Below are 72089 nucleotides of genomic sequence, written 5' to 3'. Positions count from 1 at the left end.
GACCAACTCTCAATCAAATGAGTAAGGTTATTTTAAAACATCTAGACCAAGACACAGTGCTGAGTAATCTCATTTGAAACCAGCCAGAAAACACCTAGCTAAACTCAATACAAAATGTTGACATGGATGCAAGTAAACAAAATTACTGTTTTATTTCAATTGGGGTGTTGTTTACTACACAGAAACAGGTAATACACGTTTCATAACTGTTTTTATGTTCTTCCATTTTATGGCTATATTCTCTTGCCATCCCTCCCAGATAGATATCATCAAATTATACCTCTCATTCAATCCTCCAGACCCTCACTTCCAGTCCTCTTCTCAATACCCCTTCTAAGAGAATACTACCTATGTGGGGACTTCAAGCTAAACATTTTTGTTGTTTTTGTTGTTGTTCAGTCACTCTGTTGTGTCCAACTCTTTGCGACCCCATGAACTGCAGCACGCCAGGCTTCCCAGTCCTTCACTATCTCCCAGAGTTTGAAAAACTCATGTCCATTGAGATGATACTATCCAACCTTCTCAACCTGTGTCACCACTATCTCCTCCTGCCTTCAATCCTTCCCAGCACCAGGACCTTTTCCAATGAGTTGGCTCTTTGTTATCAAGTGGCCAAAGTATTGGAGCTTCAGCTTCAGCATCAATCCTTCCAAAGACTACTCAGGGTTGATTTCCTTGAGGATTGACTGGTTTGATCTTGCTTTCCAAGGGACTTTCAAGAGTCTTCTCCAGAACTGCAGTTCCAAAGCATCGATTTTTTGGCACTCAGCTTTCCTTGTGCTCCAACTCTCATATCTGTACATGACTACTGGAAAAACCACAGCTTTAAGCATATGGACCTCTTTGGGCAAAGTGATGTCTCTGCTTTTTAATACACTGTGTAGGTTTGTCATAGATTTTCTTCTAAGGAGCAACATGATAGCTGCTGGTCCAGTAAAAGTCCTAAGAAGTGAATAAATCCTGAACAGTTAACAATCTTTCTCATGAGCTGCTACATGATAGCTGCAGCATAACACTTTCTGCAGAGCCCTGCATTTCTCTGATAGAATGCCCAGTGCACTGTTAATGTAATGGGGTCCCACAGTGCTCAGTCCATTTCTTTCCTCCTCACTGTTGTAGTTTTAGTGGTGCCACAGTGCTCAACTTATAAAAATGTATTAAGTGAAAGGAGTACATGAATGTAGATGTTTCACTGCCTTCCAGGGAAGCACCAAGGGCTAGAGAGTGTCTGAAATTAAACATCTCCATCCTTCCATTCTGTAAGACTCACATAAGAACACTTGGGGAAGATATTGAAATGTATTTGTGTAGGTTGAAAATGCATAGCTGGTGATTTTGATTCGACCTGTGTTGAAAAACACTGTTTTAAATTATGTATCCTGGGTATATACATATTAGTCAAAAAGAGATGGCATTGAGAAGATATTTAAAACATTTTTTAAACCACGTTATGCAAAGGCCATGCCTGCATTAATGTTGAAACAAGTAAGCTTCACAGATACTCAATGGCACACCTAGTTAACTGGCAAAGAAGAAATTGGAAGTAAATGATGATGGATGCATAACCCAGTCTTTTTGAACTGCTCTGTCATCTGTAGTCTGAAGTGTTTGAAATAAAGTGATGTTGATTACTGTAGAAAAGTTGCTTAAACAAGCTATAATTTTCTGAAGATTGACTATAGAATAGGAAGTCAACAGGAAATTCAATGAATAAAAGCACATCTTAGAAACTTGGGGAGAATAATTCCAAGATAATTGCACATGGTCTGAGCTCCCATGAGCTCAGGTATTAGTGACTGTGCATGCAAGTTAAATGTACAGTTTCTTTCATAAACAGTTAAAATATTATTTACGAAATAACCATATTTTCATGCTTCTAAAATGAGTATTAAAAGTTTTAGGTCTCTGAAATTCATTTGCAATAAGTAAAACAATTGAATTACAATTTAACTGGTAGCATTTGATTCCATCTTAGTAAAAACTCAAAAATAATGGCATTATCAATGTGATAAAGTACAGCAATGGTGTTATGCCATAGCAGATACCACTTTGCAAATAGGAGATAAAAATATAAAAAGTTGTTTTTTCAAAATCCTGACCTGGAACAGCAAAACAAAAAAGGCAAAGGTAATAAATATTAGATTAGACTTAAAATTGTAAGGTCAAGAAGATGAAAAATATCACTACAGTGCTTAAAATATTTGGTGTTTCCATTGTGGTGTTTTCTAAATACTCTAAGTATTTGGTGTTTCCAATATGATTCTAAGGCATCAGAGTAAGAATTCACAAAAAATGCTTGTATTGTGGATGCAAAAAAACTAAGATTGCTTAATTTGTTTTACTCACCATCCAATTTTACAAGGATTAAGTCATAATCCACTACATCCCTGAACACAGTGCAGACTGAAAGGAATTCAGGGTGAAAAACAAGATGAGGTACTCTGTACTTTGGAAAAGCATGAACTTAGGTGGTTAGATGGATACTTCAGGAACAATTTAAATGTCCCTGATATTTGTGTATCCCCATGTATTAAAAAATAAATAAATAAAAGGTACTAAAATCATTAACATGAAAGTCTGTTCTTTGTATCAACAGTAATCTTTTATCAAGATGTATGTTTGATTGCATACATTTCCAAGTCAAAGATCATATATATACTGGCTTCTCCCCTACTTCTTCAGAGCAGTTTCCTCAATGCTGATTAGCTATCTCCCAGGCTACAGTCCTCAGCAAGAACCTGAATAAAACAAACTCACAACTCTTCCGTTGGATTTTTTTCTAAGTAGACAATGTATATAATCAATCAACATTCTACTTTTTTTGCCACACATTTTCTAAAAGCTTATGCCACAGAGAAAGGGAGAGAAAGAGAGACAGAGACAGATACCGATAGAGAGAAAACAAGTCTGAAATTAAGTTGATGTTCAAAAGCATGAGCATGAGCAACTAAGATAAATAATATTTTTTTAAATGTGGTCCACATATGATTTGTGGATATCCATAAAAATTGCCTGGCAAGCCTGTTAAAAATGAACATTCTTTGGCTGTGACCCAAACCTATAGACACAAAATCTATGGATAGAAACTCAAACTCTTTATTTTCAACAAGCTTTTCAGCACATTTTATGCATACTAATGTTTGAAAGAAATATTATGTAGGAAAGGAAAAAAAAGATTATCCAAAAAATACAATAAACATAGGATGTTACACCATAATTTTAGTCATTCACTAAACTGTGCCTAACTCTCTGTGACCCCAATGATGGCAATATGCCAGGCTTACCTGTCCTTTGCTGTTTCCTGGAGTTTGCTCAAACTCATGTCCATTGAGTCAATGATGCTAAGAAATTGCTAATAACAAGCGTGCTGAGTAGGCACTTAAAATTGTAATGCTTCCCTATGGAAATCTATCTAAAATGTGGATATATTTCAACTGAGTCATGAATAATTGTTTACTGAAAGAGTGGTGGTACAGAAAGCTATGTAATATTCAACTGTATATATTGTTAATAAATCTAATGTAACTATATTTCATTCCCACTGAGTAAAGTTGAAAATTCTAGTATAAATTGCCTTTTTTTTAAGGAAGATTTACATATACTTCACATATTTTATCCAGTTTAAAGCCTATGCACTTTGTCAATATGAAGTTATCTACAGCACCAAAATTTCATTAGAAAAATTAGCAGTTATAATATTTGTCATATTTTAAAAACAAAATTCTAGTCATAAATTATAGTATTTTCTATACACATATATCTGCTGTCTAAAACTAAATATTAGCAACAAAGTTATAGTTAACTTATTAACATCAATTAATGTGCTAACTTGAAATAAAAAACTATTAAAATATGTTTTTCTTAAATAAACAGTATAGTAGTATATCGAAAAACATAATTTAAAAATGGAAATTTGTCTTATTCAATTACATTTTCCTTAACTACAGGATTATTGTCTGAATTAGAACAAATAGCCCTGATTTTCTTTACAAATCCTCAATTGTTTGCTATTTTGTTGTAGTAAATAGATAATCATTATTATTTGCATATACCATTGAAATATTTCAATAAAAAATTGAATATCAAGCACATTTTGGAGAAAATGCAATCAAAAGTAATTTTTATATGAATTGATTATTTTTAAATACAAATTTAATATTTTCTTTACCTAACTGCATATGTTACTATTTTAAGTTTTAATAGGGTAGAAAATATTTAATGCACATGCTATAAGACTTCTCTACAATTCAGAAGATTTAAATCAGCATAGAAAAGAGTCAAGAACAAAAATAAAAACCAAGTGAGGAAAATAAAATATCTCTGGTCTACTTTTCCTGAGTGAAAAATTATTGCTACCACATATATATTGGTGCAATATATCTCTAATTTTCCTGACCAGCTTCAAGGAAGAGAATATCTTCTCAGGTCAAGATTATACAAGGTTTACATATTAGCTATGAATTGGTTCAGACAACTTTCTAGTCATTTAAAATTGCTCCAAAATACATAAAAGCCATGGTTGTTCCAAGGGAAAGCTCTTTTCTAAGTATGCTATGTTCTTGATTTATGAAGTAGAGTAGTTAAAAGGATGTTTACATTTAAACAAAATGTGTCTTTTTTTAACTTGAACTTATTTATTTAGTAGAATTCTTACAAGAACAAGCCTACAAATAAAAGGAAAATGACAGACATAAGTAAATATTGTTACACTTAAAATAAATGTGTATTTTTTGATACTTATAAGAAATTGATTTAACATAAATTAGGACTAAAGCAGGTGCCAAAGTCATTTTTGCAGAATTGTGCTTTTGTTGATGGTCTTTTTCTTATATTTGTAATGGTAATTTTCTTATATTGTGTTATATATAAATACCTATACAAATATACGTGTAGAAACACACAGAAAGGAAAGCACTAGAATCTTGTTATTTTACATTTTAACTTTCAATGAAAAGATATTTTTCTCTTTTCTTATCATCAGAAAATCTTACACATCTACACTGTCATTACCACACTGAACAAATTTGGCCTCTCTATGGAGAATTCTGCTTTGTCATAGCAGATAAAATAGATCCATGAGCTTTTAGCAATTGTCATAACACTGTAGTCTTGCATTTCATTTGGATGAATATTCATGTCAACAATTTAAGTTAAAATTTATTAAAAAAATAAACCTCAAAACGTATTTTATATTTCATTTTTGGTTTTCCACTACAAAGATGGAAAAGTCTTATTTTTTTGTCAAAAATAATAAAATACAAAATACATTTTACATGTTACTTCTCTCTGGTTATAACCAACTCCATGAAGTCACTGCAAAGTTGATTTATGAGAAAATGATATCTTTGAACTGTGAAAGGAAAATTACACCAGATGGAGTTAAATAGCCAAGGAAGACCTTTTCATGGCTATTACAATAGGCAAAAAGGATTGAACTCAATTCCATTAAATAAAAAGAATTTTTAAGTTCCTGGGTCTAGTAGTGAAAAAAATACTGGAGGACCTTAGAAAAGAGTTTGGTCACTGTGGTTAGGTCATCTGCATGTGCTAACTAGTGCTTAGGGAAAGCTAAGCTCCTTCAGCAATACATGAACTGTGAACTTCCTGATGTTCAAGATGGTTTTAGAAAAAGCAGAGGAACCAGAGATCAAATTGCCAACATAAGCTGGATCATGGAAAAAGCAAGAGAGTTCCAGAAAAACATCTATTTCTGCTTTATTGACTATGCCAAAGCCTTTGACTATGTGGATCACAATAAACTGTGGAAAATTCTGAAAGAGACGGGTATACCAGACCACCTGATCTGCCTCTTGAGAAATTTGTATGCAGGTCAGGAAGCAATAGTTAGAACTGGACATGGAACAACAGACTGGTTCCAAATAGGAAAGGGAGTACGTCAAGGCTGTATATTATCGCGCTGCTTATTTAACTTCTATGCAGAGTACATCATGAGAAACGCTGGACTGGAAGAAACACAAGCTGGAATCAAGATTGCCAGGAGAAATATCAATAACCTCAGATATGCAGATGACATCACCCTTATGGCAGAAAGTGAAGAGGAACTCAAAAGCCTCTTGATGAAAGTGAAAGAGGAGAGTGAAAAAGTTGGCTTAAAGCTCAACATTCAGAAAATGAAGATCATGGCATCTGGTCCCATCACTTCATGAAAAATAGACAGGGCAACAGTGGAAACAGTGTCAGACTTTATTTTTCTGGGCTCCAAAATCACTGCAGATGGTGACTGCTGTCATGAAATTAAAAGACACTTACTCCTTGGAAGGAAAGTTATGACTAACCTAGATAGCATATTTAAAAGCAGAGACATTACTCTGCCAACAAAGGTCCGTCTAGTCAAGGCTATGGTTTTTCCAGTGGTTATGTATGGATGTGAGAGTTGGACTGTGAAGAAGGCTGAGCGCTGAAGAATTGATGCTTTTGAACTGTGGTGTTGGAGAAGACTCTTGAGAGTCCCTTGGACTGCAAGGAGATCCAACCAGTCCATTCAGAAGGAGATCAGCCCTGGGTGTTCTTTGGAAGGAATGATGCTAAAGCTGAAACTCCAGTACTTTGGCCACCTCATGTGAAGAGTTGACTCATTAGAAAATACTCTGATGCTGGGAGGGATTGGGGGCAGGAGGAGAAGGGGACGACAGAGGATGAGATGGCTGGATGGCATCACTGACTTGATGGACGTGAGTTTGAGTAAATGACCTCTCTGTCCATCACCAGGAGTTGGTGATGGACAGGGAGGCCTGGTGTGCTGCGATTCATGGGGTTGCGAAGAGTCAGACATGACTGAGCGACTGAACTGAAGTGAAGCTCCTTCAGGCAGATAGCAGCCCTATGTTTCTTGATGACATTTCAAGGGGATGGCTCCCAGGTACTTGAGAGAAAATTTAGCAGGTTATAAAACTCGCCAAAAGACTGGAGATTTACATCTTAAAAGGGTGGAGAAATAATTTACAATAAAATATTGTCTTGCTGCTGCTGCTGTTGCTGCTAAGTCGCATCCGTCATGTTCGACTCTGTGCAACTCCGTAGATGGAAGCCCACCAAGCTCCTCTGTTCCTGGGATTCTCCAGGCAAGAATACTGAAGTGGATTGCCATTTCCTTCTCCAATGCATGCATGCATGCTAAGTCGCTTCAGTCGTGTCCAACTCTGTGTGACCCCATAGAGCACAGCCCACCATGCTCCTCTGTCCCTGGGATTCTCTAGGCAAGAATACTAAAGTGGGTTGCCATTTCCTTCTCCAAAATGTTGTCTTAGACAATTATTTTAAAAAATGGATGTAAGTATCCTGGGTCAGGAAGAAGCCTGTGTAAAGTTTAGTCAAGCAGGCCATCATGGCTACAAAGGAGAGTGGTATCTAGTCTACACTGCAGGTTGGTTTAAGCCCTACCTATGGTTTCTCCGACAATCATGTACAGATTGGAGAGGTAGTCCATAAGGAAGGCTGACCACTGAAGAATTGATTCTTTTGAACTCCGGTGCTGGAAAAGACTCTTGAGAATTCCTTGGACAGCAAGGAGATCAAATCAGTCAACCCTAAAGGAAACAAACCTGACTATTCATTGGAAAGACTGTTTGCTGAAGCTCCAATACTTCTGCTATCTGATGTGAAGAGCTGACTCATTGGAAAAGACCCTGATGCTGGGAAAGATTGAAGATGGGAGGAGAAGGCAGTGGCAGAGGATGAGATGGTTAGAAAGCGTCATTGACTCAACGGACAGGAATTTGAGCAAACTCTGGGAGACAGTGGATGATAGAGGAGCCTGATGTGCTACAGTCCATGGGGTCACAAAGAATTGGACACAGTTTAGCAACTGAATAACAACAAATAATACCGGAAGGGAAATGTATCCATAAGATATATTGGACACCTAAGCCTTGAGGTCCTTTCCTCCACTGTTTTTCCTTTGTAAGTCAAATAGTTTGTCTTCTCCAAGAAACTTTAAAATACTACCTCCATTCTTCCCCAGTCTGACTTAGAACTCTTTGTCTGTTGCCAGGTAATCCAGCAACATCTCTTTCAAAATACATGTATCATCAGAGATTTAATTCGGGGAGGCAATTTTGTCTTCCCCATCACACTTCAGCCATTTCTAGGACAAGATGTTGTGATTTTTATCTCTGTTATCCAAGAAACAAGCTAAGTGTCACAAATAGTCAGTACATAATGAACACTGCTAAATAATAGAAGCATACTTTTTTCATAGTAAATAGTTTAAAGTCAGGTAGGGCTTTTCAAGTGGCACTAGTGATAAAAAACCCACCTTCCAGTGCAGGAGACTTAAGAGACAAGGTTTTGATCCCTATCCCTGGGTCTGGAAGATCCCCTGGAGGACAGCATGGCCACCCACTCCAGTATTCTTGCCTGGAGAATCCCATGAAGAGAGGGGCCTGGTGGACTGTGGTCCATGGGGTCGCAAGGAGTAGGACATGACTGAAGCAACTTAGCACACAGGATAAAGAGAATCATCCATGGACAAAAGGTTTTACAAAGTCCCTTATATCTTGAATCTTAAAGCATTTATTCTGTCTCTTTGAGCCATAAGGCCAACCCTATTAGAGAGCATTATAAATGAAAAATATGCAAATTTTAAAAAATAGCCCAGTTTTAATGGGGATTATAACAAAATCGAATATGAGCTTAACTTTGAATTTCTTGGCTTTTATGTTTAACTTAAATCCAAGATACCATTTGAAACTATCTTTTGGAATGCAAATCAGCACCAATACTGCTGAGCATAGTTAAAATGAATGAAAATGATAACAGAAAAAACTTTACAAACTATACAGAATCCTGTTTTAACATAAGTAGATTTAGGTTTTATTATTATTATAATTAATGGCATACAGACTAAATCTTATTTATCATTTAATTTAAAGTAAATTTATATATAAGGAAGACTGTATAATATTGGCTGGAGAAGGCAATGGCACCCCACTCCAGTGTTCTTGCCTGGAGAATCCCACGGACAGTGGAGCCTGATGGGCTGCAGTCTATGGGGTCACACAGAGTCAGACATGACTGAAGCGACTTAGTAGCAGCAGCAGTATAATATTGGAAAGGAAAAATGAATACAAAATACTCTAAACAGTTAATATATCACATTTAACATGGGTCGCACAGAGTCGGACACGACTGAAGGGACTTAGCAGCAAGATGATCTTAAAAGCTTCTGCACAGCAAAGGAAACTATTAGCAAGGTGAAAAGACAGCCTTCAGAATGGGAGAAAATAATAGCAAATGAAGCAACTGACAAACAACTAATCTCAAAAATATACAAGCAACTCCTACAGCTCAACTCCAGAAAAATAAATGACCCAATCAAAAAATGGGCCAAAGAACTAAATAGACATTTCTCCAAAGAAGACATACAGATGGCTAACAAACACATGAAAAGATGCTCAACATCACTCATTATCAGAGAAATGCAAATCAAAACCACTATGAGGTACCATTTCACACCAGTCAGAATGGCTGCGATCCAAAAGTCTACAAATAATAAATGCTGGAGAGGGTGTGGAGAAAAGGGAACCCTCTTACACTGTTGGTGGGAATGCAAACTAGTACAGCCACTCTGGAGAACAGTGTGGAGATTCCTTAAAAAACTGGAAATAGAACTGCCTTATGATCCAGCAATCCCACTGCTGGGCATACACACTGAGGAAACCAGAAGGGAAAGAGACACGTGTACCCCAATGTTCATCGCAGCACTGTTTATAATAGCCAGGACATGGAAGCAAACTAGATGTCCATCAGCAGATGAATGGATAAGAAAGCTGTGGTACATATACACAATGGAGTATTACTCAGCCATTAAAAAGAATACATTTGAATCAGTTCTAATGAGGTGGATGAAACTGGAGCCTATTAAACAGAGTGAAGTAAGCCAGAAGGAAAAACATAAATACAGTATACTAACGCATATATATGGAATTTAGAAAGATGGTAACAATAACCTGGTGTACGAGACAGCAAAAGAGACACTGATGTATAGAAGAGTCTTATGGACTCTGTGGGAGAGGGAGAGGGTGGGAAGATTTGGGAGAGTGACATTGAAACATGTAGAATATCATGTAAGAAACGAGTTGCCAGTCCAGGTTCGATGCGCGATACTGGATGCTTGGGGCTGGTGCACTGGGACGACCCAGAGGGATGGTGTGGGGAGGGAGGAGGGAGGAGGGTTCAGGATGGGGAACACATGTATGCCTGTGGCGGATTCATTTTGATATTTGGCAAAACTAATACAATTATGTAAAGTTTAAAAATAAAATAAAATTTTAAAAAAAAGAATAAATGATTTCAAATACTTTGTTTGTTGAGAAAATATTCATTTGCTCTGAATTCATTTTTAAACACTTTTTTCCCTTTAATTGTGTATGAATTTTAAGTTATAAAAAAAATTCATTGAATGTTAGGTCAGTGTTTTGAATTGGTATTCTTATAAGAAACAGTAAATGACAAACAAGATTTTCCCATTGCATTTATTAATTTCAGATAATCACAAATTTGAAAGATGATTTTAATTTTAAATAATTATTAAATCTATTATTAATACCGTGTAGAAGCCCAAATGATTATTTTTAACAACTGTTTTTCATGAAATTTCACTTTCTTCTCAGATGTTGTATTGTAGTCTTTCAAAGTAAACATAAATGATTTTTAAAATACAGAGCTGAATTAAAGTTTTCTTTTATTTCCAACACTATTTTGTGAATGTTTGACTTCAGTGAGACTGAATTCAGACAATGAGGTTATCCTCCGACATGATCATTTATTTACATAGTTTTATTTTAGAAAGAAATTAAATTTGTACAAACGTCTGGTTTTAAAATGATAAAAAATAGGAGGCGGTCCTAAGATGGCAGAGGAATGGGACAGGGAGACCACTTTCTCCCCCACAAATTCATCAAAAGAACATTTAAACACTGAGTAAATTCCACAAAACAACTTCTGAATGCCAGCAGAGGACATCAGGCACCCAGAAAAGCAGCCCATTGTCTTCGAAAGGAGGTAGGAAAAAAATATAAAAGACAAAAAAAGAGACAAAAGAGGTAGGGACGGAGCTCTGTCCCTGGAAGGGAGTCTTAAAAAGAAAGAAGATAACAAACACCAGGAAACATTCTCACTGCCGTGTTCTGTGGCGAGCCTTGGAAGCACAGAGGGCAACAAAACTGGGAGGAAAAATAAATACATAATTAAAACCCACAGACTATGAGCCCAATGGTAACTCCCCAAGCAGAGAAGCAGTGCAGACGCCAGTACCTGCCACAAGCAAGTAGGGGCTGAGCAGGGAGGTGCGGGCTGCATTGCTTAGAGTAAGGACCGAGCCTGAATGCCTCGAGGACAATCTGAGTGAACTAACTTGGACTAGCAAACCAGACTGTGGGATAGCTACCATGCGCAAAGCCCTAACCTAAGACACTGCCAGGCCCACTCACAGAACAAAGGACTGAAAAAAGATAGCCTGCTGCAGACCTTCCCCCTCTGGTGATAGGCAGCCAGAGTCGCATGGGGGCAATCACAGCCCCAGAGAGGCATTATCTACAAAACTGCAAGCAGGCTTCTTTGCTAACTAAGACTTCTTGGGGTCCTGGACATCCGCCTGTGAAGGTGCACCAGTTGTATACCCAGAAAACAGAGCATCAGGGACCAGGGAGGTGATAAGTCCCAGCAACCATGCTCAACAAACACCTCATCACTTGAGCTGCTCAGACCTGGGAAAGGCACACAATGCAGTCCCAACGGAGTCTGCACCTCTGAGGACTACCCGAGCGCCTGAACCTGAGCGGCTTAGACCTGGGAGGTGCAGGCTGCCCAGGGCTGGCCTCAGACGGTTCCTGGTGGAGCAACCTAGAGCCTGAGCAATGTGGGCAGGGAGGGTACACGTGCCGTGAGTGGGGGCAGACCTAGTGTGGCTGAGACACTGCGAACACTCACCAGGGTTATTTGTTTGCAGTGTCCCCTCTCCCCACAGTGCGACTGAACAAGTGAGACCAAAAAAAAAAAAGTCTCCACCACCGCCCCCCTTGTGCTAGGGCGAAAATCAGACACTGAAGAGACCAGCAAACAGAAGAAGCTAAAACAGAGGAAACCGCCTTGGAAGTGACAGGTGCAATAGATTAAAACCCTGTAGTTAGTACCAACTACATAGGAAGGGGCCTATAGATCTTGAGAAATATAAGCTGGACCAAGGAACTATCCGAAAATGAACTGAACCCACACTATCCACAACAACACCAGAGAAAGTCCTAGATATATGTTTACTATTTTTATGATCATTCTTTTTTTTTCTCTCTTTTAATTTCTTTTAATTTTTAAGTCCTCTATTACTACTTTAATTTTCATTTTTATAACCTACTATTACTTTGCAAAAAAAAGACCCTATTTTTTAAAGCAAACTTTATATATATATATATAATTTTTGTAACTTTGTTTTTTTCTTTTTCTTTGTTTTTTTTTTTCTTCTTTTCTTTAATATTGTATTTTTGAAAATCCAACCTCTACTCTAGATTTTTAATCTTTGCTTTTTGATATTTGTTGTCAATTTTGTACCTTTAAGAACCCAATCTTCAGTACCCATTTTTACTTGGGAGCGAGATTACTGACTCTCCTTTTTCTCCACCAGGTCGACTCTGTCTCCTCCCTCCCCCTTCTCTTCTCTACCCAACTCTGTGAATCTCTTTGTGTGTTCCAGACGGTGGAGAACACTTAGGGAACTGATTACTGGCTGGGTCTGTCTCTCTCCTTTTGATTCCCCCCTTTTATCCTCCTGGCCACTTCTGTCTCCTTCCTCCCTCTTCTCTTTTCTGTATAACTCTGTGAACATCTCTGAGCGGTCCAGACTGTGAAGTGCACATAAGGAAGTGATTACTGGCTAGCTTGCTCTCTCCTCTTTTGATTCCACCTCATTTCATTTGGGTCACCTCTAAACTCTTCCTCCCTCTTCTCTTCTCTATGAAACTCTGTGAACCTCTCTGGGTGTCCCTCACTGTGGAGAAACTTTTCATCTTTAACCTAGATGTTTTATCAACAGTGCTGTATAGAAGGAGAGTATGGTAGTCTTGAGACTACCATAAAAATAAGACTGAAAACCAGAAACAGGAGGCTTAAGTCCAAATCCTGAGAACACCAGAGAACTCCTGACTCCAGGGAACATTAACTGACAGGAGCTCATCAAACGCCTCCATACCTACACTGAAACCAAGCACTATCCAAGGGCCAACAAGTTCCAGAGCAAGACATACCATGCAAATTCTCCAGCAACACAGGAACACAGACGTGAGCTTCAAAGGCTGCCCAAAGTTACTCCAAACCCATTGCCATCTCATAATTCATTACTGGACACTTCCTTGCACTCCTGAGAGAAGAAATCCAGCTCCACCCACCAGAACACTGACACAAGCTTCCCTAACCAAGAAACCTTGACAAGCCACCCGTACAACCCCACCCACAGTGAGGAAACTCCACAATAAAGAGAACTCCACAAACTGCCAGAATACAGAAAGGACACCCCAAACACAGCAATATAAACAAGATGAAGAGACAGAGGAATACCCAGCAGGTAAAAGAACAGGATAAATGCCCACCAAATCAAATAAAAGAGGAAGAGATAGGGAATCTACCTGATAAAGAATTCCAATTAATGATAGTGAAAATTATCCAAAATCTTGAAATCAAAATGGAATCACAGATAAATAGCCTGGAGACAAGGATTGAAAAGATGCAAGAAAGGTTTAACAAGGGCCTAGAAGAAATAAACAAGAGTCAATATATAATGAATAATGCAATAAATGAGATAAAAAACACTCTAGAGGCAACAAATAGTAGAATAACGGAGGCAGAAGATAGGATTAGTGAACTAGAAGATAAAATGGTAGAAATAAATGGATCAGAAGAAAAAATAAAAATGAATTAAAAGAAATGAGGACAATCTCAGAGACCTCCAGGACAATATTAAATGCCCCAACATTTGAATCATAGGAGTCCCAGAAGAAGAAGACAAAAAGAAAGACCATGAGAAAACACTTGAGATAATAGTTGAAAACTTCCCTAAAGTGGGGAAGGAAATAATCACCCAAGTCCAAGAAACCTAGAGAGTCCCAAACAGGATAAACCAAAGGCAAAAACACCATAAGACACATATTAATCAAATTAACACAGATCAAACACAAAGAACAACTATTAAAAGCAGCAAGGGAAAAACAACAAATAACACACAAGGGGATTGCCATAAGGATAACAGCTGATCTTTCAATAGAAACTCTTCAGGCCAGGAGAGAATAGCAAGACATACTTAAAGTGATGAAAGAAAATAACCTACAGCCCAGATTACTGTACCCAGCAAGGATCTCATTCAAATATGAAGGCGAAATCAAAAGCTTTACAGACAAGCAAAAGCTGAGAGAATTCAGCACCACCAAACCAGCTCTCCAACAAGTGCTAAAGGATCTTCTCTAGACAGGAAATGCAAAAAAGGTGTATAAACCCGAGCCCAAAACAATAAAGGAAATGGCAACTGGATCATACTTATCAATAATTACCTTAAACATAAATGGGTTGAATGCACCAACCAAAAAACAAAGACTGGCTGAATGGATACAAAAACAAGACCCCTATATATGTCGTCTACAAGAGACCCACCTCAAAACAAAGGACACATACAGACTGAAAGTGAAGGGCTGGAAAAAGATATTCCATGCAAATAGAGACCAAAAGAAAGCAGGAGTAGCAATACTCATATCAGATAAAATAGACTTTAAAACAAAGGCTGTAAAAAGGGACAAAGAAGGACACTACATAATGATCAAAGGATCAATCCAAGAAGAAGATAAAATAATTATAAATATATATGTACCCAACATAGGAGCACTGCAATATGTAAGAAAAATGCTAACAAGTATTTAAGGGGAAATTAACAATAACAGAATAATAGTGGGAGACCATAATACCACACTAACACCTATGGATTGATCAACTAAACAGAAAATTAACAAGGAAACGCAAACCTTAAATGATATAATAGACCAGTTAAACCTAATTGATATCTATAGGACATTTCACCCCAAAACAATGAATTTCACCTTTTTCTCAAGTGCACACGGAATCTTCTCCAGGATAAATCACATCCTGGGCCATAAATCTAGCTTTGGTAAATTAAAAAAAGTTGAAATAATTCCAAACACCTTTTCTGACCACAATGCAGTAAGATTAAATCTCAATTACAGGAGAAAAACCATTAAAAATTCAAACATATGGAGGCTGAACAGGAGAAAAACTATTAAAAATTCAAACATATGGAGGCTGTATAACCAACAAATCACAGAAGAAATCAAAAAACAAATCAAAATATGCATAGAAATGAATGAAAATGAAAAAACAACAACCCAAAACCTGTGGGACACTGTAAAAGCAGTGCTAAGGGGAAAGTTCATAGCAATACAGGCATACCTCAAGAAACAAGAAAAAAGTCAAATGAATAACTTAACTCTACACCAAAAGCAACTATAAAAGGAAGAAATGAAGAACCCCAGAGTTAGTAGAAGGAAAGAAATCTTAAAAATTAGAGCAGAAATAAAAAAAAAAAAAGAGAGAGAGAGAGAGACTACAGCAAAAATCAACAAAGCCAAAAGCTGGTTCTTTGAAAAGATAAATAAAACTGACAAACCATTAGCCAGACATATCAAGAAACAAAGGGAGAAAAATCAAATCAATAAAATTAGAAATGAAAATGGAGAGATCACAACAAACAACACAGAAATACAAAGGATCACAAGAGACTACTATCAACAATTATATGCCAATAAAATGGACAACGTGGATGAAATGGACAAATTCTTAGAAAAGTACAACTTTCCAAAACTGAACCAAGAAGAAATAGAAAATCTTAACAGACCCATCACAGCACAGATTGAAACTGTAATCAGAAATCTTCCAGCAAACAAAAGCCCAGGTCCAGATGGATTCACAGCTGAGTTCTAACAAAAATTTAGAGAAGAGCTAACACCTATCCTACTTAAACTCTTCCAGAAAATTGCAGAGGAAGGTAAATTTCCAAACTCATTCTATGAGCCCACCATCACCCTAATACCAGAACCTGACAAAGATGCCACAAAAAAAGAAAACTATAGGCCAATATCACTGATGAACATAGATGCAAAAATCCTTAACAAAATTCTAGCAATCAGAATCCAATAACATATTAAAAAGATCATACACCATGACCAAGTGGGCTTTGTCCCACAGATGCAAGGATTCTTCAATATCCGCAAATCAATCAATGTAATACACCACATTAACAAATTGAAAAATAAAAGCCATATGATTATCTCAATAGATGCAGAGAAAGCCTTTGACAAAATTCAACATCCATTTATGATAAAAACTCTCCAGAAAGCAGGAATAGAAGGAACATACCTCAACATAATAAAAGCTATATATGACAAACCCACAGCAAACATTATCCTCAATGGTGAAAAACTGAAAGCATTTCCCCTAAAGTCAGGAACAAGACAAGGGTGCCCATTTTCACCACTACTATTCAACATAGTTTTGGAAGTTTTGACCACAACAATCAGAGCAGAAAAAGAAATAAAAGGAAACCAAATTGGAAAGGAAGAAGTAAAACTCTCATTGTTTGCAGATGACATGATCCTCTACATAGAAAACCCTAAATACTCCACCAAAAAATTACTAGAGCTAATCAATGATTATAGTAAAGTTTCAGGACATAAAAGTAATACACAGAAATCCCTTGCATTCCTATACACTAACAATGAGAAAATAGAAACAGAAATTAAGGAAACAATTCCATTCACCATTGCAACGAAAAGAATAAGATACTTAGGAATATATCTACCTAAAGAAATTAAAGACCTATATATAGAAAACTATAAAACACTGGTGAAATAAATCAAAGAGGACACTAATAGATGGAGAAATATACCATGTCCATGGATCAGAAGAATCAATATAGTGAAAATGAATATACTACCCCAAATAATCTATAGATTCAATGCAATCCCTATCAAGCTACCAACGGTATTTTTCACAGAGCTAGAACAAATAATTTCACAACTTTTAAGGAAATAAAAAAAAAAGCTCGAATAGCCAAAGCAATCTTGAGAAAGAAGAATGGAACTGGAGGAATCAACCTACCTGACTTCAGGCTCTACTACAAAGCCACAGTCATCAAGACAGTATGGTACTGGCACAAAGACAGAAATATAGATCAATGGAACAAAATAGAGAGACCAGAGATAAATCCATGCACCTATAGACACCTTATCTTTGACAAAAGAGGCAAGAATATACAATGGAGAAAAGACAATCTCTTTAACAAGTGGTGCTGGGAAAACTGGTCAACCACTTGTAAAAGAATGAAACTAGAGCACTTTCTAACACCATACCAAAAAATAAACTCAAAATGTATTAAAGATCTAAATGTAAGACCAGAAACTATAAAACTCCTAGAGGAGAACATAAGCAAAACAGTCTCCAACATAAACCACAGCAGGATCCTTAATGACCCACCTCCCAGAATATTGGAAATAAAAGCAAAAATAAACAAATGGGACCTAATTAAAATTAAAAGCTTCTGCACAACAAAGGAAACTATAAGCAAGGTGAAAAGACAGCCTTCAGAATGGGAGAAAATAATAGCAAACGAAGCAATGGACAAATAATTAATATATATATGAAGTTTGCTTTAAAAAATAGCGTCCTTTTTTTTGCAAAGCAATAGTAGGCTATAAAAATGAAAATTAAAGGAGTAATAGAGGACTTAAATTTTTTTTAAAAAATTAAAAAAGATAATGATAGTAAAAATGTAAAAATATATCTAGAACTTTCTCTGCTGTTGTTGTGGGCAGTGTGGGGTCAGTTCATTTTCAGATAGTTCCTTGATCAGGCTTATATTTCTCAAGATCTATAGACCCCTTCCTATGTAGTCGGTACTAACGACAGGGTTTTAATCTGTTGCACCTGTCACTTTCAAGGAGGTTCGCTCTGTTTTAGCTTCTTCTGTTTTCTGGTCTCTTCAGTGTCTAATTTCCGCCCTGACACAAGGGGGTGGTGGTGGACACTTTTTTAGGCTGACTTGTTCAGTCGTACTGTGGGGAGGGAGGGACGCTGCAAACAAATTGCACTGGTGTGTGCTCGCAGTGTCTCAGCCACACTGGGTTTGCCCCCACTCATGGCATGTGTGCTTTCCCTGTCTACACTGCTTAGCTTCTAGGTTGCTCTGCCATGAACTGTCTGAGGCCAGCCCTGGGTTATATGCCCTTCCCAGGTCCCAGCCGCTCAGTTTCAGGTACTCGGGTAGTCCTCAGAGGTGCAGACTTGGTTGGGCCTGTGTTTTGTGCCCTTCCCAGATCCAAGCAGCTCAGGTGACCAGGTGTTTGGTGAGCATGGTTGCTGCAACTTTTTGCCTCCCCCATCCCTGCCGCTTGGTTTTCTGGGTGTACAACCGGCGCACCTTCTCAGGTGGATGTTGACTATCCAGAATCCCAAGAAGTCTTAGTTAGCAAAGAAGCCTGCTTGCATTTTGGTAGATAATGCCTCTCTGGGGCCACGATTTCCCCCTTCTGGCTCTGGCTGCCTGTCACTGGAGGGGGATGGTCTGCAGCTGGCTAGCTCTGCTCAGTCCTTTGTTCTATGAGCGGGCCTGATGGTGTCTTAGGTTAGGGCTTTTAGTGTGGTAGCTATCCCACAATCTGGTTTGCTAGCCCAAGTTAGTTTCATCAGATTGCCCTCACGGCATTCAGGCCCAGTCCTTACTCTAAGCAATGCAGCCCGCACCTCCCTGCCCAGCCCCTTCTTGCTAGTGGCGGGTGCAGGCGTCTGAGCTGCTTCTCCACTGGGGTGGGCATGTAATCTGTGGGTTTTAATTATTTATTTTTCCTCCTGGTTATGTTGCCCTCTGTGGTTCCAAGGCTTGCCACACACTCGGCAGTGAGAGTGTTTCCTGGTTTTTGGAAACCTCTTTTTTAAGACTCCTTTCCTGGGATGGAGCTCCATCCCTACCTCTTTTGTCTCTCTTTTTGTCTTTTATATTTTTTCCTATCTCCTTTTGAAGACAATGGGCTGCTTTTCTGAGTGCCTGATGTCCTCTGCCGGCATTCAGAGTTGTTTTGTGGAATTTTCTCAGCGTTCAAATGTTCTTTTGATGAATTTGTGGGGGAGAAAGTGGTCTCCCTGTCCTATTCCACTGCCATCTTAGGACAGCCTCCATACTAATCCACTAATGTCTTTCAATCTTCCTGAGCAATCACTCCATAAAGCTGAAAGATTTACTTATAGCTTTTATTTCAACTTTTGAACTCACTATGACAGTGTTAAAGGTATAAAGAAAGCTGAGTGCCAAAGAATTTATGCTTTTGAACTGAGGTATTGGAGAGGACTCTTGACAGTACCTTGCAATGCAAGAAGATCAAACCAGTCCATTCTAAAGGAAATCAGTCCTGAATATTCATTGGAAGGACGGATGTTGAAGCTGAAACTCCAATACTTTGGCCACCTGATGCAAAGAGCTGACTCATTGGAAAAGACCCTGATGCTGGGAAAGATTGAAGGCAGCAGGAGAAGGGGACAACAGAGAATGAGACAGTTGGATGACATCACTGACTCGATATGGACATGAGTTTGGGCAAACTCCAGGAGTTGGTGATGGATAGGTAAGCCTGGAGTGCTGCAGTCCATGGGGCAGCAAAGAGTCGGACACGACTAAGCTATTAAACATTGTCTGGTTCTCTGGTTATCTATTAAACTATTTTAATTATGTGATTGATGAAAGTGAAAGTGGAGAGTGAAAAGGTTGGCCTAAAGCTCAACATTCAGAAAACGAAGCTCATGGCATCTGGTACCATCACTTCATGGGAACTAGATGAGGAAACAATAGAAAAAGTGTCAGACTTTATTTATTTATTTATTTATTTTTTGGCTCCAAAATCACTGCAGATGCAGCCATGAAATTAAAAGACACTTACTCCTTGGAAGGAAAGTTATGACCAACCTAGATAGCATATTCAAAAGCAGAGACATTACTTTGCCAACAAAGGTTCATCTAGTCAAGGCTATGGTTTTTTCTGTGGTCATGTATGGATGTGAGAGTTGGACTGTGAAGAAGGCTGAGTGCCAAAGAATTGATGCTTTTGAACTGTGGTGTTGGAGAAGACTCTTGAGACTCCATTGGACTGCAAGGAGATCCAGCCAGTCCATCCTAAAGGAGAACAGCCCTGGGTGTTCTTTGGAAGGAATGATGCTAAAGCTGAAACTCCAGTACTCTGGCTACCTCATGCGAAGAGTTGACTCATTGGAAAAGACTCTGATGCTGGGAGGGATTGGGGGCAGGCGGAGAAGGGGACAACAGAGGATGAGATGGCTGGATGGCATCACTGACTCAATGGACCTGAGTCTGGGCAAACTCCAGGAATGAACTCCGGGAGTTGATGATGGACAGGGAGGCCTGGCGTGCTGTGATTCATGGGGTCGCAAAGAGTCGGACACGACTGAACTGAACTGAACTGAATTATGTCATAAAGAGTTAACTGGTGCCCAATGATATGTTTACTTTTTCAAAATGCTTTTTAAAATAAAATTATCAGGATATATATTGTTTATAGAATAAAATATTAAGTAGGAAAGTAAATAGTAATCATCTTGATTTTTAGATAGTACACAAGCAAAGGAGGTTGAAACAGGAAGCATGAATATGTTAATTCTTTGCTTTGTTCTAAAGAAGATGCTTGTTTCTTACCCTTTCACAAGCTTGTCCTGTCAGAAAAGACTGAAAAAAGTGCTGTCTTCTTGAAGATTTTCCTGGTTTGAACTCTGGAATTAAAAATCTGGCACACTGGCTAGCCTGAGTGTAGGTTACAATGATCTACTTGGATAGTTATCTAGTCAACTCAGGCATGATATGAAAGTTATATTAAATTTGGAATTCCTTCCTCATTTAAGTTCAATAGAATATTTAGATAGCATGCTGTTGTACCTGAAAAAGTGAATGAAAGTCAACATGCAAAAATGCTGTTATATGGGTTGGCCAAAAGATATGTTCAAGTTTATGAAAAACCCCAAACTTTCTGGGCAACATAATGTGTATGAATGAACATAAATATGAATATGAACAAATGTAAGTATAAAAAGTGAGTATAAAAATCTGAAGCTAATGCACACAAACTCATAGAATTAGTGAATGGAATTTTGAAGAAAGCATTTTATATTTGTTATTTTCTGTCCTTAAGAAATGAAAGTTCTACCTGTGTATCAGGACTGTGAAGAAGACTGAGAGCCGAAGAATTGATGCTTTTGAACTGTGGTGTTGGAGAAGACTCTTGAGAGTCCCTTGGACTGCAAGGAGATCCAACCAGTCCATTCTGAAGGAGATCAGCCCTGGGATTTCTTTGGAGGGAATGATGCTGAAGCTGAAACTCCAGTACTTTGGCCACCTCAAGTGAAGTGTTGACTCATTGGAAAAGACTCTGATGCTGGAAGGGATTGGGGGCAGGGGGAGAAGGGGATGACAGAGGATGAGATGGCTGGGTGGCATCACTGACTCGATGGACATGAGTCTGAGTGAACTCTGGGAGTTCGTGATGGACAGGGAGGCCTGGTGTGCTGCAATTCATGGTGTCACAAAGAGTCGGAAACGACTGAGCGACTGAAATGAACTGAACTGAACTGAACCTGTGTATCTGGCCATGACAGATAAACTGGTATCAGACTTGCCCTTGAACTAGAATTAATTTGAAAATTGGGTAAGTCATTAAGAAAAACAACAACCGAAAAAATCTGTTTTCATACATTTAGCAATTAGCAGGAAACTCAGAAATGTGATCTCTGAGAGAAGGGAAACAAATGAGACCAACATTATGATTTCACAAACTTCTGTTTGTGGGACATTTCCTGAATTGTGGCCAAAGGAGGCATCCAATCTAAGTAGTCTCCATAGTGGAGGAGAAAGACTGAAATTCCAAGAGGCTGAGATATTTGAAATTTGTGGGGCAGAGTATCAGAGACGTGAAAGCTACACTGTTCTCTGAAATATGTATGGTGACTACTTGATTCTTTGGATCATTTCTAAGCTGTGTGTTCACAGAGTGAGAACAAACAAGTGTGAGTAGTGCAATGCTGCTGCCGCTAATTTGCTTCAGTCATGTCCGACTCTGTGTGACCCCAGAGACGGCAGCCCACCAGGCTTCTCCGTCCCTGGGATTCTCCAGGCAAGAACACTGGAGTGGGCTTCCATTTCCTTCTCCAGTGCATGAAAGTGAAAAGTGAAAGTGAAGTTGCTCAAATAGATTCTTAAATTCCCAACATCAATTTTAAGAGCAACTAATAGGAAGCTGGTACCTAAAATACGGACTTCCCTGGTGGCCTTGTGGTAAAAAATCTGCCTACCAATGCAGGAGACGTGGGTTTGATCCCTAGGTTGGGAAAATCCCCTGGAGGAGGCAATGGCAACCCACTTCAGTACTCTTACCTGGAAAATCCCATGGACAGAGAAGCCTGGCACGTCAGTGTCTGTGGAGTTGCAGAGTCACACACAACTTAATAACTGAGCAGTACACACAGAGAAAATGACCAGAATACATACAAGGATAAGAGGCATTCAATTCACAATCAGTGAGAGTGGAAACACCTTGTTGAACACAGCATATTTATTCCATCTAAAATCTTAACTCATTGAATATTTTATGAGGGCAATGTTCTATGTACCCATAGCTCCTGTAAATGTAAACTAACAAATTTAAAAACAAACATTGCAGATTTCAAATAACTCTTAAGTAATTTGGATTCTTGTCAAAAGAATATAAAACAAAAAGCTTAAAAGATAGAAAATAATTGTATGCCCTGAAATTACCAACTTTGGGAATTAAAGAGGGCATCACAGATAGTCCATATGTTAAAGGGATAATAAAAACTTATAATGAAAACTTTTAATGCAACACTGACTTAAGAAATAGGAAGCTTGAATATCCTATAACTATTTTGAGAAATGAAGTCATAATTAGTAACTTTCACATTAGGTAATAAACTTTAAGACCAGAAGCCTACACCAGTGAATTCTATAAAACATTTGACAAGGAAATGGTACAAATCCTACACAAATATTTTTTTTAGAAATCGAATAAGAAGGAAACAGTCTCTTCTTTCAGGAAAAGTGATGATAAATTTTCAAACAGTATAAGTAAATATCCTTTAAAATCCTTCCAGACAGACCAATAAGATGGCAGACCACGCCAAAAAGTTCTCTGCTTTCATGAAAAATCAATGATTATTAAAACAATTGAAGTTCAATGAAAGATGATGAAAAGAGGTTATTAAATTTTTAGAGAAGTTAGTTCTTTATTGTTGTTGTTCAGTCGCTATGCTGTGTCCAACCCTGTTGCATCTGCATGGACTGTAGCATGCCAGGCTCCTCCGTCATGGGGATTACCGGGCAAGAATACATCAGTGGGTTACCATTTCTTTCAGGGGATCTTCCTAGACCAAGGATCAAACCCTTGTCTCCTGCATAGGCAGGTGGATTCTTTACCACTGCGCCACCAGGGAACAGATATTAAAGCTAATAAAATGAACAGCTGAGCACATGTGCAGCAGGAGAACCCAAGAGCAGAGAGGTAAGTGTGTTTGCATCAGGTGGCATTTCTCTGAGATCTGCATCCAGATCTCTGTCCATAACATCAATTGGTCCAAAGGTAATAAAGAAGGAACGGGATTAAATTAGACTATGTCATATCTTGTAGAAGTCAAATATCAAGCAATAAGATAAATTGTAACACATGTCAGACAAGGCTAAGTTAAGAACCAGGGCATAAATTTAGGAGCCCCTTTGTGTTCCCTTTATCAATATTTGGGAGAAAGGTGAACTACCTAGGTCTTCAGGTGGAAAGAGAATAGGTCTAACTAATTAAAGAGTTTAAAAGAACAAAGAATGCAAGAACAAGCTACTACTATCAGGCAAGAGAAATAACCATAGCATGTGTGTGTGTTAGTTGCTCAGTCCTGTCTGACTCTATGTGACCTGAGGGACTGTGGCCCACCAGGCTCCTCTGTCCATGGGATTTTCCAGGCAAGAATACTGGAGTGGGTAGCCGTTCCCTTCTCCTGGGGATCTTCAGGGATTGATCCAGGGATCAAACCCATGTCTCCTGTATTGCAGGCAGATTCTTTACCATCTGAACCACAAGAGAAGCCCCAACTATAACATAGAGGGCTCCAATAAATCAGTCACAAAGACTCCCAGCTCTGTTTCAAAGGTAACAATTAGCTTGACATACATTTTTGAGCCATTTTCTAGGAAATAAACCTCCCTTGAACACTCGACCACCAGACTACCTTGAGCCAAAAAGAATGATGATACTGACCTTCTTTGATCTAATACCTTCACTCAACAAGGTGTCTAGATATTGTCAACCTAGAGAAAACTTTGTCTCATTTTAGAGCTAAAATTCCCACTCCTAGGATGTGAATTACTGCCATTTTGGGACATGCAACATATGTCTGAGCACTGTGCAAACACATGTAGAACTCTACTCTGCATTAAAGATTACACTCACTATTTCATGAATACACATGTACCTTTGATTGAAAGCACTTGTTGTGTTCACTGGCTATGCATTCCAAGCAACAGACCCAATGAGTATCATAACAACCCCTCTGGAGAATTCACAATTTCTTATAACTCAAGTCTACACATACTGTACAGCCCAGAAATTTCACTATCCACAAGAGATGAAAGTGTACGCATTAATATATACTGAGGAAACCAGAATTGAAAGAGACATGTGTACCCCAATGTTCATCACAGCACTGTTTATAATAACCAGGACATGGAAGCAACCTAGATGTCCATCAGCAGACGAATGGATAAGAAAGCTGTGGTACATTTACACAATGGAGTATTACTCAGCTATTAAAAAGAATACATTTGTATCAGTTCTAATGAGATGGATGAAACTGGAGCCTATTATACAAAGTGAAATAAGCCAGAAAGAAAAACACCAATACAGTATAATAAAGCATATATATGGAATTTAGAAAGATGGTAATGATAACACTGTATGCGAGATAGCAAAAGAGACACAGATGTATAGAACAGTCTTTTGGACTCTGTGGGAGAGGGCAAGGGTGGGATGATTTGGGAGAATGGCATTGAAACATGTATATTATCATTTGTGAAATGAATTTCCAGTCCAGGTACAATGCATGATATAGGATGCTCGGGGCTGGTGCACTGGGATGACCCAGAGGGATAGTATGGAGAGGGAGGTGGGAGGGGGGTTCAGGATGGGGAACACATGTACACCTGTGGCAGATTCATGTCAATGTATGGTAAAACCAATACAATATTGTAAAGTAATTAGCCTCCATTTAAAATAAGTAAATTTATATTAAAACAAACAAACAAACAAACAAAAGTAGCCAAGGAAACTCCAGTTTGAATGGAAAGAAAAGGATAGGAACAGGGGAGAGGATGGTATAATTGGCTGAATGTTTAAAATGAGATAACAGGAAAAATAAAAAACAGTAAATCCCAGGGTTTTGAGCACATATGACTTTGACAATAAGGTAGTAAATAAATTAAATAGATAAATCGGAAGGATTTTGGTTTTGAGAAAAAATGACAAGAGTTTAGGTATGCCAAGTTTGAGGTACTCAACCATGTCTTACTGTATGTTACTGATTTGGAAAGTTATTGATTAAATTACTACACTTGGGGCTAGTGCACTGGCACGACCCAGAGGGATGGTATGGGGAGGGAGGAGGGAGGAGGGTTCAGGATGGGGAACACATGTATACCTGTGGTGGATTCATTTTGATATTTGGCAAAACTAATACAATTATGTAAAGTTTAAAAATTAAATAAAATTTAAAAAATACATATATATATATATAAAAAAAATTACTAACATAAAATTTTAAAAATAAATAAATAAATTGTTACCAGTTTCTTAGCCCCAACAGCCATGCTTGTTTCTACATCTTCACATTTCCCCATCATTAACTCTCAAGTCAGTATTTTACTTCAAACACAAGGACACAGGGGCTTGTAGATGGTTTAATTCCTGATCCCCTTTCTCCATCACTTTGGAAACAAGGAAATTTTTGAGCAACATTGCCTGATAATAAGTAAAGAGGTTTTTTAAAAGTAAAAATAATAATAATAATAATAAAAATGTATGCATTAAAAACATGCACACAAACGTTCACAGGGGTTTTATCACACAATAGCAAAAACTTGAAAACCTTAAATCATCACCAGCATTTAAATGGATAAAAAGTGATGATCCATACAATGGAATACCATTTAGTAATAAAATATAATGAGATATGGATAGAAATAAAAACATGAAGGAACTCAAAACCATAACATTGAGTAAGAGAACCCAGATGAAAAGGTACTTTCTATAATTCTATTTAAGTGAACTTTTAGAAAAAGATCTAGGGATATAGTAAGCAGATCATTGCAATTGAGGATGATGGTGTTGGGAGACAGTGATTACAGAGAAAAACAAGATAACTTCTGGGGACAACAATCTTGATTCCATCTAATGCCAGCTTATCTCATAGCAGGTAATGACAATTCATCACCATTGATGTTTAACAATAAATAAGTCTTGACACAAAAGAAAATGCAAAAAAAAAAAAATTCTAGTAAAAATCAAAAGAAAAATATTTCCAATAGGTAAATATGTCAAGACCTAAAGTCACTAATTATATAAGAAAAATATTTTGAAGAAGTAAACCTCTGTATTTTGATTATATCACTAAATGTAATTATAAATTTATTTATACTATTAAAATATAAAGCTGAAAGCTACTTCTTGGAAGAGAACATTTGTCATACCTATATCTCAGATACAAATTGCCCCATGATATTTAACATAAAACAATCTAATGAAAAGAAGAAATCAAATAAAATTTAGAAAAATTGTTTGAGCAGATATTTCATAAATTATGGCATACATTACCAACACATGCATTAAAAAGTTCACTATAATTATTCCTCAAGGTAATGAAAAATATAAACACAAAGTACTACTATTAAACATATATTAGAATGGCTAAAATTTAAAGGAATAATAACATCAGATACTGTCAAGGGTAGGTTCCAATTTGAAGCTACATTTTGTTGTTTGGAATGTAAATTAGTACTATTAATTTATATAACTTCATGGCATTTTCTTGTGAATATACAAAACCCACATAATATTGTAAATACATGTGTTGTATTACCATTAATCCATTTGTAGATATTCTTTCAAGACAAGTGAAAACATTTGTCTACAAAAATTAATCATATGTGAATATTCATAGGAGCATTAATCATAAGAAGAAAAATATTACAACCCAATTCCATCAATAGATAACTGGATAAGCATATTTCCATATATTCATCCATTTAAATACTGCTGCTGCTGCTGCTGCTAAAGGATGCTTAGGGCTGGTGCACTGGGACGACCCAGAGGGATGGTATGGGGAGAGAGGAGGCAGGAGGGTTCAGGATGGGGAGCACATGTATACCTGTGATGGATTCATTTAGATATTTGGCAAAACTAATACAATTATGTAAAGTTTAAAAAAAAAAGTCAGATGTTTACTTAAAAATAAATAAATAAATAAATAAATCGCTTCAGTCGTGTCCGACTCTGTGCGACCCCATAGACAGCAGCCCACAAGGCTCTCCCGTCCCTGGGATTCTCCAGGCGAACACTGGAGTGGGTTGCCATTTCCTTCTCCGATGCATGAAAGTGAAAAGTGAAAGTCAAGTCACTCAGTCGTGTCCGACCCTCAGCGACCCCATGGACTGCAGCCTACCAGGCTCCTCCGTCCATGGGATTTTCCAGGCAGGAGTACTGGAGTGGGGTGCCATTGCCTTCTCCACCATTCAAATACTATTCAGTAATAAATCAAAATATTTAGGCAATCAAACGAATGACTCTCAAATCTTGTGCTGAGTGAAAACAGTCATACAAAAAAAGAATAAACATTCTGTAGCTTTGTTTATTTCAAATTTTAGGCCAGTGGAATTTATCTCTAATAATAGAAGCAGAGGAGTGCTGGTGAACATAAATTTGATTATAAGATAGCATATTCAGTGGTGACAGCATTGTACTCTATCTTCATCGGTGTAGTTGTCATACAAATGTAATACTTTTGTTGAAGGAGTCTAATGATACACATGAAATGTGTTGTGTTTCCTGTAGAGTATGCCTTAATAAAATTTTAAGAATAAGCAAAAAGTGGAGAAAAACAAGTAAGTGCTTTCATCGAAGAATATGTGACTAAATAACTGCAAGTGTAAGAAAAGTTTAAATGAAAGGAATGGATTATTTATAAGACATCATATGGAGAACTAGAAACATCATTTATTTGTTTTTTTTATTGATTGATTTTATACTTGAAATTATAATAAGATTTGGAACTTTTTTCCTAGAAAATAATTAGGGTAGTATATTTTCCCTCGGTTTTCTGTTGAAGTGTGCTGAAACATGGAATACTTCATTCAGAAACAGAAACCAGCTAGAGAAGATACATTTTTAAACAAATTCTATCCAATAAATAGCCTGGAGAAATCTTGTCTAAATTGGCATACACAACTCCCTGAAAAACAAAGCAGGTTAGTCTTCTACTAAAATAATGTTTTGCAGCATAATTGTTGTTGCTGTTCAGTCGCTAAGGCAAGTCACACTCTTTGTGACCCCCTAGGCTGAAGCATTTCAGGTTCCTCTGTCCTTCACTATCTCCTGGAGTTTGCTCATATTTATGTCTGCTGACTCAGTGATGCTTTGTAAGCATTTCATCCTCTGCCAGCCCCTTCTCCTTTTGCCTTCAATCTTTCCCAGAATCAGGGTCTTTTCCAATTAGTCTGCCCTTCACCTCAGGTGGCCAAAGTTTTGGAACTTCAACTTCAGCATCAGTCCTTCCAATGAATATTCAGGGTTGATTTCCTGTAGGAGTGACTGGTTTAATCTGCTTGCTGTCCAGAGTCTTCTCCAGCACCACAATTCAAAAGCATCAGTTCATCAGCACTCAGATTTCTTTATGGTGCAACTCTCACATCCATACAGAACTACTGGAAAAAATATGAAAGTGCAAGTCTCTCAGTTGTGTCTGACTCTTTGAGATCCCTTGGACTGTAGCCCACCAGCCTCCTCCATTCATGGGATTTTTCCAGACAAGAATACTGGAGTGGGTTGCCATTTCCTTCTCCAAGGGATCTTCCCGACCCAGGGATCAAACTCAGGTCTCCTGTATTGTAGGTGGATTCTTTATCAACTGAGCTTCAGAGAAACCCAAATCCCAATATAGGTGTGAACAATTAGTGATGTAATAACATAAACTCTTGACAAAATAATTTTAAATTTTTGTAAACAAAACTTCATAGTAACAAATAGTTTTAAAAGGTAGGCTATCAATTTCTTTAGTGAAATATGCTGAGACATTTTTTTTTTCCTCCAAAGAAACTTTCAATTCAACTTTAATCATGTAGATGGCAATTCAATTTTCATCATGTAAGCTGAGGATGTAAGATGCATTTAGAACTAATACCTATGACTCAAATAAATTGTGTCAGACAGTGTTATGAAATTGGCAGGCAATAATTGGCATTTTTATACTGGCTATAAAATACTCCACAATATTTAAACCCTTACTTCTCTGTGAAATGAGTTTATTTAGATGCCTACTAAGATGATAGCTTACATCAAAATGAGTTATTCATTAAAAGTACAGTTTAATACATGATATATATCATTATGAAGTTTCAAAATTTTACTTAAGTATGAATATGAATTTGTAATGTTTATTATTTAATATGTAATATAAAGTTGAAAAGTGAAAGTGCCGGTCGCTCAGTCCTGTCTGACTCTCTGATTCCCCATGGACTGTACCCTTCTAGGCTCCCCTGTCCATGAGAATACTCCAGGCAGGAATACTAGAGTGGGTTGCTATTCCCTTCTTCAGGGGATCTTCCAGACCCAGGGATCGAACGCAGGTGTTCTGCATTGCAGGTGGATTCTTTGCAGTGTTAGTCGCTCAGTTTTGTCTGACTCTTTGCAACCCCATGGACTGCAGCATGCCAGCATCCTCTGTCCATGGGATTTTCCAAGCAAGATTACTGGAATGGGTTGCCATTTCCTTCTCCAGGTGATTTTCCTGACCCAAAGATTGAACCCTGGTCTCCTGCATTGCAAGCAGATTCTTTACCATCTGAGCTACCAGGGGAGCCTCAGATTCTTCATCTAGTTTAACAGTAATTAACATTTATTGAGAACTTTTACGTCAGACATTGTACACAGGTTCTTCCATATGACCTTAAAAATGACTCTTAGTGGCAGTCATATTCTACACTTTACATATGAGACAAATGAAGTTCAAAGTTAAGTCATTCACCCAAGGTCAGTAAGTTGGCACCCAGCTCCTGAGCCTGTGCAGTGTTCCTCAGTCAATATGCTGCTAGGTTTTGTTTTTCAGAAATGAAGCTACTAGAGGAACCCAACATGGACCAAACCACTTCTGGGGATTAAGCTGACCAGCCAGAATTTGCTGCAATGGGTATCTTTCTTTTGTCTATAATACTAGATTAAGAGTGTAAAACACTTTGCCTAACAGAATGTGCAATTAAAATTGGAGAAAAAATGAGAGCAATGACTTATGTAAGCATTCTAAAAATTTAACTAACCAAAAGAAAATCTACAATTTTGTTTAGAATTAGTCTATTTGGATTTTAGTTTATTCCTTTTGTTTATCTCACATATCATAAAGGATTAGTCACTCAGTTCTAAGTCTTTGTGACCCCATGGACTAACCCAACAGGCTCCTCTGTCCATAGACTTCTCCAGGCTAGAATAATGGAGTGGGTTGCCATGCCCTTCTCCAGGGGTCTTCCTGACCCAGGGATTAACCCTGGTCTCCTGCATTGCAGGTGGTTTCTTTACTGATTGAGCTACCAGGGAAGCCCCACACATGTATGATAAAAGAGAAATTAAATTTAATTCAACAAATAGAGTTTTAATGTACTTATGTGCAACTCAACTGTTAGTCATTTAAGAAAGATAAAAGTAAATTAAATGCTATCTACTAGTGCTATAGAATAATTATTATCTTCTTAAAGGTGTAGTATGTACTCCAGAGGAAATTATTAGTAATTAGAATTTAAATTACTGTCACAGAACACTTGAGTCATTAATTTTAGTGGTGGCACAAGGGAATTTTAATGGAGGAGATATCATGTCATCCAAGGTCAGTAAGTTGGAACCCAGCTCCGGAGCCTGTGCAGTATTGTTCCTCAGTCAATATGCTGCAAGGTTTTGTTTTTCTGAAACAAAAGACTATTATTTACCTCCCTCATTTTGCTTATTTGAGCATACAAATAGTTTAGATTTATGAGTTTTAAGTCTATGGTACTCGATTGAATTTCTTCTTATATCTTCTTTGTCTTTCTCTTGTAGCTTGTTGTCAAGTTTTTCTGCATGTTCCCCAATCAGAATTTTAAAATTAAAAAAAAATTTTTTTTGAACAAGTACTGGTGACCAGTTGATCTAATATGTGACCAAAGGGTCCAATGCGTATAGGACAGCTTCAAAGTTCCTGGTGCTGATAGATATATATATATATATTTTTTTTTTCAGAAGCAGTGAGTACAATCATAATAGCCTGGACACACTCTAAAATGTCTCACTGATCGCAGAGAACTGGCCCAAATCTACAGGGAGTTATGATATCAGGCCGACTGTGCTCCACAGGACGATTCTGAGATTCATTCATATTGTAGTGTGTACTGCTAATCCATTATTTTATTATTGAGTAGTATTCTCTTGTGTGGATATAATGTAGTTTACCCATTCACCTATTGATGGGCATTTGGATTGCTTTCAGTGTTTGGCTATTTCATATAAAGCTTCTATTAAAAATATTTGCAAGTCTTTGTACAAACAAGTGATTTAACTTCTCTCAGAAGTTTCACTTCTTAAGAAACTGACAGGTCATTTTCCAAAGTGAATGTAATTTGTTTTATTATTACCAGCAATGTATGATAGCTCTAGTTATTTCATATCCTTGCAAGCACATGATCAGTCTTTTCAATTTTAGCTATAATAGATTTGTGGTTCAACCTCAGTTGAGCTTTTATTTGCTTTTATTAATGCCAATGATATGGAGCTTCTTGCATGTGCTTACCTCAGATATTTTAAAATTTTGGCATTTTTATTTAGGTGTATTTCTCAGTATAAGTTATTTTTTGTATAAGTAGTGAGATATATAAAGTTTATATTTATCATTATACATTAATATTCAGTGTTTCAGTATCACTTCTAAAAATGTTAATCTTTCTCCGCTGACTCACTGTTATTTTTTTTTTCATATTCAAAGTCTAACTCTGGATTTTGTATTCTCTTCCAATAGTTATTTGTCAATACTTATACTAATGATGGAGGAGGGCATGGCAACCACTCCAGTATTCTTGCCTGGAGAATCCCCAAGGACAGGAGAGCCTGGTCCATGGGGTCGCAAAGAGTCAGACACGGCTGAGCCACTAAGCACAGCACAGCGCATGCAAATACCACTTATCTTGATTATTATAGCTTAATAATAAGTCTTTTAAAATTGAGATGTAACTAACATAAAACATTGTGTAAGTTTAAAGTGCACAACTTGTTGATTTAGCACATTTATATATTGCAATATAATGACTACCATAGTGTTAGCTAACACTATAATCACGGAACATAATTATCATTTCTGTTTTGTGATTATAACATTTACTGTTAATTATGATCACAATGATGTGCTTTCCCAGAATGTATTCATCTTCTAACTTCAAGTTTACACCCTTTGACAAAAAACTCCCCAAATCCCCCATCGCCCTTCCTCTCCTGAGTCCCTGGTAACCACCATTCTATGTTTTGTTTCTGCAAGTTTGACTTTTTTAGAGTCTACATATAAGTGATATCATACAGTGCATGTCTTAACATCATGCGTTCTCACCACCTCTGTCTGGGTTTCCCCTCCCGGCTTACGGCTTGGATTTTGCTCAAAACTGTTAACTTTGGCAAATGAGGGCTCATTTTATTTGCTCCCTATCTCTCATCAATCGTTCTTCTTAACCATCTTGAAAAGCATGGTCTCAGATATTTTGTCTATTTAATGGATACGTTATTAGGTAAAATTGGTCCCTGTTAGCCCATTTTGTCCAGAGATGGCAAGGTTCATTTTTTTGGTCCATATTCAGCTATATTTTAGACTGTTTAAGTACAGGTACATTAAAGATTATACAAGCCCAAACTCTAGATTATCGACCTAAGAAAAGAAACAGTTTAGTAATTAAGGTAATGAGATATAACTAAAACCTCAATATTCCATTGGCTTAAATGAGTGAAGTTTTGCTTCTTATTCATCTAAAATCAGATCGAGGTTAGTGACCCTCAGACTATCTTAGGTTATGCAAAATATTACCTTCATACTCCAAGTGGGTTCTAGGAACCAGCAGCAATAGCATCATTTAAGAGCTTGCTAGAAATGAATGATCTCAAGCCCCATCACAAGTATGGTTTATTACAACTTGGCTTGTACCCGGAACCCAGGGAGGCAGTATGAACATTAAGTTTCAGAAGCACAATTTCTCATTAAAGGAACATGACCACCAGAGTAGCTGTATCAGGGTTAATGATGAATTAAGAAAACCCACAAAATACTTTTTAATGATCCATTCTGAAAGTGTTTTCCATCATTCTGACTCTTATCTAGTTTGCCATAACACAATCATAAGATTTTAGCCCATATGCAAGGAAGGATGGAGATTAAAAGGACAAATGGATATTTGGTAGTATAATTGGAATTCTCACATTTGTCTCATTGGAAAAGACCCTGATGCTGGGAAACATTGAAGGCAAAAGGAGAAGAGGGTGGATGAGGATAAGGCAGTTAAAGAACATCACTATTCACGACTCAGTGGACATGAATTAGAGAAAACTCTGGGAAATTTCTGAGGAGCCTAGAGGGCTACAGTCCATGGGATCACAAAGAGAAAGACATGACTTACTGACTGAATAACAGCAGTCACATTTATCTACCTAGCTGATTCTTTTAATGTGAAAAGAGTCTAAAGTTTATGTCATATAGGAATACATGGATTTTTGAAAAAATACTGAGTTATTAAAGCTCAAGTCTCTATATGCACAAAAAACATTTTCCTGACTTTTCCTCCTCAGTTGATAAAGAATCCACCAGCAATGCAGGAGACCCCGGTTCGATTTCTGGGTCGGGAAGATCTGCTGGAGAAGGGATAGGCTACCCACTCCAGTATTCTTGGGCTTCTCTTGTGGCTCAGCCGGTAAAGAATCTGACTGCAATGTGGGAGACCTGGGTTCGATCTCTGGGTTGGGAAGATCCCCTGGAGAAGGGAAAGTCTGCCCACTCCAGTATTCTGGCCTGGAGAATTCCATGGACTGTATAATCCATGGGATCACAAAGAGTTGGACAGGACTGAGCGACTTTCACTTTCACTTTCCCTCCTATAATACTGATCATGCATAGGTCAGGTAAGAGATTCATTTATCCTCTATAATAAAATTTTAAAAAGCAACACATAGTTTTGAAGTCTTATTAAACATTTTCCAGGCTCAAAGTAGATTAAAAAGAGCCACTGGGAAAACTAAGCATACAGCTCAACACAAGAACAATAACAAACTATCACTATTTGCAACTGATGACTGAAGGAGTAAAATAAGTTAAAACAAACAAAAATAATAAAATCCATGAAGGTTGGTACTAATTTGTATAAGAACAACAACCACACAAAAATAGGTTTTTGAGATATTTTTCTCCTAAACTAAAAGGACTTGATGTTCAAGATAAAAATTTCAAAATTAAATGATTGAAATATTCTGATTAAACACAGAATTTCTTTGTTAAAAGATTATTAATATTTGTATGCAGTTTTATAAAAGTACTCTAAAAATCATTGATATAAATGTTTAGTTTTGAAAAACACATTTACTATTAAAGCCAGAGTTGAATATATATGAATAAAAATCAATTTTTCTCAAGTATTGTTCCCTTAAAGTAATAATTACAAAGTGACAATTATTGTGAGTTTGTTTTCCTCTAATAAATTGAAATAAATGGGTTCTTTATGTCTGTCTTTTAATGTAATTGAAAAGTAATCTCCTTTAATATTCTCAATATAGCTAAAATCAGTGAATCCAAGTTCTGATTTTACATAAATATTGTATTTTTACACAGCATGTTTTACTGACTGCTTTCTCAATCAGCAGACAATATTAATCATGGATGAATTTATAAGTTTCTGTCTCTTTCTTTTCTTTAGTATAAAAATAGCTCTAAGTTTTGACTGAAATATATGATTTTACAAAACTCTTCCTTGGAGATAAATAATTTAATTTATATTACTTTTCATTATACCAAGCAGGGATAAAGCAAAAAGAAAACAGAAAATAACATTTATTAGTTAATATTCATTTTTGAAAATTATGATAAATATTTATAGTAGAAAATAAGCAAATAAAGCTAGTGATTTGTTGTTTGAAATACTTTTCATTTATGAATTTGTTTTCAGATGCTTAGATTTTAAATCTGTTGAGTACACACATTTTACATAATAGTTACTAAAAAACATTATGCTTATACAGGTCATTTTACTCATTAACCTCTATTATGTGAGATTCTATTATTAACAATATCATCACTATAACGTTTACTTTAAAGGACAATAGGGTTAGTAAAATTTCTCAGCTATCATGTGTAATTTTTGTATAAAAATTTTATTCTTAATTTACCATGAGTTATAGCAGTGATGTTTTTATTACTTATAAAAAGAGTCTCCCAGTCTCATTATTTGCACATGTGGCAGGTAAAAGAATATCCTTATAAAAGAATAGGGAAAATTACTATAAAACCACTAGCATGTAACACTGCAAGTCTGCATGGTAATAAGCCAATTTTTTGAGGAAATGAACTCATTAATGCTAAATTTTTGCTGACTTCCAACTGATCAGAAAACTGCCTTACAAAATTCAAAAAGCACTTCATGAATTGTAGAAGAGATGAGGAGAAAAGGAATGAACCAACCATAACCAAGCATATTTCACTCATTTGGCTTCCAGCTAACTCCCCTATAATCTATAGCTGTGATCCAGGGGGGGAAATGAATAAAATTGTTAAGAGTGACAGAAGGGTTCCATCTGAATGACAAAAAAAGCTTGTTGATGAGCAGTGCAAAGCAGTTTAGACATGAAATGCAGCTGGGATTTGATTGTTTATTATATTTTATTTTATCTCTCCTTGCACTTGAAAATATTCTACACATTATTTATAAAAATGTCAACTTGCTATAAGTGGGCTTTACACAGTGGAGGGGAAAAATTGAGAAACAAAATGGGATGTGAAATAGATAAGTATACAAGAGACAGAAGGCTAGGGAAAAAATAAGTTTCTCATGTTTGATTAGAATACTTATCTAAAAAGACCTCTGAAAATACTTGGTAACATAATTTTTATAAACACCCATAGTCTTATGAGCAGAAAAATAATTTATTTAAATAAAGGTTCTTATCAAAGTGGCTTATTTCTATGGCAATGATTATTTTTATTTAAAAGTCCCTAGACCTCTATGGTTCATTTTAAAAGCACATGAAAAGTCAATACACATTGAGATGCAGATCTTAAATACACAACACTGTAATAATCAAAGCTATAAAAGCTTATTTTTTTTTCAACTTATCTGGAAAATGTGATGGCAAATCATTCATCTACTATAACTATTCACAATGAATTTCCTAAAAAAAATAAATTCAAACAAGCTTAACTGTATTCTTTTATTTTGGCTCAAGTTATGACTGATTGAAAACTGAGAGAAGCAAAGTAGTTTCCAAACTGAAGATATTCTGAGTTAAGGGGCTGATATTGATTTTACTTGTTTATATTCTACCCATAGCAAAGATATACACTACAGTTAAAAAATAAGATGGCAAAAACAAAAAACAATTATTTAAGCAAAGGAAATGCCAAATTTCAAGTAATAAATTATGGTTGTAAGGCAACTATTATACAATAGATGAACCGTTACAATTAAACTATGACCTCCAAGAAGCTATTTAAATTACTCAGTTCAGTTCAGTTCAGTCGCTCAGTCCTGTCCGACTCTTTGCGACCCCATGAATTGCAGCACGCCAGGCCTCCCTGCCCATCACCAACTCCCAGAGTTCACTCAAACTCACGTTCATCGAGTCGGTGATGCCATCCAGCCATCTCATCCTCTGTCGTCCCCTTCTCCTCCTGCCTTCAATCCTTCCCAGCATCAGAGTCTTTTCCAATGAGTCAACTCTGCACATGAGGTGGCCAAAGTATTGGAGTTTCAGATTTAGCATCATTCCTTCCAAAGAACACCCAGGACTGATCTCCTTTAGAATGGACTGGTTGGATCTCCTTGCAGTCCAAGGGACTCTCAAGAGTCTTCTCCTAAGGGAGTCCAAACATGGACCAAACCATTTCTGGGGATTAAGCTGACCAGCCAGAATTTGTTACAATGGGTATCTTTCTGTTGTCTACAATACTAACTAAGAGTGTAAAACACTTTGCCTAACAGAATGTGCAATTAAAATTGGAAACAAAAATGAGAATGATGATTCATGTAAACCTTCTAAAATTTTAACTAAAAGAAAATCTACAGTTTTGTCTAGAATTAGTCTATCTGGATGCTAGCTTTTATTTATATCTGATAATATCTCACGTATCATAAAGTGTTAGTTGCTCAGTCCTGTCTAAGTCTTTGTGACCTCATGGACTATAGCCCAACAAGCTCCTCTGTCCATGGACTTCTCCAGGCAAGAACACTGGAGTGGGTTGCCATGCCCTTCTCCAGGGGTCTTCCTGAAACAGGGATTAACCCTGGTCTACTGCATTGCAGGTGGTTCTTTACTGATTGAGCCACCAGGGAAGCCCCACACATGTATGATAAAAGAGAAATTAAATTTAATTCAACAAATAGAGTTTTAATGTACTTACGTGCAACTCAACTGTTAGTCATTTAAGAAAGATAAAAGTAAACGCAATGCTTTCTATCTACTAGTGCTATAGAATAATTATTATCTTCTTAAAGGTGTAGTACGTACTCTAGAGGAAATTATTAGTAATTAGAATTTAAATTACTGTAAGTGCCACAGAACACTTGAGTCATTAATTTTAGTGGTGGCACAAGAGGATTTTAATGGAGGAGATGGTATGTCATCTGACTGTAATAGCAATTGGTCAATCAATTACAATGGTGTGGGAAAATAAAATATATAATGTTTTAAGAAAATATTTATTCAACTTATAGTATTTAATGGACATCATATATGTTGTTGTTTAGTCGCTAAATCATATCAGATCCTTTGGGACTCCATGGACTATAGCCCACCAGGCTTCTCTGTCCATGGAATTCTCCTGGCAAGAATACTGGAATGGGTTGTCATTCCCTTCTCTAGGGGATCTCCTGACCCAGGGATCAAACTCAGGTCTCCTGCACTTTAAGCAGATTTTTTATCATCAGAGCCATCAGGGAAGCCTGTCATATGTATATATGTGTGTGTGTGTATAGATATGTATATATACATATATATATATATGTATATGATTTTGAAGAACTTGTATGTCATCAATACAATTAAAATTTTATCCTTGTGTTACTGGCAATTGATAGGATCAAATGGTCAAATGTGATTTTAGGCGATTCATTCCCTCATCATCTATTTGTCAATGATTCTTCTTTAACAATTGGAAGATTTATCAATGGAGATAGCTGGGCCTGGTACTTCCTTTCTACTGAGTTTCTGTTTGGTAATTAAATATCTTTAGTTATTATAGGTACATATTAAAATTTTATGTTTCTCCTTTAAATCATTTTAGAAAAGTTGTGTCTTTCTACAAAAATTTCATTAAATCTGAGTTATATATTTTTGATACATATTTCTCATATTTTTAAAGTGGGTAGTAATAGACCTGTCTCTTTCCTGATTTTAATAGTTTCAGTCTTCCCTTAATTTTAATTTTGCTTGCTTTGGTTAGGTTTTTTATTTTTTTCCTCTTTTTATAATTTCTTATGTTGAAAGGTTAGGTTATTGATTCATTTCCTCTTTTTTAATATATTCATATATAGTTATTAATTTAACTTTAAGGATTTCTGTAAGTTCACATATATTATGGTTTTGTTTTCATTCAATTAAAACCATTTCTAATTTCCCTTGTGATTTCTTCTTTTATCCATTGATTATTTAGTAGTGCCTTGCTCAATTTCCATGTATTTGCAGAGTACAAATTTCCATCTCTTTTTGATTCCTAATTTTAATCCATGTGGTAAGAGAACATATCTTGTATGATTTTTATCTTTTTAAATGGACTGAGGCTTTGTTATAATCTAATATATTGTTTTTCATGTAGACTGTTCCATATGCATTTTAGAAGAATGTGTAATAGGCCATTGTTGGAGCCTTTATGGATGGTTGTCAGTTGTAATTAGTTCATAATGGTTTTCATGACTTTCCTTTCCATACTGATTTGTTTTACCCAGTACTAAAAGTGGGTCATAGAATTCTCCAATTACAATTTTATTTTTTAAAAATTGTTATTTTGTATTGGGGTTCAGCTGATTAACAATATTGTGGTAGTTTCAGGTGAACAGAGAAGGGACTCAGCCATACATATACATGTATCCACTATCCTTCAAACTGCTTTTTAAAAAACTGTTTCTTGCAGCTGGTGAGCTGGGAAGACCCAGAGGGATGGTATGGGGAGGGAGGAGGGAGGAGGGTTCAGGATGGGGAACACAGGGATGTATACCTGTGGCGGATTCATTTTGATATATGGCAAAACCAATACAATATTGTAAAGTTAAAAAATAAAATAAAATTTTAAAAAAAGCTGTTTCTTTTTTCACTTATCTCACAATTTTTCTTCATAAAATATGGGGTCTTTGGTGGTTTAGGTGCTTATGTCTATAATTGTTACATCTTCTTAATGGTGGACCTTTTCATTATAAAATTCCCTTTATCTCTAATAATGAGTTTTGTCTCAGAATCTATTTTATCCAATATTTATATAGCCACCTCTGGTCTGATTTGCTTACTGAATACATTTGTGCCTTTGAATTTAGTGTTATTTGTACTTTCCACTTTCATGCATTGGAGAAGGAAATGGCAACCCACTCCAGTGTTCTTGCCTGGAGAATCCCACGGACGGAGAAGCCTGGTAAGTCCATGGGGTTGCACAGAGTCGGACATGACTGAAGCAACTCAGCAGCAGTAGCAGTAGTTAGCGTTTAGTTGGATAGTGGTTTTAGCCATCTGTTGACCTTTTGATTGAAGATTTTTTTTCTTTATCTATAATAAAATTAACTGATAAGCTGAAAAGGTAGGATTTAGCCTCTCTTATTATGGTTTTCCACATGTCATTTATATTTTATTTTTTTAAATAGCTCAGTTAGTAAAGAATCTGCCTGCAATGCAGGAGACCCCGGTTCGATTACTGGATTGGGAAGATCCACTAGAGAAGGGATAGGCTGCCCACTCCAACATTCTCAGGCTTCCCTTGTGGCTCAGCTGGTAAAGAATCTGCCCTCAATGCAGGAGACCTGGGTTCAGTCCCTGGGTTGGGAAGATCCCCTGGAGAAGGGAGAGGCTACCCACTCCAGTATTCTAGCCTGGAGAACTCTGTGGACTGTATAGTCCATAGGGCCACAATGAGTCGGACTCAACTGAGTGACTTTCACTGTCACTTTCACTTTCATCTCTCCTTACTGCCTAGCTTTGTGTCAAATAAGTGTGCTCTACAATGACATTTTTAATCCCTTATTTTTATTTTAACTCTATTATTTGAATTATTTTATTAGTGATTGCTCTTGAATTAGATTTCCCTGGTGGCTCAGTCAGTAAAGAATCCATCTGCAATGCAGGAGACTCGGGTTTGATCCCTTGCAGGGAAGATCCCTTAGAGAAGGGAATGGCTACCCACTCCAGCGTTCTTGCCTGGAGAATTCCGTAGACAGAGGAGACTGGTGGGCTACAGTCCAAGGGGTTGCAAAGAGTGACAAGACTGAGCAACTAAGCACACACAGGCACACACTTGGATTACAATTAACACTTTAACTTATATTGATCTACTTCCAATAAAGGCAACTTAATTTCCATATTAGGGACTTCCCTTCTTGCCCAGTGGCTAAGGCTCTTAGCTTCCACTGCAGGGAGCTCAGGTTTGATCCTTGGTCAGGGAAATCGGAAGGACTAATGCTGAAGCTGAAGTTGAAGCTCCAATACTTTGGCTACCTTATGTGAAGAGCCAACTCATTAGGAAAGACCCTGATGTTGGGAACGATTGAAGGCAGGAGGAGAAGGGGACAACAGAAGATGAAATGATTCAATGGTATCACCAACTCAATTGTCATGAATTTGAGCAAGCTCCAGGAGATGATGAAGGACAGGGAAGCCTGAATGCCTCAGTCCATGCTGTTGCAAAGAGCTAGACATGACTGAGAAACTGAGCAACAACTACTTCAATATTATCTCTCTTTTGTGTTAATATTTATATAATATTATATATGTATACATTATAAGCCAATCAATGTAGTTTTTTATGCATGGAGTAATGTTTTACATCAAATGGGAGTATAAAAATGTTTCCTCCCAAAATACCAAAAACATGTATGAGTGTGTGTGGGTACTTACTCGCTTCAGTCCTGTCTAACTCTGTGTGACTCTTTGGACTCTAGCCCACCAGGTTCCTCTGTCTATGGGATTCTCCAGGCAAATATACTCTTATATTTACCAATGCAGTTACTTTTACCAGTATTCTTTATTTCTTCAAGTGTATTTTAAGTTACTCCCTAGTGTTCCTTCTCTATTGTTTTTTCAAGGCAGGTCTGCTAGTGCCAGATTCTCTCAGTTTTGTTTAACAAGGATGACTTAATTTTTCATTCACTTCTTAGGATAGTTGTTCTGTTTACAGAATTCTTGGTTGACAGTCTTTCTTTGAGCACTTTGAATACATCTATCTATGAAGAGCTACAAAGGTTTTTTGTCCTTCCTACTTACAGGTGAGAAATTCACTATTAACCTTACCTTGGATCACTTGTACATGGTGAGTTACTTCTCTACTGCTATTATGTGTCTAGGTGTAGATATGTTTGATTTTATCCATAACAGTCAAGCCGAATGAATAGCCATAGTATCCAACTTGGTTTAACTGAAATTTTTTGGTGTGTAGAATAATGTACTCAATCAAATTTAAGACGTTTTAGGACATTATTTTTTCCCAAATATTTTTCTACACCTTTCTCTGTCTACTATCCTTGTGGTACTCCCATTTTGCATATTCTGTATATTTTATCATGTTCTAAAAGTCTCTGAGGCACTCTTCAGTTCTTTATTATTATATATATATATTTTATTTAATGATTTATCTTGCAAGTTTACTGATTCTTTACTCTGCTGGCTCAAATATACTATTGAGTCTTTGTAGTGTATTTCTCTCTTTTATTGATATTTTCAAGAAATTGCTTTTATACTTTCCTATAGTTCTTTATACATGGGTTTTCTTTAATTCTTTAAAGGCATTTAAAATAAATGACTTGGAATATCTGTCTAATAAGTGCAAAATCTGGCCTTCCTGATGGACAGCATCTACTGACTTCATTTGTTCCGTGTATATGCACATTTTCTCATTTCTCTGCATGACTCACATTTTTCTGTTGTTAAAAAATTGACATTTTAAATAAAATAATGCGGTCATCTGGCAAATAAATCTCTCACTTTTCCTTGGGATTTGTTTTTCTTGTCTGTCATGTTTTTCTGCTGCTGCTCTTACGTGTTTTGTGACTTTCCTAAACTAATTTTATAAATTCTATATTCTCTGTTGTATGTGCCCTGAAGTCTATGTTTAGTTTTATTAGTGGGCAGATAATTATTAGACAAAAACTTCCTCAATGTTTTGAACTAAGATTTAGCTGAGAAGCTCTGTGTGCATGCTGGGACATGTCTTCAAAACTCCAGCTGGCAGATTACAATTCTGTCTTAAGCTTCCCTGTCTGCTTGTGTGGAGCTTCAAGGAATGACAGAAGTGAGAAATCAGAGCCTTTTCACATCTTTACTGAGAATGAACACAGTCCTGCACATGCACATGGCTTTTCAATTTCAAGGAATATATGGGAGCTTTTGAAGCCTGTTACACATATCAAGATCCCAACTTCCCTTTTAAATATTCTGGTTGTAGTTTTCTCTTGCACCAGTGGTTATCACTTCCTCTGGAAATAGCAATGTTAAGCAATTACTATTGTTTGTTTTGATAACCCTCTTCTCACAAATGAAAATTCATTTTCTTACAATAATTATAAACTCTGAATCAGATAAAAGAAACACAAAAGTGGAAGCTGGGCTTTTTGTGAGCTTTCCACACATGAGGCTTTTGGGGAGCTTCAGAACCGTTCTGCCCCTCCTAGTGAATTCTAGAATGCTTGTTTTCCTAACTACTGTTATTGCTACAAAGTTGTTGGTTTTCAAGGTTATTACAGAACTCTGACATGGAAAGGGAATAGGCAAGTAAACATGCCATAAAACTAGCTGCTTAAACTCAGCAAATTCAGTTTATTTTTCTTAAATAAATTCTTGTAAGATTATTGCAACACTTTGGTAAATCTTTACCACAGTTTGAAAAAGTTGATTTTTTTCTAGTGTTCTCTTTGCTTTTCTGGTGGAATGGATTTTTAGAGATCCCTGCCCTATTTTACCATTATAGCCACTTGGCATTTCTTTTTAAGGATTTTAAGGGAGAATTTACACAAAAGTCTTTCTGAATTTTCCTAGCATATCAGAGGCCAACAGACTAATTTCATCTACAACAAAAATGTCACTAGATCATTTGGGATTTTTTTTTTTTTTAATGAAAATAATGCTGCTGGTTAAGACAGCTGAACAAATATCTAGGTTGTTTTTCCTTCTATTTCAAATAATGCATAATGATCAACAAATTAGCTGCAAACAGCATTGATTTAAAAAATCATTAATCTTATTAGCTTAATTACAAGTTATCTGTGTATCTATGGTATAGAAATTGCAAAGGCTGCATAAAGTAAAATATGAACAAAAAGAATGAGAGCAAATATCAGGATAAGCATGGGTTTCATGTAATGGCAAATATGTAACAAGGAAATAGGATAGTATGGTGCCTAAAATTAAGAGCTATGAATTGAGACTCTTTGGAATAGAGTTCTGATATCATCAGTTACTGATCTGGAAAACTGACTCTCAGTACCATTATTGGTAAATAGGATGATAATATCTTTAGACAGGGTTGCAGCAAGAATTATATGCCGTAATCTATGTAAAGCACTTAGCACAGAGTTGGACACAAAACAAAATTCAAGAAACCTTTACAAATTATTGGTATTAATTTATATTAATATATTTACACCTGTTGACTGGTGATGGCAAAGTGAACCTCTCTAAAACAGGTTGTCTTACTAAAAACAACTATTGCTAATAAGTCACCAAAAATATTGTCAAGTATTGTAGTAGATATTTTTATAATTTTCATATTTTCTTACCAAAATGACCCTTACACCATTCTGTTTTCTTTTTTTAATTTAAGTAAAGAAATTATGTGAAGGTAACTATCACAAAATCAGAGAACAAACAAATCATGAATCTAAAGCAAGTGTATATGGCCCATGTCTTGATTCTATAACATATTGTTAACTCCTCTCAGTCACACACTGTGCTCATAAATATTTACTTTTTTTTAAATTTTTTCCTGGAGTTACAAAATCCATGACAAGTAATTTTTGTAAATATTTCAAAATATATAACTACAATTTGAGGCACTTTTCTCAGACAATTTCAGGACTTTCCGTCTGCCTACATTCAAGAATTGTTTTCCTTGTGACACCAAGATGAACCTAAGTAAAAATATAATTTTTAAATCATATAATCTTGCAATTATTTAAGATTTCTGAAATGTCCCCAGAAATACATGAGGTTACATTTAGGTACCCTTAATCCCCAAATTCTCTGACGAGTATTATCTGAGCTGAAAGAGTGTGGAAGTTTCAAACTAAGTTTGTATCAGTAGAATCATAAGTCTATGGCAGTAAAGCAGACCCCTGCTGATTGCTGATTTTAAGGATGTAGAATGTCACAAGAAACCCTTATTTCTGCCCTAATGGTTGAATTAGTCCAGAAAATTTACAAAATAATTAGTTTTTTAAAAATCCATCTGAGAACTAAGGGTGCAAAAATACCTAAATAGAATAAATTTCAGAAAGAGACACATGCTTTAGGAGAGACGAGCCATACAGTTCATTTCATCACACAACAGGGTAAGTAGAAGCCAGTAAGGAGACTAGTAAACGGCCCAAATTTTAGTAAACTTTCAGTGGCTGCACATAGGCTGACATGACAGATTTGATGTTTAAGAAACAACATCCTACAATTTTCCATTAGACCTTTACCAAGTGCATGGGGATTAGAACACTGCCAGAGGCTGAGAAGATTCCCCAAAAGAAAATAGGTTTTTCCCCAATGCAAGGCAGTAACCTGCCAAAAGGAGAGTCAGGGAAGGACAGATGAGAGAGAACCTCAAAGGTGTGCATGAATGCAAAATCACGCACGTGGACACACACACACAGACATACAACGTAGTGAGCTGACACAAGATGAAACAAATCTTCTTTGGGTGTGGGGGGAGTGGTAAAAATATTTATTTCAATTTCTACTGTCCTTTCCATACTGTCAGGCAAGTAGAGATATTTTCTAAATGTCACCAATGGTTCAGGAATTCTGACTTCATATATTGGTCCCTCTAATACAAATATATTCAATTTTATCTACTGTCAGCAAACCAAATGCCTGTCCACATTTTAATTCAATCAGTACATTGTGTTGGTTCAGTGATTCTCAATTCAAAATAAGCCCTGTCATTTGGGATGGAAAGGAAGGTAGAAAATGTTAAAAAATGATTTGACAAAAAATTTATATCTTTATCAATATTCTTTAAATAGCTTGTTGTATGACTATTTCACTACAGTTTGAATGTATCCACTACTTGCTTCCTTGAAATGAATTGTTATGGTATTTCAAATTTATCATTTTGCTGTCAATTTGATACATTTTTGAAATTTTTATTCTTAAGATAAACTCAATCATTGTATTTATTTAGTTCATTTCCATGTTTCAGGAGAGTATTATTGACTCTAATTTTACAAACTGGAAAGTATATAACTTATAGGTTTCAACATTTTTCATATCTATGAACTATTGGTGCATGAGGTACATTTCTTTCTCCTCAAGCAAAAATAAAATTTGGAAGGCATCAAATTTTATCTTTTCTCTAATCTTATTGAGTTGATATAAATTTTGACTTGAGAATATAGTGGACACTGTCTTACCAGGAATGTCATTGATAACTGATGTGCAAGGAAAATTCTGAAAATAATGACTAATTTATTGTCTTTCTCCAATGAGAAAAGCATAGGAAGAGTGAAGACTTTGAAGGGTAATTTAATTAGGTCTAGATTTTATGATTTTTGAGCATAATGAGAATATTTCTAAATTTCTAAGTAAAAAGTTCATGTACTTTTTTCTCCAAATGAGGGAAACTCTATTTCCTTACAAGTCCCATCAAGGCTTTGTTAGAGTCCATTCTTAATTCCTATCCATTCAGAGGAGGAAATGGTAACCCACTCAAGTAGTCCTGCCTGGAAAATCCCATGGACAAAGGAGCCTGGTGGGGTACAGCCCATGGGGTTGCAAAGAGTTGGGCATGACTGAGCAACTAACAATTAACTGTCATCTCAGAAAGGGGTATTTCTCGGTCTCATTTTGATTGAAGACTGGCCTATGAGACTGACTTCCAATTGCCTGACACTGTCTCCATGGAAAGAGGCTTTATTGATTGTTTGTTTGGTGTTTGAAACTCTCTCTTGAAGAATCCTCTTTATTTGGCTAATTCATCAGTAATTTCCAATCCAACACAGGCAATCTGAGTCAAAATTCCTGTAAATGTTTCCATTTCATGTAACCAAGTTTATATTCTATCTCTAGATCACAGAGGTTTTGTCTTGTTATATGTAGAAGTGTTCTTTAGGTAAGTGGGACAAATCTCCAGATGTTTTCAGATTAAATCCAGGGATTTATATTAGGAACTCATTCTAGTGACAAATATTTGCGTAGTGAACTATGATATTTTGTTTTCCATAAGTTAAAGCCTGTATGTCTTAGTTCCTCAATTGTGTTGTAATTTTACCTTCTGCTGGATATTTGAAACTTCACATTTACATTTTCATAATTATTAATAGCTCTCTCACCATATCAACATTTCCAGGAAAAAAAAAAAAAGAAATTCTGGAAGAACTGAGTAGTTGACTTTAACTCTGAAAACTTTAAGAAAACGAACTGATCATTTTAGTTTATGAGCCTGGAGCTTTCTCACTAGACTTGTTTTAATTTCCTGGTAAGCTGGAACTGATTGGTTTAACATGGTGAATCTCAGCTTATTAAATCACCTCAGTTGCTTTTTAAAAATACCTAATTCAATGCATCCTACCTCAGGGTGATTAAATCAGAGTCTCTGGGAGCAGAGACTAGACATTATAATATGATTCTAATATGAAGCCCAGTTGGAGAATTATGAACCAAAGCATGTTACTATCTCTGAAGTAGTATCCCTTATTAAGAACTCTTTTGTTATTATTTTGAAGACTTACTGCAGGGTAGAATTGATCATATTTGGCGATTTAAATCCTAATATTGGTGAAAGTATTGGATATCTTTCATGCAGATGATCAGTTTAGATATAGGTGTATCTAATAGCATTTTTAGATGACAATATTTTTGAGTGAAATCATATGGTATGAATACAGAACATTTTAAACTGCATCTCTATGTGGGAAGTGAATATTGTATATTGGTTTAATTATTCTATATATGCTGCAAACTGTGAAGGATTACTCTAGACTAGGTAAAAACTGGGTCCTTATTATATTTTTTTATAAACCTGTGGAGATTTCTTTTAGGAATAATATGAGATTGGGGATTTTTTTACTTTTCCTCAGACTTTGATTTTGTGGTAAGCAATCACAATGAATTAAAGAGTCAGAGTTGAATTTGTTGTGGTAATTGTTCAGTCGCTAAGTCGTGTCCGACTCTTTGCAACCCCATGGACTGCAGCATGCCAGGCTTCCCTGTCCGTAACCATCTCCCAGAGTTTGTTCAAACTCACGTCCATTGAATCAGTGATGCCTTCCAACCATCTCGTCCTCTGTTGCCCGCTTCTCCTCCTGTCCTCAATATTTCACAGCATCAGGGTCTTTTCCAATGAGTCAGATAGATACAAATAGAGACCTCCAGATACTGATGCTTATGAAAGACTTAATATTCATGGGAGAAGCAGGGTTGGTGGAAATTGTGATCACATAACAGTCTCTGCTGGCGATCCTACATCTTCTTACACTCGTAAATCAAAATCAATTGAAGGGCTGCATATCAAAAATTATTGAGTCTGTGTCATGGGGTTTAGTGTTGCTTTTGTTGCTGTGATAATTGCTATACTCCCACATTTTACTGGCTTATGTTAAGAGAGATGATAAAACCTTTTAACTAGTGGAATTAAGTAGGTACTCTCAGCAACAGTAGGAAAAAATAGTGCACTGCTTTATTCTGATTCATTAAGAACTGATTTTACTGAATTTTAACTGAAAGTTAGTTTTAATAATGGTGTAATTCTCTTTCTCCTATGTAATAAATCTGATTTCATTATCATCATGAATTATTTAACAGACATCTTTGCATTACATGTCATATTCTTTGCATTACATTTGAGATTGGTCTGAGATCATTTTTAGCCCTCTATTAGTAGTAAATGTGGCAAATAATTTTGGCTAAAACACGTATATTGTGCTCTGCTGGCATTGCCTTTTTCACTGATGTTTTTTTCTTCATGTCACTCTTTTTTCCAAATAATTTTTTCAACACCTCTTTTTATACTGCATGTACTTAAACCACTTTAAATCATTTCTGAAACAAAGTGACACATCTATATAATTTTTTAAAATTACAAAACATAAATTAAAAATCTTGAAGGAAACACGTCATTTCTAAAAATAATGAATACTTGACAAAAGTGTAGGGAATTGATTCCCATCCTTTTTTTTTTTTTCCCCCTCTCTAGGAATTTCTCTGTTAGTAAGCACTGCTGAGTATTTTGCTTGGGTTCTAATTCTATATAAGATACTTACATTTGCCCATCTACTGCTAGTATCAACTTGTTTCCACTTGCAAAATTATCCATGCATGTTTTATATGTATATTTTAATAATTAATTGGATATTCCATTTAATTTGATCTGTGAAAAATTTTTATATCTCCATTCTTGGGAAAGTTATCTGTTTTCAGTGTTGGATTTAGGAAGGTGATGGGGATCTCAGAGTCAATGAATCAAGTCAAATGGCAAAAGACTCTGAAAGTAATGGAAACAGCAACAGAAGGAAAAATGATTTTCCTTCAGCACAACAATTTAAATAAATTGAATGCACTATCAGCAAGGCAGTGTGCTATTTTCGGGAGTTAGAAATTGTCAGAACAGCCCTTCCTAGATTTGCTTCAAGCTGCTGGCAGTCTCATTCCATCCCCCCCATTAGGCTGAGGATAAAAAGCAAGCCAGGTGGTTTATGTATGCATTCAACACCAAAATTGTTTTATCCAAATGTGAGAATGGACAAGAAACAAAAATAGTTCTGTGATCTACAAATGAGAATAGGACTATTTTTCAAAATATTTCTCATGCTGGAAAAATCTTGAAAACTACAGAATTTTTTGCTGGCAAACAACAGAACTTGCTCATTTTGGCAGAAAAAGAACCTACTTGCCTGCACTGCCTTTTTAAGCTTTTGAAAGCTGAAACATGTAGACTGTATTAAAAAGTATAAAGAAGTAACATTTTAAATACTTGCTAACTAACTTTCATTGTGTCCTCATGTGTGTCCATAGGAGGCAAAGGGACAATTACATCCAAATAAAATATATTTCCTGCTACCAATAACCACAACTATAAAAAGAGGGTGAACTGTGAAATTATATTACCTGTGATATGCACACTGCTAATGAGGTTAAATACTGGAAGTCATTCTTTTCCTTCACAATTTTACAAAACAAGAACTTGTGAACTACCTGGATTTTAGAAGACATTTTCACTACGAACATATTTCATTTAAAGGCATGTGTTTTTTGGCAATAATAGCACAGTTGAATTGTGGCTGTCTTCCTTTCGAAAAGTTTATATACTGCTTGGTGTAAAAGGTCACAGTGAAAATTAGGGAGGAAACTGTAGATCTGATTCCTAACTCATTAAACATAAAATGAGTAGCTCTTGAAGATGTACACTTTGCAGTCCTCCCACCGCCTCCCCTGTTATACAGGCCTCAGTTACGCTTTCCAGACAGGAAATGTTCATGGCTGGCCCTGCAGGAGATGTGAGGACATATTTAATAATGTGTGGCCATCCACAAAGGAAAAAAAAGTATTCCAAACAAGAGAAAGGTGAAAAAGAAGCCAGAGGATTTGCAGACAGGAAATAATTTGTTCTGTTCCCAGTTTTAGCCTTGTAAACATAGATCATATTTGGCATTACAGCTCAGACTTTCAGTATCATCTTTGAAGGAGAGAAAAAATTTCACAGAATCTATTCATAATACTATGAAATATGAAATTTGTTTCACAGTTGTAGAAACAAATTAAGAAACTGAACATTTCTCTAAGAGGGCAGAATTGAACACTAGGGTTAGATGCATTGGCATTTTAGTTGCTACAAAGTTGAGTACTTAGCAGTGGATGTGTATCTAATTTCAGGTCTGCATTGTGCAAGACATTTTGTATGTTTTCTTCTGTCACTCTTTGCCTTTGAATCTTTGATTTGCCTATATAATTCTTGGTCAAAATAAATGCAATACCAAATAACTAGAATTGAATTGTTCAGAATATTATATAAAGTTAATTTCACCTCATATTACACCGCATCATGGAGGGGAGAAGTGGAAACCCTTCATGTTTCACTTTTCTTTTCATGCCATCAAAAGGACTTGAATTTGTTAATTAAATTTTTTTCTGGAGTGCAGTTGCTTTATGTTGTCTTAATTTCTACTGAATAGCAACGTGAATCAGCTATACATATAACTTTTTGATGACACTGGAAAGTGCTGAATGTAGCATCCAGTATCCCTGGGTTTGCCTTTTAACCTTTCTCCATTAGTTTTTACCACCTTTCTAAGGCATAACCAACAAAGGTCCATATAGTCAAAGCTATGTATTTTTTTTTCCAGTAATCACATATGAATTGAGATTTGCACCACATTGAGTGCTAAAGAATTGATGCTTTTGCATTGTGGTGCTGGAGAAGACCCTTCAGAGTCCTTTGGGCAGCAAGCAAATTAAACCAGTCAATCCTAAGGGAAATCAACCCTGAATATTCATTGGAACGACTGAGGCTGAAGCTGAAACTCCAATACTTAGGCACCTGATGTGAAGAGCCAATCCATTGGAAAAGACCCTGATGCTGGGAAAGATTGAGGGCTGGAGAAGGGGCTGATAGAGGATGAGATGATAGAAGATGAGATGAGGTGTGGCCAAAATTGCCACACCTCATGTTTGAATGTGTTGGATGGCATCACAGACTCAATGGACATAAGTTTGAGCAAACTCTGGACAATAGTAAAGGACAGAGAAGCCTGGTGTGCTGTAGTCCATGAGGTCGCAAAGAGCTGGACACGAGTTGGCGACTGAACAATGACAAGGTATACCCAGGAATCAAGAATTATGTCATCACAGATAGTGGGAGTCACAGTTCATAGTCTTTTTCCAAATACTGGGAATTTCTCTTTTTGTAGTAACTTCCCCTAAACACTCTGCTCCTCTTCAAACACTCTAGGACAGCTTTCATTATTCCTGCACAGAATTGGATATTCATAAAAAGCATTCACTTAATATGAGCCTCTTTAAACTCTATGACACAAAGAATTTCAAATCCCAGCTACCTGTTTAAAATGAAGAAGAGAAACTTATGAAAAAGTCAAAAATAGTTTAATATTTTAAGTAAGCCTGACACATATATATTGCATTTTGAAAATAAAATTTCATTCTGCTGCCAAAAATTGCCACACCTCATGTTTGAAGTTTTATAGAATTATTTAGCTTTAAGAAAATTTGAAGATGCATGAATTTTACTCATTTTGGTTCACAATACTGTAATAATTATTTTAGAGATTTCATGAAGAAACAAAAAATGATTAAACAATATTAGTAGTAGAACCTGACTTCTGTCATAACCATTGCTTTTTTTCCCTATATTTTTTCTTTTTAATTTTTATATACTTTACTTCCCAGGTGGTGCTAGTGGTAAGGAACCTGCCTGCCAATGCAGGAGACATAAGAGACTCCAGTTTGATCCCCGGGTCAGGAAGATCCCCTGGAGGAGGGCATGGCAACCCACTCTAGTACTCCTGCCTACAGAATCCCATGGACAGAGGAGATTGGCCGGCTGTAGTCCATATTGTCGCACAGAGTCAGACGTGACTGCAGTGACTAAGCAGCAGCAGCAGCATACTTAACTTCAAATATTATATTAATGTCAATTTTACAACATACTGATTCAACATTTATATACACTACAAAATGATCACTACTGTGAGTCTAGTTACTATTTGTTGCCATTCAAAAATATCACAAAATTATTACTGTATTCTCTAAACTATAAATTACATCCCCATGACTTATTTTAAAACTGGAAATTTTTACCTCTTAACTCCTTTCAGCTGTTTCACCCACCTCCCACCTTGCTTGTTGCTATTATTCATGTTTGCTCTCTATATCTATGAATCTGTTTCTGTTTGGTTTTTGTTTGTTTTGTTTTCTATATTCTGTTTTGTTTAGTCACTAAATCATATCTGACTCTTTGGGAGGCCATGGACTGTAGCCCACCAGGCTCTCTGCCCATGGAATTTCCCAGGCAGAATACTAGAGTGAGTTTCCATTTCCTTCTCTGGGGATCTTCCCTACCCGGGAGTCAAACCTGTGGCTCCTGAATTGGCAGATGGATTCTTTACCACTAAGCCACTAAGTGAAATCATATGACATTTGTCTTTCTCAGCATAATACGGTCTAGACCCATTCATGTTGTTCCAGATGACAAGACTTCATTCTTTATTGAGTAATATTCCATTGTGAAAGTGAAAGTAGCCCAATTGTGTTTGACTCTTTGCGACCCCATGGACAAAATTTCCAGGCCAGAATACTGGAGTGGGTAGCCTTTCCCTTCTCCAGGGGATCTTCCCAACCCAGGGATCAAACCCAGGTCTCCTACATGGCAGGCAGATTTTTTACCAGCTGAGCCTCAAGACTGCAGCCATGAAATTAAAAGACATTTGCTCCTTGGAAGAAAATCTATGGTCAACCTAGACAGCAGAGACATTACTTTGCCAACAGAGGTCCATACAGTCAAAGCTATGGTTTTTTCAATAGTCATGTATGAATGTGAGAGTTGGACTATAAAGAAAGCTGAGTGCTGAAGAACTGAGGCTTTTGAACTGTAGTTTAGGAGAAGACTCTTAAGAGTCCCTTGGACTACAGGGAGATCCAGCCAGTCCATTGAAAGGAAATCAGTCCTGAATATTCTTTGGAAGGACTGATGCTGAAGCTGAAACTCCAATATTTTGGTGACCTGATGTGAAGAACTGACTTTTTGGAAAAGACCCTGATACTGGGAAAGATCGAAGGCAGGAGGAGGGGATGACAGAGGATGAGATGGTTGGATGGCATCACTGACTAGATGAACATGAGTTTGAGAAACTTCTGGGAGTTGGTGATGGACAGGGAATCCTGGTTTGCTGCAGTCTCTGGGGTCGCAAAGAATCAGACACGAGTGAGTGACTGAACCGAAAGTGAAAAGTGAAAGTGAAGTCGTTCAGCCGTGTCTGAGTTTTTGCAACCCCATGAACTGTAGCCTATCAGGCTCCTCTGTCCATGGGATTTTCCAGACAAGAGTGCTGGAGTGGATTGCCATTTCCTTCTCCAGGGGATCTTCCAGACCAAGGGATCGAACCTGGGTCTCCCGCATTGCAGGCAGAAGCTTTACTTTCTGAGCCACCAGGGAAGCCCCAGAATTAGGATTAGTGAAAGTCACTCAGTCATGTCTGACTCTTTGAAAACCCATGGACTGTACAGTCCATGAATTCTCCAGGTCAGAATATTGGAGTGGGTAGCCTTTCCCTTCTCCAGGGAAACTTCCCAACCCAGGGATCGAACCCAGGTCTCCCACATTGCAGTCAGATTCTTTACCAGCTGAGCCATAGGTGGCTCACACAGTAAAGAATCTGCCTGCAATGCTGGAGACCTGGGTTCGATCCCTGGGTCAGGAAGATCCCCTGGTGAAGGGAATGGCTACCCACTCCAGCATTTTTGCCTAGAGAACAGAGGTGACTAGTCAACTGACTGGCAGGCTACAGTTTGTGGGGTTGCAAAGAGTTGGACTGAATTGAACTTACTGTATATTCCATTGTGTGTGTGTGTGTGTTTGTGTGTGTGTGTGTGTGTGTGTGTTTATAACTTCTTTATCCACTCACTTATGGGTGAGTACTTAAGCTATCTTGGCTATTGTAAATAATACTACAATGAACATGAGGATGCACATACATCTTTTCAAATTAGTGTTTTTGTTTTCTTTGGATAAATATTCAGAAGTAGAATGACCTTAAGAACTGCTGAATCTTAAGGTCATTCTATTTTTTATTATTAAGGAATCCTCATACTGTTTTCCATAGTGACTGAACCAATTTACATTTCCACCTTCAGGTGTATGGAGACCTCCTTTTCTTCACATCCTTGACAACTTTTATCATTTCTTGTCTTTTAGATAATATCCATTTTGACTGGTATGGGGTGATATCTCATTGTAGTTTTTAATCTCATTGTAGGATGATATATTTGATAATTAGTTATGTTGAACATATTTTCATATGCGTATTGGTCATGTGTGTGTCTTCATTGGAAAAACATCTAATTTTTTTTTTATTCAGTTTGTTTTCTTTAATATTGAGTTGTGTGAATGTTTACATATTTTAACTATTAACCTGTTATCAGTCATATCATTTGCAAATATTTTCTCCCATTCAGTAGGTTGTCTTTTCACTTTGTCAATGGTTTCCTGTGCTGTGTAAAAGCTTTTACATTTAATTTGGCTTCATTCATATATTTTTGCCATAGCTTCTTTTGCTTTGCAACAGATCCCTCCAAATATTGCTATGATATATGTCAAAGAGAATTCTGCCTTTGCTTTCTTCTAGAAGGTATACATTTCAAATCTTATGCTTAAGTCGTCAATTCACTTTGAGTTTATTTTTGTATAAGATATAAGAAATGGTCTAGTTTTATTCTCTTATATGTATTTGTCCAGGTTTCCTAACACCATTTGCAAAAGAGATTCTCTTTTCCCAACTGCACATTCTCTCTCTCTGTGTCACAGATTAATTGACCATATGTGCAAGGGTTTATTCTTGGGATCTCTGTTCTATCCCATTGATCTACATGTATTTACTTTTGTGCCAGTGGTGCCATGTTTGGATTACTATAGCTTTGCAGTATACTTTAAAATTAAAGAGGAAAAAATTCATATTTCTGTTTTCTTTCTCAAGATTGCTTTGGCTATTCAGTCTTCTGTGGATCCATATATTTAAGATATTTTTCTACTTTTATGAAAAATGCTATGCATATTTTGACATATATTCCATTAAATCTGTACATTGCTTTGAATAGTATGATCATTTTAGTAGTAACCCTTCTGATCCATTAGCAGTGTGTATCTTTCCATTTATTTTTCTTTTTTTAAATCTCTTTTAACAGTATCTTATAGCTCCAATGCATTTAAAAAGTTAAAACTGTCATAATTTCCATCTCACTACAATAAATATGCAGATATGGAGGCCATGAAATAAATTGAACAAAACTAGTATCATTGTTTTCAGATACATTTGATTATTCTCTTCATTTTTTTGTTTATTTAGGGAGCTTTTCAGGTTTTAAATTAGTTTAAAGGGTCCCTAATGCTGTGATTACCTACATAAGAAAAACAAAATCTGGGCAACCACATCATTGCTTGGATGAATAAATTATTAAAATTTTAATATACCTTGATTTATCTTGATTAATCTTGCCTATGAATTGATATGTTTTATAAAGAATTAATTTTCCTCTTTGAAAAATTCATCCCATTCTATTTTATGTTCATTTTGAAAACTTTTTCATATGCTGGCAAATTTTAAACGTATTAGTATAAACTATCAAGAAAATGAAGATCATATTTTACTGAATGTTACATTCAAAAACACTTCTCTGATAATATTAATTGAAAGGGATTATTTATGGAAAATGTTCCAGAATATCCTGATTATAATTTAAATCAATTGTTTAGCTTAGCTTGATGAGAAGGTGAAAAATGCAGCTGTCTGACTGTTTGCATGCAGATCTATAAGATGATAAATCCTCAGTAGCATTTTTATTTCTGGCAGCATGTCTATTGTCAGTGATTAAAAAAATAGTTACAATTAAAGATGTAAATAGAATTAATAATCTGATCATTTTAGTGCTGTGATTTAAAAAAAATATTAACAGTTGACAAAATCATGTCAGTTTAATTAATGCCATCAGGGGGAAAAAAAGTCATGAGTCTCATTGGAATGAATACTGCTCAATTACTATGGATAGATCTTTAGTAGAATAGAGATGGACCATTATTTATCCTGGTTCTATTTAGCAATAAGAATGTCCATCCCAAAGTGATTTTTAATTTTCTGAGGCTATTTAATTTACTGTCCTTGGATTTAGTATACAAACTGCCAGATCAGGCTCTAACCCTTCTAGCAAAGAAGGGATTTACTAGTTTAAAAGTTTGGCTATTATCAGCCACAGAGCTAAAAAAAGGATGTTTTGTATGCTCTAGGCTTTTCTTTCATTTACTGCTACTTTTTGAAGTTGATGGCTCTGTAGGAGCTAGAAATACAGAAACATCAGGTTATTCAAGTAAAATTATAACTCATAGATTCATAAGGAATGAAGGAAATGTAAACATTTTCTTTTTCCTCAGTGATCAATCGAAACTAACTCCATTCTACAAACAGATATGATAAAATCCTTAAACAACTTATTAAATACGTCTGTCTCAGTGGTCAAAAACATATTTACCTAGGTATTCTCCACTCTGAGAATGTACAGAATAAGTATTCAAATGTGAGGATGCTTTGATAGCATTCCTGGTACACAAATTTGAATATGACTCACTTGAATCTAAGACCTCTAGATCTAGTTCATTGAAGATCATTGAACAGTAATTTCAAATGACAGCTATTGAGATGCCCCTGCTCCACTGTCTCACTTACCACCTCCATTGTCCAGTTCAACGTTCAACTGGTCACCAGGCCTCCAACTGGTTCCTTTACAACTGGTTCCTTTCACCAACTTTACTGACACTGGCATTCATCAGGAGCTACCAGAGGACATTAATCAGCCAATTGACCTCATTGTACCCAGTCATCCCCATTTCAGCCCACTCTCCATGCCATTAATCTTCGGAAATAGAAATCATATCATGCAATTCTTGAAAATGGTCAGGAGGCCTTGAGAAGTTTTACATGCTAATTGACTAAAGGAAATGTTCAAATACCTTAGCAGTGTCCAGAATCAACGTATCTGTACTGGCTATGGATCTGTTTATCTCTATTTACCTTCCTTCCAAAGTGATTCTAAGCAGAGTCAATTTCTTTTCCTTCACATTCCACACAAAATTGCATGTCTTTCGAATTTCTAATTTTTGTGTTCAGAATAGTCTACTATTCATTCTTTAAGATTCAGATCAAATGTCACCTACTCAGTGAAGCTCTTCATTAAAGCACCCTCATAAACTGACTAATTTCAAATATGCCACTCAGGCCTTAAAAAAAAAAAAAAAAAACTATTGTTAGAGTCCTTACAAGAAAATAATGATCCATTTTGATACTTTCCATGCCTTCCTTATGTCTTTTAAGACAACAGAAGTTTAGTACTAAACTAGACCTTATTTTATGATCTTTCTTCTGTAAGTCATATTTCCTTTAAAGCAATGACTACCCTATATTGCTTCTAGCTTTTTAAGATCTTCATGAAGAACTCAAGGGATATTCATATCCTTTTAAACTTAAACTTTCAGACTTAGGATTAATACAGTGAATTTTCTAATTGAGCTATATTTGAGAACCGTGTAAACATTTATGTAATCATGGGAATGGATGTATGGAAGACTTGATTAAACATCCAAGAAAAACTAATACAGACTGAATGTAAAAACATTTGCTTAGCATATTATTAACTTAGTACACAACAACTCCAAGGAATATTTATATTCATTCAAAATTAAACTTTCAGACTTGAAATTAATATGATAAATTTTCTAACTGAGCTATATTTGAGGACCAGCTAAACGTTTATATAATAGTGTAGATTTTGTAAGGACTAAAGCAAATACATGTAAACATCTTGATTATTCTCTTTGCCTTTATTCCACATTAACAAATCCCTTAAGACTTAAGGCCTTATCTTTAAAATGTACCCAGAATTCAGCCAGTTCTCATCAATATCCAGTACTATGAAAGTCCACAACTGCATAGTGTGTTTGAATTACTGATAAAACTTGCTACAGAATTCTCTTCTTGTTCCCTCTCCATCCCCACTCCCCCCTGCCCCACCCAACCCCTAGCCCCTTTTCTTAAAGTAATCCATTTAAAACAGTGGTTATTTACTAGTGGTCATTTTGTCTCCTCTGGGGAATGTCTGCAAATGACTCCAGTCAAAACCGGGTGGGGGAGGACTACTGACATCTAGTGGACAGAGGCCGGAGATGGTGCTATCAACATATCAATATAATCATAGGAAAGCTACCTTCAACAAAGACAGACAGCACCACAGTCACAGACTCTATTTTAAAATATATAAACAGTATATACAACTTAGCTAAATATCTTTAAAAAACAAACAACCCAATCACAAATAAATGGGGAGAAGATCTAAATAAGCATTTCTCCAAAGAAGACATTCAGTTCGGTTCAGTTCAGTCGCTCAGTCGTGTCCGACTCTTTGTGACCTCATGAATTGCAGCACGCCAGGCCTCCCTGTCCATCACCAACTCCCGGAGTTCACTCAGACTCACGTCCATCGAGTCAGTGATGCCATCCAGCCATCTCATCCTCTGTCATCCTCTTCTCCTCCTGCCCCCAATCCCTCCCAGCATCAGAGTCTTTTCCAATGAGTCAACTCTTCGCATGAGGTGGCCAAAGTACTGGAGTTTCAGCTTCAGCATCATTCCTTCCAAAGAAATCCCAGGGCTGATCTCCTTCAGAAAGGACTGGTTGGATCTCCTTGCAGTCCAAGGGACTCTCAAGACAGATAGCCAAAAAAACAAACAAACAAACAAACAAAAAAACACTTTGAAAGATACTCAACATGACTAATTATCAGAGAAATTCAAAGAAATTCAAATTGAAACTACAATGAGCTATCACCTTACACCAGTCCTAAGGGCCATCATTCAAAATCTACAAATGATAAAAATGCTGGAGAGGGTGTGGAGCAAAGAGAATCCTTCTACACTATTGGTAGGAATGTGAATTGGTACAGCTATTTTAGAAAATAGGATAGAGGCTCTCCATACTGGAACAGAGGTTCCCAAAATAAAAATAGAGCTACCATATGATCCAGCAAGTCCACCCCTGGGCATATATTCAGAGAAAATTATAATTTGTAAAAATACATGGACCTCACAGAAGCAATCTAAGTGTACATTGACAGATGAATGGATGAAGAAGATGTGGTATATAACTACTCAACCTTAAAAATGAATGAAATTATGCCATTTTCAGCAACATGAATGCACCTAGAGATGGTCTAGGTCACATTGTGAGTGAAGTAAGTCAGACAAAGACAAGTAATATATGATACCATTTATATGTGGAATATTAAAAATACAGTGCAAATGAACTTGTTTACAAAATAGAAATAGAGTCATAGATGTAGAAAACAAACATATGGTTACCAACGGGGACTGAACTTGGGACAGATCAATTGGGAAACTAGGATTAACATACACACAATACTATAAGGAAAATAGATAACTATAAGGATCTACTATATAGCAGTTTTTAAGAACCTATTGTATCATGAGAAATGTTGGGCTGGATGAAGCACAAGTGGAATCAAGATTGTTAGGAGAAATATCAATAACCTCAGATATACACATGACACCACCCTTATGGCAGAAAGCAAAGAACTAAAGAACCTCTTGATGAAAGTGAAAGAGGAGAGTGAAAAAGTTGGCTTAAACTCAACATTCAAAAAACTAAGATCATGGCATCCGGTACCATCACTTCATGGCAAACAGACGGGGAAACAACGGAAACAGTGACAGACTTTATTTTCTTGGGCTCCAAAATCACTTCAGATGGTGACTGCAGCCATGAAATTAAAAGATGCTTGCTCTTTGCAAGAAAAGTTATGACCAACCTAGACAGCATATTAAAAAGCAGAGACATTACTTTGCCAACAAAGGTCCGTCTAGTCAAGGCTATGGTTTTTCCAGTGGTAATGTATGGATGTGAGAGTTGGACTATAAGGAAAGCTGAGCGCAGAAGAATTGATGCTTTTAACTGTGGTGTTGGAGAAGACTCTTGAGAGTCCCTTGGACTGCAAGGAGATCCAACCAGTCCATCCTAAAGGAGATCAGTCCTGAATATTCATTGGAAGGAGTAAAAGTTGCTGAAGCTGAAACTCCAACACTTTGGCCACCTGACATGAAGAACTGACTTATTGGAAAAGACCCTAATGCTGGGAAAGATTGAAGGCAAGAGAAGGGGATGACAGAGGATGAGATGGTTGGATGGCATCACCAACTCAATAGACATGAGTTTAAGTAAACTCCAGGAGTTGGTGATGGACAGGCAGGCCTGGTGTGCTGCAGTCCATGGAGTAATAAAGGGTCAGGCATGACTGAGCTAAACTGAACTGATTGTTTAGCACAGGGATTCCCTGCTGGCTCAGATGTAAGGAATCAGCCTTCAATGCAGGACACCTGGGTTTGAAGACCCCCTGAAGAAGGTATCTACCCACTCCAGTATTCTTGCCTAAAGAATTCCATGGACAGAGAAGCCTGGTGGGCTACCGTCCATGGGATCACAAAGTGTTGGACACAACTGAGTGACTAACACTTTCACTTTCACTGTATAGCACAGAGAACTCTACTCAATACTCTGCAATGACCTTTATGGGAAAGGAATCTAAAAAAGAGTGGATATATTCGTATGTATAACAGATTCACTTCCCTGTACAGCAGAAACAAACACCACGTTATAAATCAACTATACCCCAATAAAAATTAACTTAAAAAAAAGTCTCACTCTCCTCAAAACTTTCCAATGGATTCTCATCTCACTCTGAGTGAAAATATTCTTGAAATTAATTGCCTACAAGGTCCCACAACACCCAGTTCCCTGATATTTCTCTAATATCACTCCCTCTTATTACATCTCACTTATTTCCAAAAACATTGGCCTCCTCAGAATATCTCAAATATGTTTCTGTATCAGGGCCCTTAGCATTTGCTTCTCTTCTTGAAATATACTTTGAATATATATTTATATAATTTACCCTTTCACTTCTTTTAGATGTCTAATCAACAATGCTTTAATTGTGAGGTTTTCTCTGACCATCATTTATAAAATATAACCCCTCAATATGACATACACATAGAGAGCTAGCCTTTCCTATTCCCTTTCTTTGTTTTGCTTTTCTGCATAACTTCTGACTCCTTAATATACTTACTTGCATTTCAATTTCTCCTCTAGAGTGTAAGTTCAATGAGGTCAGGAACATTTTTTTTTTCTACTTTGTTTACTTCTTGAATACTTAGAAGCCTGGGACAGAAATGGGTGTTTGATAAATATTTGTTGTATGAAGGAACTGAAAATTCTTGGTTATTTATCTATTGAAATAGCATTACATTAAACTTTGCTTAACTTGAGTCAGGGAATAAAGCATACCAATTTTTAACTAAAGAGTTTTGATTCCTTTCACATTTTATGTTGATTACATGAAAGCAGAATATATTATAAGCTCCTTCTCAGTCCAAGGAAACAGGATCACATCAATAAGACAGAGATGAAAGGGCATGGAGACTAAGAGGAGAATTAAATGTTCTTTTATTTTCTCTCTTACTTTCAACTGATAAGTAATTATGGGTGTAAGTCTTCAGTTCTTTGATTTGCTTTAAACCAATTCAAAAAAGAACAAATTACCTGAAACCTTAAAAGACAACTTCAGTTAATCAGCAAAGTACAGTTCATAAATTCCCTATGCACATCTACGCACTGCAAAGAGCTAATTCCAGTGAGAAAGTAAATTCAGAGTTATTGTTGAGTTAGCTCACTCAGGCTAATTTATCCCTTAACTCTCTACAGCCTTATTTCTTTCTTTCTTTTCTTTTTTTTTATTGTTGAAGAATTTTATTTTTTAATGTTTTTTTTAATTTTATTTTTTAACTTTACAATATTGTATTGGTTTTGCCATATAGCAAAATGAATTCACCACAGGTATACATGTGTTCCCCATCTTGAACCCTCCTCCCTCCTCCTTCCCCATACCGTCCCTCTGGGTCGTCCCATTGCACCAGCCCCAAGCATCCAGTATCGTGCATTGAACCTGGACTGGCAACACGTTTTATATATGATATTGTACATGTTTCAATGCCATTCTCCCAAATCATCCCACCCTCTCCCTCTCCCACAGAGTCCAAAAGATACAGCCTTATTTCTTGACTCACAGTTCAGGGGATATGGAGAAAGCAAGTCAGTGATTGCATTTTAGTTTGACATTAGAGTAATTACATCTTGGTATTTTAGCCATGTGAGTTGAGAAGAACTTAGTTTAAAAAATGTAAATATGAGTAATGAATGATACAGCATATTTTGCTGTATCCTCCATCCAAGCCCTCTGGCAAACTGCTAATTCATTTAAACTCCGTTTTCTCAATAAAGAAGAAAATATGAAACTCTAAGCATTTTCCCAATGCTTAGTGTGATGTCTGAAGACTGCATATAATCAGTGATTCTCCAACTGATAGTTTTTGCTCCTGTTATTACTGTTATCATTGCTATTATTATTTTAAAATCCCCACCATTTAGAATAGTATTCAGACATTGTCAGATCCCAGTAAATGTGTTTTAAATACATAAATGAATTATTTTATAGAAATAGAAAAGTATTCAGTCTATAATTTATTTTAGAATTTAGATGAAAGAAGGAAAAAAGCTTTTTAATCTAACCTATCCAGAAAACCATTGCCACAAATAAAACATCTATTTATTCAATGTCCTGCCATAAGATTTCTGATTTCTAAAAATCATACATATCAGATATATCAGATGTACCAGTCCATGAAGTATGAATTGTAAGAAAAATGTAAACACAGGTCTGCAGTGAAATATAGCTTAGTAGGACCCCTATCTTACAATACTCACAAAAGTTAACTCAAAATGCATTGAATACTTAAATAAAAGACCTGCAACTGCAAGTCCAAAAGAAAACTTGGGAAACATATCTTTAATAATGGTCTTGGCAACAATTTCTTGGATAAGTCACCAAAAGCACAAACAAAAACAGGCTAAAAAACAAGAAGGAAAAGAAGGTTACATCAAAATATAAAAGCTTCCACACAGCACAGGAATTAATTCATAAATGATATTTTTAAATATTAAATTTCCATTATTAAATAAAGGAAAATATAACCTACAGAAAGAGAGATGGCATTTGGAAATAATATATCTGATAAGTGGTTAATATCCAGAATAATTTCCTACTTAATAGGAATACCTATTTCCAACTCAATAGGAAAAAAAATAAAATAATCCAATTAAACATGAACAACAGACCTGAACAGGCATTTTCCTACAGAAAACGTACAAATGATCACTAGGTATATAAAAAAGTCATCAACATCACTGATCGTCAGGGAACCCTAAGCCTGTGAGCCTGCAAGACCAATCTTACAAGACCCAAAACAGAGACTAGTCAGGGAGACTCTAAGTAGAGAACCCATTTGAGCTTGTCTACACTTCTGATTAAGAACTGTGAGATATTAAATAGGCTTTGTTTAATTTTCTAATTCTATAGTAACTTTTTACTCAACAGAGAACAAATACATCTGAATTCAGCAATGAAGTGATTTTTCACCATTCACAACAGAAGATAGGAGTTTATATTTTGGATGAAAAAAAAAAGTTGAACTCATGGAAATGGACTAAATAAATGAACTTGGAAATATTAAATAATTTAGATACCAACTCCCTCGTAATGTTCCGTGGCCAGAATTTAGTCACCTTGGTAAGTATATTCTGCCATAATGGGATGAGGAAAAAAAGGAAAACATATATTTGGGTGCCTGAGGATGAAATGATCATATTGCTCCCTCATTACCACAAAGTGAGTCTCACAGTTCAGCAAAACTGGTCAACTCACAGAGAAAATCTTTATTGGGAAATGAGGGCTTTTCCACTCAAGCTCAAGAATTATAGTCTACTACAATTCTGGTTGGGCAGGAGTGCATTTGTTCCTTACCCTTGGCTTCATTCCACTTGGAGAGAACACTGGTACACCAACCCTCTTCCCCTCTGTCCTCTTGTTTGCTCATTCATCTCTGAGTACATGACAAGGTTTATTCTCAACCATACATTTAGAAGAAATGGTGTGTGAGTCCCATTTTTCCTCTTTGGGAATCATACTGCCGATGTATTAGGAATCATGCACTCTGTCTTGTCAGCTTCAAAGAATCAACCACCAGGGAGGGAAGCTGGGGCTTTCTTAGCAGACTGCCTGGGCCTAAGGATGATGTGTGAAATGGGAGGAGGGAATCTTTCCAAATACAAAATTTACTCTTAGGAAGCCCATTGGAAAGGGATGTAAGACCCAGTCTCTTCAGTTAAACTGCAGTAAATAGGATATTTGAGCTTCCCTAGTGGCTCAGCCATAAAGAATCCACCTGAAATGTAGGAGATGCAGGAGATGCAGCTTTGGTCTCTGAGTTGGGAAGATCCCCTGGAGGAGGGCATGGCAACCCACTCCACTATTCTTGCCTGGAGCCTGGCATGCTACAATTCATAGAGTTGAAAAGTGTCTGACATGACAGGATAGACTGAGCACACACACACTGCACAAGTAGAATATTTAGATCCTCCAAGTGTTAATTCTGAGTAAATTTTCAATGACTTAAGCACTTAGTGTGAAAATGAATATCGATTATTTACATGAAGCGAATAATGAGTAATCTACAACTTTAATTAACTATGTATACAGACCAAAGAATCACACCAAACTTGAAGAAAAGAAATAGCATGAAGAGAAGAAACAGATGAGTAGCAGGATAAATAGGAGAAAACTGCAATATTTATAATTTTACTTGTACCTAACCATCATATACTACCCATATATTTCAATTTCATTATTATGAACTCCCTTTATTACTTTTTATTACTTAAAAAAGTATGTATTACTTATTTTTTCTATTCTTATTTTTTAAATTGTTTATCTCAAAGGATTCTTGGAAGATCATTTGGGCTCTGTCAAGGCAAAAACTCTCAGATAAGAGAAGGCGAAAGCAAGCAAATTATTCAAACTATCAGAGTAGGAAACAACCAAGAGTGATTTCCTGAGAAAATTTAGATTTCTTTTTCACCGGGCATGGCACAAGGTAGACTTATATTGAGAGCCACCTTGCTGGTTCAGAGAGAGTCATTTACAACTGGTTTCAACATGCCTGTGATTTTCATGATCAGTCTAAGGAAGTCCACAGAATCTGTTTGTAGCTATCTGCTCCTTAGGATTAATTGCTGTATTTTTCTTGCTTTAGCAAACCTATGGAACAAAATATGGGCGTGCCTAAATTTTTAACAAGTGATGTTTTATCAGCAGAAAACATGAAACAGATACATGGTTTCAAGTTAAGCAATAGATATAAAATTAAGATCATATCAAGCAAAAGAAATAAGTAATAGAAAGATCATATTAAGCAATAGAATTAAAACAGCACCATTTTGTCCATTATGTGATATGTATATATCATAAAGGTAAAATCACAAGTTATTCCTAAAATAAATCAACACAAACAGCATTTATTGATGTTTCATTCAGTTCAGTCACTCAGTCGTGTCCGACTCTAGGCGACCTCATGGACTGCAGCACGCCAGCCTCCTTGTCCATTACCAACCCCCAGAGTTTACTTGAACTCAGGTCCCTTGGTCAGTGATGCAATCCAACCATCTCATCCTCTGTTGTCCCCTTTCCATCCCACCCTCAATCTTTCCCAGCATCAGGGTCTTTTAAATGAGTCAGTTATTCACATAAGGTAGCCAAAGTATTGGAGTTTCAGCTTCAGGATCAGTCCTTCCAATGAATATTCAGGACTGATTTCCTTTAGGATGGACTGGTTGGATCTCCTTGCTCTCCAAGGGACTCTCAAGAATCTTCTCCAGCACCACAGTTCAAAAGCATCAATTCTTTAGGGCTCAGCTTTCTTTATAGTCCAACTCTCACATCCATAGGTGACTACTGGAAAAACCATAGCTTTGACTAGACGGACCTCTGTTGGAAAAGTAATGTCTCTGCTTTTTAATATGCTGTCTAGGTTGGTAATAACTTTTCTTGCAAATGGCAAGCGTCTTTTAATTTCATGGCTGCAGTCAAAATCTGCAGTGATTTTGGAGCCCCTCAAAATAAATTCTGTCACTGTTTCCCCATCTGTTTGCCATGAAATGATGGGCTCAGATGCCATGATCTTTAGTTTTCTGAATTTTGAGTTTTAAGCCAACTTTTTCACTCTCCTATTTCACTTTCATCAAGAAGCTCTTTAGTTCTTCTTCACTTTTTGCCATAAGTGTGATATCATCTGTATATCTGAGGTTATTGATATTTCTCCCAGAAATCTTGATTCCAGCTTGTGCTTCCTCCAGCCCAGCATTTCTCATGATGTACTCTGCATATAAGTTAAATAAGTAGGGTGATAATATACAGCCTTAACGACTCCTTTTCCTATTTGGAACTAGTTTGTTATTTCATGTCCAGTTCTAACTGTTGCTTCCTGACTTGCATACAGGTTTCTCAAGAGGCAGGTCTGGTGGTCTGGTATTCCCATCTCTTTCAGAATTTTCCACAGTTTGTTGTGATCCACATAGTTAAAGGCTTTGGCATAGTCAATGAAGCAGAAATAGATGTTTTTCTGGGACTCTCTTGCTTGTTCAATGATCCGACAAGTGTTGGAAATTTGATCTCTGTTTCCTCTGCCTTTATAAATCCAGCTTGAGCATCTGGAAGTTCACGGTTCACATACTGTTGAATACTGGCTTGGAGAATTTTGAGCATTACTTTGTTAGTGTGTGAAATGAGTACAATTGTGTGGTAGTTTGAGCATTCTTTGATATTGCCTTTCTTTGAAATTGGAATGAAAACTGACCTTTTCCAGTCCTGTGGCCACTGCTGAGTTTTCCAAATTTGCTGGCATATTGAGTGCAGCATTTTCACAGCATCATCTTTTAGGATTTGAAATGGTTCAACTGGAATTCCATTACCTCCACTAGCTTTGTTAATAGTGATGCTTCCTAAGGTCCACTTGACTTTACATTCCAGGATGTCTGGCTCTAGGTGAGTGATCACACCATCGTAAGTATCTGGGTCATGAAGATCTTTTTGGTATGGTTTTTGTGGGTTTTCTTGCCACCTCTTCTTAATATCATCTGCTTCTGTTAGGTCCATACCATTTCTATTCTTTATTGAACCCATCTTTGCATGAAATGTTCCCTTGGTATCTTTAATTTTCTTGAGGAGATCTCTAGTCTTTCCCATTCTATTGTTTTCCTCTATTTCTTTGCACTGATCACTGAGGAAGGCTTTCTTATCTCTCTCTGCTATCTTTGGAATTCTGCATTCACATGGGTATATCTTTCCTTTTCTCCTTGCCGTTCGCTTCTCTTTTTTTCACAGCTATTTGTAAGGCCTCCTCAGACAGCCATTTTGCCTTTTTGCATTTTTCACCCCATGGGTATGGTCTGGATCACTGCCTCCTGTACAATGTCATGAACCTCTGCCCATAGTTCTTCAGACACTTTATCATATCTAATCCCTTGAATCTATTTCTTGCTTCCACTGTATAATTGTAAGGGATTTTATTTAGGTCATACCTGAATGGTCTAGTGGTTTTTCCTACTTTCTTCAAGTTAAATTTGAATTTGACAATAAGGAGTTCATGATCTGAGCCACAGTCAGCTCCTGGTCTTGTTTTTGTTGACTGTATAGAGCTTCTCCATCTTTGGCTGCAAAGAATATAATGAATCTGATTTCAGTATTGACCATCCGGTGATGTCCATGTATAGAGTCTTCTCGTGTTGTTGGAAGAGGGTGTTTGCTATGACCCATGCATTCTCTTGGAAAAACTCTATTAGCCTTTTCTTTGCTTCATTTTATATTCCAAGGCTGAATTTGCATGTTACTCCCGGTATTTCTTGACTTCCTACTTTTGTATTTCAGTCCCCTATAATGAAAAGGACATCTTTTTTGGGTGTTAGTTCTAGATGGTCTTGTAGGTCTTCGTAGAACCATTCAACTTCAGCTTCTTCAGCATTACTGGTCGGATCATAGACTTGGATTACTGTGATATTGAATGCTTTGTCTTGGAAACAAACAGAGATCATTCTGTCATTTTTGAGATTACATCCGAATACTGCATTTTGGACTCATTTGTTGAGTATGATGACTACTCCATTTCTTCTAAAGTATTATTGCCCACAGTAGTAGATGTAATGGCCATCTGAGTTAAATTCACCCATTCCAGTCCATTTTAGTTCATTAATTCCTAAAATGTCTATGTTCAGTCTTGCCATCACCTGTTTGACCACTTCCAATTCGCCTTGATTCATGGACCTAACATTCCAGGTTCCTATGCAATATTGCTCTTTACAGCATCAGACTTTACTTCCACCACTAGTCACATCCACAACTGGGTATTGTTTTTGCTTTGGATCTGACTCTTCCTTCTTTCTGAAGTTATTTCTCCACTGATCTCTAGTAGCGTATTGGTCACCTACCAACCTGGGAAGTTCATCTTTCAGTGTCCTTTTGCCTTTTCATACTTTCATACTGAGGTTCTTAAGGCAAGAATACTGAAGTGGTTTGCCATTCCCTTCTCCAGTGGGATGTTTCACTACCTTAGTTCAAGTACAGAAAACAATTCAATACAGATATGATAGTAAATACCTAAGAAACAGTTCCAACCCCAAGAGCTCACTTTGTTCCAAATAGTTATGTTGGATTTACTGTATATTTTATATAGTTTAGTTAAACTCTTTTCAGTTTTTAGTATGATGGATCTTTTGTGTTATTTGCCACATTTCTCTACTGTGATTGAGATTTTACAGCCCGTGATTGTCATTCATAATCATGTTCTCATGTGATTCTAGTGATAACTCTGTAATTTTATCTTATTATCCCCATTTTATAGATGAAGAAACTTAATTCACAAGACTTTAAGTAGCTTGCCTAGAATCTCTTAGCTTGAAAATGACTGAATTAGGGTTTTAAATCATGTTTATTTAACTTAAACCTTCAAGAACTTTTCTTTCTACTTTGTTCAAGAAATCAGAATCCTACTTTCCCTTTAAACAATTTCACAAGTTCTACCTACACTAACATCTTAAAGATTTCAGATCACAAGAAACATAAACCATCAGGAATAGGATTCCTTGTGAGAGCACTCATCTAATCCACTTTAACCAGTGTTTAAGAACTTTCCTCCACACAATCTTTGGAGAAATAGTCAGTTAGTCTCTCACTCATCAATTTAAATTATAGGTTACTCAAATTATTACTTCTAAGAATAACTCTATATAATATTGTTACTAGAATGTTTATTTCAAAACAAATTCTCTATCAATATAAATTTTGTGTTGTACTTCTTAGGATCAAAGATATTATATCTGAATAGTCTAAATAGCTTTTCTTTCAACTTTCTTCTTAATATTTTGAGTATGTACACGTTCAGTTGCTCAGTTATATCCGACTCTTTGTGACTCCATTGACTGGAACCTGCCAGGCTCCTCTGCCCATGGGATTCTTGAGGTAATACTGAAGTGGGTTGCCATTTCCTACTCCAGGGGATCTTTCCAACCCAGAGACCGAAACTGGCAACTCTTTCATCTCCTGAATTGGTAGACAAATTTTTACCTCTGAGCCACTTGGGAAACCTTCTAAATATATCAGGCCCCATTTAAATAAGTGAGAACCAAAAAATTTGATTCTTTAAAATTTTTGTTTGTGACTTCCTGAGATTAAATACAAATCTAGAGAGAACCCAGGGAGCTCAAGTGTTCCAGAGGTTGCTCTAGGTAATAAAAGTGTTTCTGGTTCCTATGGCTAGTTGAAGTTCTAAGATGAACCCAAGAAATGTACCATCATTTCAGGCCATTTACATGATTTGATGGAAACTGCATTGAAACAATAAGATCAGTATAGTCTTCTGTTTTAAAAATATACCTAAAGGGACTCTCAGAGAAGGCAATGGCACCACACTCCAGTACTCTTGCCTGGAAAATCCCATGGATGAAGGAGCCTGGTAGGCTCCAGTCCATGGGGTCGCACAGAGTCAGACACGACTGAAGCGACTTAGCAGCAGCAGCAGCAGCAGCAAAGGGACTCTGGGACCATCTCACCACCTTGTGAACATTCAAGATGAAATTCCCAGGAAGAACATGTTTCCTGACCTTGCTGATTCATACTTTGTCTTTCTCAATATTACCCCCAAATAAGAGCATTATCCTGGTCCCTAGAGAAGTGGGCTAGGTGCATGAGTGGAGTTCTAATGTCATTTTATTACAATTTGAATTCTTATAATGTTTTACTCTACTTTAGACATGATATGGCTAGCACAAGATGATGGTCAACTGCCTATCAATCCTTAATGTACATCAGTTCAGTTCAGTTAAGTTCAGTTGCTCAGTCGTGTCCGACTCTTCGAAACCCCATGAATCGCAGCATGCCAGGCCTCCCTGTCCATCACCAACTCCCGGAGTTCACTCAGACTCACGTCCATCGAGTCAGTGATGACATCCAGCCATCTCATCCTCTGTAATCCCCTTCTCTTCTTCCCCCAATCCCTCCCAGCATCAGAGTCTTTTCCAATGAGTCAACTCTTCACCTGAGGTGGCCAAAGTACTGGAGTTTCAGCTTCAGCATCATTCCCTCCAAAGAAATCCCAGGGCTGATCTCCTTCAGAATGGACTGGTTGGATCTCCTTGCAGTCCAAGGGACTCTCAAGAGTCTTCTCCAACACCACACTTCAAAAGCATCAATTCTTCAGTGCTCAGCCTTCTTCACAGTCCAACTCTCACATTCATACACAACCACAGGAAAAACCATAGCCTTGACTAGATGAACCTTTGTTGGCAAAAGAATGTCTCTGCTTTTCAATATGCTATCTAGGTTGGTCATAACTTTCCTTCCAAGCAGTAAGCGTCCTTTAATTTCATGGCAGCAAAAACCATCTGCAGTGATTTTGGAGCCCCCCAAAATAAAGTCTGACACTGTTTCCACTGTTTCCCCATCTATTTCCCATGAAGTGATGGGACCAGATGCCATGCTCTTCATTTTCTGAATGTTGAGCTTTAAGCCAACTTTTTCACTCTCCACTTTCACTTTCATCAAGAGGCCTTTTAGTTCCTCTTCATTTTCTGCCATAAAGGTGGTGTCATCTGCATATCTGAGGTTATTGATATTTCTCCCGGCAATCTTGATTCCAGCTTGTGTTTCGTCTTGTCCAGCATTTCTCATGATGTACTCTGCATAGAAGTTAAATAAGCAGGGTGACAATATACAGCCTTGATGAACTCCTTTTCCTATTTGGAACCAGTCTGTTGTTCCATGTCCAGTTCTAACTGTTGC

Source organism: Bos grunniens, chromosome 20 (genome assembly GCF_055505025.1).
Source record: "Bos grunniens cultivar Pamir isolate PY7600 chromosome 20, Bosgru_T2T1.0, whole genome shotgun sequence".
NCBI lineage: Eukaryota > Metazoa > Chordata > Mammalia > Artiodactyla > Bovidae > Bos > Bos grunniens.
This window is presented reverse-complemented; position numbering follows the sequence as displayed.